The sequence below is a fragment of the Pinus tabuliformis genome, chromosome X (assembly GCF_031772625.1).
Source record: "Pinus tabuliformis cultivar Carrire ecotype Pingquan chromosome X, CPIR1, whole genome shotgun sequence".
Taxonomy (NCBI): Eukaryota; Viridiplantae; Streptophyta; class Pinopsida; order Pinales; family Pinaceae; genus Pinus; species Pinus tabuliformis.
This window is the reverse complement of record NC_142308.1, coordinates 1694474288-1694546376: the sequence shown is the minus strand read 5'-3', so window position 1 is coordinate 1694546376 and position 72089 is coordinate 1694474288. Positions and strand designations below refer to the sequence as shown.

At 40.7% G+C, this 72089-nt stretch overlaps 1 pseudogene; it reads right to left on the bottom strand.

The window, feature by feature from the left end:
* Positions 1-42284: 42284 nt before the first annotated feature.
* On the bottom strand, positions 42285-43276 carry LOC149146520 (uncharacterized; annotated as a pseudogene).
* Positions 43277-72089: the final 28813 nt, after the last annotated feature.

Sequence of the window (72089 nt, the reverse complement as noted above, 5' to 3'; positions counted from 1 at the left end):
GATTTAGCTAGCCAGCCTACACCTTGGAGGAACTGCCTTGGTATGGTGGGAAGGAAGAACACAAGCTGACATGAAGAAGCATGGCAAAATTCCTGGAGTGAATTTGTTTCTGCAATTAAAAAAAAATTCTGTCCACTAGCTTATATGCAGCAAGCTATGATGAGTTGGCAAACTCTTTGCCAATTGAAAGGGAAAAGTGTACAAAGTTACACCCAAGAATATCGAAAAAGAGATTTGATTCTAGGCATTTCTTTAGACTCACCTGAAACTCTGCTGAAGTATATAGGTGGTCTACATAGTTATTTAAAGCACACCATTCTCATGTTTAATCCTACTAGCATAGATGAGGTATCTGTTCAGGCTACACATCTAGAGGCTAGAGGCAAGAATGTGAACCCAGAGATTGGGGGATCATCAAAACCCACTGCAAGCAAGAACAAGGAAAAGAGAAAGCAGAAATGGAAAGAGAGGAAGGCAAATGCAGTACAAAAGACCAAACCTTCATGCACTCACTGCAAGAAGGATGGGCATGATGATGAACACTGCTGGATTTTGCATCCGGAGCTGAAACCCAATAAGTTCGGTGGCAAAAATAAGAATACTGTTGCAGCTATTTAGAAGGATTTGGGGTCAGACTCAAGAGATGAAACAACAATCATAGCCACAGGTATAAAAGGTAAAAATTCCTAAGCATCTACTAGTAATTCTGCACAATCTATTGATAATGAAGAAAATGAGAGGAAAAGACATGAGCTTTTTGATATTAGAGTTATTTTCAAGCATCAAAAGATTGATACTTTGTTTGATAGTGGCTCACAAGTAAGCTTAATTTTTGAAGAAATTGTGAAGAAGCTGGGATTACTAACCACACCTCATAAGAAGCCATATCCATTTTTTTGGGTATGTGATAAAGAAAAGCTACAAGTGACTTGACAATGTAAACTTAGGTTTTCTTTTGGGTCAGCATTTGTAGATGAGGCTCAGTTAGATATCCTTCCCTTGGATATATGTGGAATTGTTTTAGGAAGTATTTACTTGTATGATAGAAAATCCATTTTCTATAGAGCTGAAAATAAGTATCAACTCGTTAAAGATGGAATCGAATATATTGTAAGAGCTCAAAAACTCTCATAAACTCAGGGCAGATGAAAAGAATTGTAAATTTATGCAAACAATTTTTACTGATGGTTGTAAAAGAAAAGAATCTTGATAAAACCAATGTATTTGAAGGCTGTGATGCTAAACAGCAAGCTGATTTAGAAAAAGTTGTTTTTGAATATGATATACTATTTCAAGAACCTAAAGGTCTGCCACCCAAAAAGGAAATAGTAAATGATATTAATTTGCAGCAAGATGCTCCAATGCCTAACATCGGAATGTACAAGTCGTCCGCTTTAGAGAATGCAGAAATCAAGAAGCAAGTACAGGAGCTGCTCGAGAAAGGTTTCATAAGACCTAGCACACCACCATGTGGGTCTCCAATTGTCTTAGTGAGAAAGAAAGATGGCTTATGGAGAATGTGCATTGATTACTAGCACTGAATAAGATAACGATAAAAAATCGTTATCCCCTTCCTCGTATAGATGATCTATTAGATCAGTTGAAAGAAGTTGTTTACTTTTCCAAGTTGGACTTGCATAGTGGGTACCATGAGGTCAGAGTTGCAGAGCAAGATGCATGGAAGACTGCTTTCAAAACAAAGCAGGGACTGTATGAGTGGTTAGTTATGTCTTTTGGCTTAACTAATGCTCCTGCAACTTTCATGAGAGTAATGAATGATGTACTCAGGCCTTTTGTTGATGATTTTGTCATTATATATCTATATGAAATTCTTGTATTTAGTAAAAGATGGGAAGCACATTTGAAACATGTAAAGCAAATTCTAGATGTTTTGAAAGGAAAAAATCTTTATGTTAAGTTATCAAAATGTGAATTTGGAAAAACATCTTTGAATTATTTGGGTCATATTGTAGGGGGTGGTGAATTGAAGATAGATCCCTCTAAGGTTGCAGTCATTGTAAACTGGCCTAAACCCAAATCTGCTACAGAAGTTAGAAGCTTCCTAGGAGCAGCACAGTATTGGAGAAATTTTGTTGCTAACTTTTCCTTGATTGTAGCTCCCTTACATGCTTTAACAGGTTTGAACAACGTGTTTCAGTGGGGAGGCAAACAGCAAAAAGCCTTCAACACCTTAAAAGAAAATATTAGTACAACACTAGTACTAGCATTGCCCGACTTTCAAAGACCATTTGAGATTGAAACAGATGCCAGTGACTATGCCATGGGAGCAGTGTTGATGCAGCACGGTAAACCCATATGTTATCATTCTGAGACATTTAATTATGTAGTAGTTAATTATCCCACATATGATAAAGAATTGTATGCATTAGTACAGAGTGTGAAAAAGTGGAAACATTATCTAATGGGCAAAGAGACAGTTATACATACTGATAATCAACCACTTCAATATTTACACTCACAAACTAAGTTGTAGCAATAAAGACATTATAGGTGGATGGGTTTTCTACAACAGTTTCATCTTGTCATTAGATATAAAAAGGGCATACACAATAAATTTGCAGATATGTTGTCCACACCGATAATAAATGCATCTACTATACTTAAGCGTAACTCGGGATTGCATGAAAGCTACATTGAAAAATATGCTCAAGATATAGATTTTAAAGACGTATATGCAACTTTATGTCATGGAAAAAAAGTAGAAGAATTGGATTATCATGTTAAGGACCAACTCTTATATCATTTGGGAAAGTTATGCATTCCTCAAACCGAAAGAGTAAAGATAATTCAAGAAGCACACACTTCTCTAATATCAGGTCATTTTGGTGTAAGTAAAATAGTTGCATAGCTGCAAAGATTTTTTTATTGGCAAAAAATGAATGAAACAATTTGTAGATATGTAAGAGGGTGTACCATGTGTGCTAAAAGCAAGCCTAGCAATAGAAAACTAGGCTTGTACACTCCACTACTAGTTCCTTCTCATCCTTGGGAAAGTGTTTCCATGGACTTTGTTGGGGGACTACCTAAATCTAGAAATGGGCATGACTATTTATATGTTATTGTGGATAGGTTCAACGAAATGTGTATTTTAATACCTTGTAACAAACAGATTACATCTGAACAAACAGCAAAGTTGTTCTTTTAGCATGTATGGATTCATTTGGATTACCCACTTCCATTGTATCTGATCAAGATTACCGATTTGTTGGGAAGTTTTGGTCAAGTCTGTGGGAATTGATGGACACCAGACTGAAGAAGAGCACAACCTTTCATCCACAAACAGATGGCCAAACAGAGGTGGTCAACCGGACAGTGATATAGTTGCTCAGAGGTTATTGCATGAAGCATCCCAAGTCTTGGGATGAACATTTATGTTATGTGCAACATGCTTACAACCGCACTAAACATTATTCTACATTGAGATCTCCTTTTGAGACTTGTTTTGGTTTCACACCAAGGTCTCCCTTGGATTTTGTCTTTGGTAAAGACATAGCGGTTGATGGACACAATGATGTGGACAATGCAACCAAGTTCATTGAACAAATCCAAGAGATTCACTAGGCAGTGCAGGAACAGCTGGAAAAGAGCCAAGCCAAGTACAAGGCAAGGCATGATAAGCATCATATTGAGCATAGTTTCCAAGTTGGTGATCAAGTATGGCTATATATCAGCAAAGAAAGAATGCAAGGTGAAGGTAAGCTGAAGCCAATAAGGTATGGACCTTTCAAGATACTTGAGAGAATCAATGAGAATGCTTTTCGCCTTGATTTTCCAGCTTACATGCACATCTATTTAGTAGTTAATGTAGAAAGCTTGAGACTGTTTGAACCTTCATTGATTGAAGATCTCGAAGAGCAAAGTCAGTTGCCTTCTATTGATGATCTGTTGCCTGAATATCTCAATGAATTGCAAGACGATACAATTCTGGACAAGAAGGTGAGAACTACTCGCAGAGGGGATGTTGAGTGCCTCAGGAATGGACTCAAAGGTTCAAAACCAAGCAGTGCAAGATGGATAGAAACTGGGCAAGAGAGGAATCTATATCCTCACTTGATTGATGCTTAAAAACTAAGTTTTGGTGGTCCAAAAGCTTTTTCAGTGGGAATGCGTGATCCAAATTGGATCCTAGAACACTCTCTAAGTTTTCATGAATTCTTCAAAAATTATGCCAAAGGTTACAAATCTTGTGAAGATCAAGCTTATCGGAGATATCCACGTAACAGTTGCAATTTGTGATTAGCCCGGAGCAACGAGGACCGTCGGTCAAGCATGCAGACCGTTGGACCATGGTAACACGTGCTATCGCAAATTAGCAAATCCAAAGGCCATTTCGAGAAACGGGGGTCATTTCCGATATGCAATTAGCAACCCGCAATCGCTTATCATAGGGAAAACCCCTCAAAGAAGGAAAGGCCGCAAGCACCTAGACCCGAAATACTATAAAATACAACGGATATCATTTCGATTCCGTTAGAAGCGAGATTCTACAAAAACCGACAGGATATCAGAAGGGCTTCAAGCAGCAAGCAGTTTCAACTGAGTCCTGCCTGATGCCATACAATTGTTGCCACGCATCCAGCAGAAGAGAGAGAAAACCACTCACATCGAATGGGTAAACATCATGTTACTTATCTGCCCGATATGGACAATGACCATAGGATTTGGAGGCTCCAGATCGATGGTGGAGATGTGATCCGATGGATGACCGGATTTGACAAGATTATAAAACAAGATTGCATAAAGATTTGAAGTCCGATATGGACGAGGCATTGGCAGAAGGTCGTGTTTCGTGGGCATTATTGGAGTTAACAGAAAAAACGGTCATTTCAAATATGTCCAAGAGAACTGACACTCATCCGTTATAAAATAGGTGGCCACCTCCCTGTGAGGCGTTATATAGTGACTGATCACGCAAGACAGAGGGATTCAAACGGAAAGAGGCAAGGGAACCGGAAAGCCGGGAAGCCGAAACGAATAGTCAGGAAGAAGATTGGCTTTAAAGACACAAACTGGCAGAGAGCAGTAAGTAGTAAGTAGTAGGCAGTAAGCCGAATGCAGAGAGAAGAAGTCAAGCTGATCTACAGAAGCAAAGGCATCATCGAGCCAGAGTTGGGATAGAGACAGAGAGAGTCAGAGAGTCTGTGTACTCCAAAGAAGACGAGGTTCAAGCGAACTCCTATGTATATGTCTATCATGTATTGAGTCTCAGTTTGCGCTCATACTATTGTAATCAACATAGACCGAGAGTCAGTGAGGAGAGTCTGTGTACTCTACAGACTTAGGTAACCCAAGTACAGTCTTACTGATTTATACCTATTGAGTGAGACTCAAATTGAGCTCACTGTTGTAAAATCTCTGCTTTGAAAAACCTAATAGAGAGGCCACCATTGATAGTTGGACCAGGAGACGTAGCCCAGGAGTATTGGGTGAACTCCTTATTAAACTTGTTATGTTTATATGTGTTTCCTGTTATGTTTTCTTTTACTGCTTCATTGCCTGTGGATTTCGTAATCTTATCAATCCGTTGCACAAAATAACATAGGCACATCCATGTACATGAGCCTATAATACCTTATTGTTTTTCTTAGATCCATTTCGAATCAACCACCCTCCAAAATTTTCCTTAGCTTCATTTTGGAGCCTCCCTACCAACCTTTCACAACAGCATGTCTTGACTTGTAAAGTACACAAGCTTCAATGATTTTCTTGTAGAATGACATTCTGTCCATCAAAACTTGTTGCATCCCCCTCACAGGTTGTTTCACCGGACTTGATCCAATTGCAAGCTGAGTAGCTCCCTCAATTCTAGAGGGGAACCATCCTTCCCTCCAGAAATTGCACAATTCTATCTAGTAGCCTATTGGGATCCAAAATTGCGCAAATATTCCTGTCACTGTTCATTGGAAAAATTGTGCAATTCCTTCGAGCAGGACTGCTCAACCTAGAAATTGCACAATTCTGGGCAGCAATCAACTACTCTGCCCAAAAATTGCAAAATCCCTCTGGGTATCCATCCCAGCTCCCCCCCAGAAATGCACATTTTTTCCTCCCAGTTGAGCAGACTGTTGCATGTGCAGTTGAGTTGACAGATTCCCTCCGAGACCGAGAAAAACTGATTTGCATGAATGAGCTGCTTCTCCCAAGGAAGCATGCAAAGGCATCTAATTATTCAGGGATCTACTTTTAGCAGTTGAAGGTTGCATGCATGGATCATTTCCGAAACCTCCCACCAAGTGTCGCTCTTCCTAGATTTGTGGCATGCGCGTCACGTCTTCGATTTTATCAAAAATCATGAACCGGACACTGTAAATCTCATTCCTCACATTGACCTTGCAGCTCTGACATCCCGCATTTCATTCAGGATTCGTCGGCATATTTAGATCAGTTGTTTTGGGGTAAGCCTACCTTCCATGTCTTGTGTTGCATTTCTGTCACTTCTTGTGTTTCGCTTTGTGTTCTTGTTGTCTTCCTGATTTCAGTGAGCGCTTGTTGTCGTTTTGATGCATGTTAGCTTGTAGAAGCACCATTTTAGTTTTCATTCGCATCTCACTTCTGTCACATGCATGACACTGTTTTGCATGGACATTTGCCGTTGTGGCAACTTGCTTCACACACATGCATGCTTTCTCATTTTCTGAAGCATGCACTTGTTGTTTGCATGAATGATCATTCTCTCCTGTTTGCACTCATCTCATCATGCTTTCACACTTCTCATGTTTTCAGTCGCCCATCGGTCAGACTGGGATGCCTTGGTGTTGGGTCCGTATAATGCTAGTGATTACCCCATTACTATTGTAGTTGTATCCCTTATTAATATTATTGTGCCCCTATTGTCCCCATATTTTTATTACTATGCCCCATAGAATCCCTCTATTGTTATTTTTGTGGCTTTATATTATTATTATTAGGTCTGCTGGGTTACATTGTACTCCTTAGACTCCTATATATAGAAAGGAGGTTTTGTCAATTGAATCATCCAAGAATTGTTCATTTATGTAATTTAAAGGAGGTTTCCCCCTCGAAGAGGCTAAATTATAAGGCGTTGATCTATCTTTTCTATCTTTTTGTGAGCTGGTTTCATAACATTTGGTATCAGAGCTTTGGATTCTATGGTTTTTGTTGTTGGGAAAAGTATCCAATACGGAATGACCCTATCCCACTCTAAGGGTGATAGTACCTCAGCAACAATCAAAGCAAAGCCATTCGAGATTACTTCTTTATGAGATGTAAGAGAGAGGAGAAAGAGATCCACTAATCGTTGTCTTCCACTAATGATTGATCCAATCTTCCCTCTTTGCTGCTTGCTCCCAGCTCCTTGCTCTTTCACTGGCCCAGCTACACCAAGATCCTACAAAATCACAAGAGAGGGAAACTACAAGAAGCATACATTCATAATTGATTCAAGGATTAGAATAAATCAAATATACAAGTATCAATACGCCATTGAGACACATGCATATAGAAGAACCTCAAATGCTTTATTAATGGAAGAAGTAAAGTTCAGGAAGTGATACAACCATAAAAGGCCCAATCCAGCATCACCTCCCAGCAGAAAGAAATCTCCTCTTCACCTCCTTCAAGCAAATCACCCAATAGTTCTATACTCAAACCAGCAACACTTCCTTACAGTCACAAGATTCCAACCTCCATAGACCTCATGAGAGAGCTCTATATATAGGAGTTTTGGAGAAAGGATGAGTCAGCTTGAGCTTGGCATGGAGCTGACTAGTGTCCTCTCCCACTTCAGTTATTCTTCAGTTCTTGAGTCCACTTGGAGGTTCTTGCTTCCACTTGGAGATCTAGACCCTCTTACTCATCACTAGGCGAATTCCTTGATCCAAGTGTCATTTTGGAAGCTTCCTGGGCATTGACACCTTGAGGAATGACTGTGCCACTTGGCCAAACTCGCCCAGCGTAGGTAGCCTTCATTGGAGTTGACATTCAGCGCAGGTACCGAGTGGAGCAGTTGACATTCAGCACAGATGCTCAGTGGAGCAGTTGACATGATCCAGAAATAGCTTGCTTTTGAGTGTTTTCAGTGCTGTGGTTTGCTGACCTTGTTCCTCTACGGGTAGGAACAACATGTTTAGGGACTTTGGATCCCTTAGATTATTGACATTTCATGCTTCATGCTGTAAGGCACAAAAATGTCTATAACAGTTGCCCCCTAAAGTATGAGGTCGTTTATCGGGTGAAATGCTTTATCAGGAGGATCCGAAGTTCATTCAATCGCTGAGAGGTGACCTGTAATAAAATACAATACGATACATTATTTTTCATTCTGCTTTCATGATCTAGCTGAGGCGGGCATTCCCATGCTCAGCTTTATAAATTCATTTTAGTACATAGAACAGACGATCGTCTGATGGTAGACTGATAATTCTCTATTGAAGTTATCATTCTTTGAGTAGGATGATCATCTGCTGCAATGATGTACATGTCAAATGTCTTTATGTTTCCTGAATATATATCGCAGCCCGGATGGATGAAACTAGATCCGGGGTCTTCAAACTCGTTCGATCTTCACTCTAAGTACAAGTCGATCCATGCGAGAATTGTGTTGAAGTCGAACGTGGAAAGACATCGCTTGATTACCGGTCAATGATGTAAACCGTTAACAAGCGCGAGAGGAATCACCGATAATGATAATGACCCTCAAGGTACTGCAGTACAATTCACGTGGTGTGAATAAAGGACTTGGCGTCGAACACCACGCAAAATCTTGATTCTTCTGGTCAAAGGTCATTGATGTATACCTGTCGCCGGAAGTGAGAAACTTGCCATTGAGGCATGCAAGCTTCAAAGTACTGAGGGGGGTGTTCCTAGATCAACTTCTTGGATAATGAGCTGAAGTCGACAAGAAGCGATCCGTCAAAGGAGGGCCTTAATGAATCCCACATCAGTGACACGGAACGGAGCTAATGATTTTAGTGGAGGTGAAAACAATCTGTGAAATATGATTCAGGGTGGCGATCATGGGTGGATGAAGGATAATGTATGGCAGTGGATGGAACACGGTTTACTCTTTCTGAACAACATCTCTTGAACATATAACGACACTGATACGATGGATCGGTAGCATTACCCCAAATGTGGATGGTTTGGCGAGGACCATGGTGATGAGACCGGTGAATGAAACAACCCAACCCGATGTGATACGGAGGAAAAATGTCATGTTCAAGAGTGACTTGCTACCATTAAAGCTTTGAGGTTCTCCCAATTTTTCCCCAGTCATTTCTGACCAGTACCTCTTTATTTTTGTCAAGCTTGAGGAGGATAACATATGCTTGTTCTATAACCTGCCCTTCGGGCAAGCCCATCGCTATGCTTTAACGAGCCTAGCGATAGGGAAACTCGTTCTCGTCTAAAGACAAGTTTGTCGCTATTTAATCATTTTAACGAGTCTAACGACAAGGAAAACTCGGTCCTTTTCATTTTTAGAGAGTCTAAAAAGGTACAGAAAGTTAACTCCATAATTCCTTTTTCGTCATCTAATCCCTTAAGTCCGAAAAAGTATAAAACAATACAGAAGGGATGAGTTTTCGATAACTTTAACGAGCCGAATAAAACAAGTGCTCGACCTTTTTGTGTAATAATCCCTCAGGTCCAAAAAGATTAAAATCTAGAGGAGGGATAGCTCTTCCAGTCACTTTAACGAGCTGGAAGGCCAAAACTCGGCAAACTTTTCATATTTTACGGGTCAGATGAAAAGAGCTCAAAGAAGACTCGTCTTTTGAGGAACGAGTGATAAACATGGATAGCAGTAGATTCCAGGTACAGGTTGGAATTTTCCAATCACGGCGGTGTCACAAGGATGGCTAAGTGAAATCACTCTTCGCAGCTGTTCCTCAAAATGGGTAAACAATCATATGGAGGTGAACGATCGGCCAAATGGAATGGAGGTGGCAGGTGCAAACACGACCAAGGATTTTTATGGCTAATAAATTTACGATCACAATGGTTATTTACCGGAATAGGTTCATTTTTTAATGAGCTTAAACTCTGGAGGAAACTCTTGCTCAACCTTACGTTTATTTTTTAACGAGCATGAACTATGTACTAAAACTGCTCGGATCTCGCTTTTCTATTTTTTAACGAGCATAAATTCCGCGGTAAAACTGCTCGATATACCAGTCATAAGATAAGAATGTCTCCTGTGAGATAGCTATTTTTTATGGAGCTTTATCTCACGAAGCTATGCTCCTTCTCATCCTTTCTTTATGCAAGTTCGGAAACGGCTAATCCTACGAGTTTAAAGGGTTAGACCTACAGGTTTAAAGGGAGGACCTAAAAATTTAAAAAATAAATAGTCTTCCCTTTCTTGCATTCCAAAAGGTTTGCATGCCCCCAGGTATAAGACAGAGTTTCAAGGTTACCCCTACTTCTTTCCGCCAAAACTTTCGTTTCACCAAGAGAGGCATACCTCTTTCTGGTTACCCAAAGATTGTTTTGTTAACACCATCAAACGAAAACATTTCCTCGGCACTGTCTACTGAAGTAGACAATGGTGAATGACCTTTGTCAAACAAGTAACCTTAACAAAAGAATCCTGTTCTAGAACAACCCCTCTTCCATCCACGGGTGGGGTACAGACTAGTCATATTCTTTCGCGGAAATTCTACCTTATACCCAAGGTTTCCTCTACCCGAAGCAGACCAGGATGCATGCCCCCTGGGTTCCAGTCCCATCTTTCCGAATCACTCGTACTCATCGGGAAGGAGGACTGGGGGTGGAGACATTTCTTGAGTGAAAAGACCATTGAGGGTTGGTATGTGACTATTTGCGATGCGTGATCCCGGAAATGAAAGTTGGTCTACGAGCTTGACCATCCTTCCTTCGTGTGGAAAACACATTACTCTAAAGAGTGAGGAGACTATAGCTCCCATGCAATATATATAGTCTCGTCCAAGGAGTAGGTTATAATCCAAGGGTCCTTGAACGACCATCACGTTTATTTGAACGGTCTTCCCTTTCAATGTAACAGGTACATTGGGGAGGATCCCTAATGGTCGACTGGTTCCTTTATCAAAACCCGAGAGATTTCTTATCTCAAGCAAAAGCGTCGGGGAACCCAGTGCTTTCCAAGCAACAGAGGAAAGGATACTCACAGATGCCCCTTCATCAATGATAGTGCCAGCCATTACCATTCTATAAATTTGGACTATGATTCTGAATGGTATATTGGCTGGCAACCGGGGTCTGCCTAGTTGATTCCAATCAAAGGACACAACCAGGTTGCTTGGTGGTGGGACCGAATACACGGCTGGATATGACCCTGACGATGTTCCTTCCTGCGATAAAGGAATGGGTGCATTGCCCTGATGCTCATCAGAATCTGTGTTGATGAAAAGAATCTGGATGGTGTCATCCTTATTCTCTTCAGTGAGGGTGTCATTTGAAGATGAATCTTCAGTGACGGTGTCATTTGAGGATGAAACCTCTGAAGGAAGAACCGGGTCAACTGCCGTATCGACCTTTAGACTTTCGTCTGGTCTGGATTCAGTAGGTTCATTTTCAATGACTGACGCTTCAGCGGACCACTTGAGCGGGCCAGCTGTGTTTTCAACCAACGAAGGACTTGGCACGAGTTTTTTGTATCCAGAAGGAAGTCTCAACGGTGAAACCGGGCGATCTTCCAAAACTCTCTTCGCTTCGTCTAAGAAGGGACAACGGTGGATGGCGTGATCGCCTTTACACAGTTTGCAGGGGGGTCTTGCTCCCCCTCTTTGTCTTGAACCTTCACTTTCGCTGGTTGACGGTAAGCATTCAACATGGCTATCAGAGGTTGATGCTCCCGAATTGTGCAACCGAGGGGACCAGTCCCTTAGTATCCAGGGAATACAGGGACAATCTCTATGGAAGTGGTCTCCTCTACATATGACACATGGCGATTTAGGCCCAGTCTGTGCTGTGTGTGGATTTTTGTTAGATGTCTTTTGCTTGCCCCCAGTCGCCTTAGGCTCCTTCTTCTTCTTCTCTCTCTTCTTCTTCTCCTTCTTCTCCATGGGAGCTTGGCCTTTGCCGGCTCTACCTTGCGAAGATGAAGGATTGGAGGAGGAGTTATAGGAAGTAGAAGGTTGGTGGGCAGCTCTAGACTGATCCAACTGTTGACTCGACTGTTCAGGAACCATGGTGTTCTGAACTACATTGGTTGAGAATAGCCAAATAGGTAGGCCAATTGTCAGCCCTGGAAGCGACAATGTGGCCATGTGGGGCGCACCAACTTCTCCCCAAGAGGAGAAAGGACTAGGATTTCCATCATGTGGAATTCCTTGGTTGGGGCGTTCCATGTTCTCAACCTACAGATCAACGTAGGAATAGGAGGTGATTATGTTCCGCTTAAAATAAATTTTATAACGACACTTTAGACACAACTTGCTTTTTCACTTTTTAAGAGTCGAGAAAAAGCTAAAGATGACTCTAGTCTCCTTCGATGTTTTAACGAGCCCGAAGTGACAAATACTCTGATGGACTTTTTCAGTTATAGAGTTTGAAAAAGGCCAAAAGAAACTGCTCTGGAGTTCTAGGCAGAGGGTGTGCCAAACTTTTCGCAAAACCACAGAATACGTTTTACGGTACGAGTGGTCGATCTTCGTGAATGTTGTGTTCACTGCATTACGATCAGTAGGGCGGCCGACACGGCTTCCTATGGATAAAGGCTTTGTTCCTATAGGGGTCTCCCAATATATATGCGACGGTACGTGGGAGCACAAGTCTGTATTGATACTTATCGCTTCACCGTGGAGGAATCACCCAACCACTCAACGCTAAGATATCATGTTTAACGATGCCGGAACACGTCTCTAGCTTAGACCTCTATGTGTTTGCGCTATGTTTCAATGCGTTGTTATGTAAATTCAATTTATTTTAAGGTTGATCTTGTTTAGCAGTTTGCCTTTATGGATCACCACGAGATGTATAGTGACACTCCTAAATGCAGTCTAAGATGATAAGCAAGCTTTTCAATCTTTCAACTTTGAAAATCTTAACTACTGAGGGAAAAGAAAGACATCATCTTTTCACACAGATCATAGAGCACACACTAATGCACTTTTCCTAAATCGTCATGCAAACCGTCATAATGCACATGCACAATGCAAGTATTTCTTTTCTCTTTCTTAATGTTGGCATGATACAAAAAGAAAGCTGTTGTATAACTTTGAATTCAATTTCAAGTGAAAGCAAACAAGCTTGTCCAAAATCAAAAGACACCTTAAGATTTACTTGTTTCGACACTAGAAATATATAAATTCAAACCATATGACGAAAGCAAAAGCTCAATCAGCTATGAACAGTAAGCAAACTAACTCTTAAGATCAAAACGACACTTATCACAGGTCTAGATCTAAGAGGCCACAGCAAGACTAGTTCACTTTCGTTATGGGAAACTGTGAATGATATAAGAAATACAAAAAGAAAAAATACAGTTTCTTTATACAACCGAGGCAGAATAGTGGCAAGGAAAGTTGGTTTCAGATAGGTACATTGACTGGTAACAGGCAGCAAAAACAAGAGTGAAAACAGGGCAATAAACAGGAGGGAACCCCAGTAGCACTAGGCAAAACTGGTTCAGCGCAGGTAGTACACTGGCAGTTTGACCTTCAGCGCAGGTAGCCCCTTCGGGAACTACGCTGAAATGCAGACTGCCTTCACAGTGCCTGCACTGAAGATTCAAACTTTCGTTTTTCTCAGTTTCCGGGTCACAGATTGCTAAAAAATTCACAGTTTTTGGCCAAATCAGAAGCTATCAGTCAAGTACACACTAAGGGATGAAAAGGAGGATGAAAAGCTATCACTAAGAGCTATTTAGAGTCCTTGTGAATCAGCTCTTCAAATCATAAACATGCCCAGAAACTGAGCTAGAGTAGCTGCCCTCTACTTTGCATTTGAAAGATTCAAATGCAGTTCGATTCGGTACTCCCTGTGTTTATGAAATGAATAGCAAAAGCACAAACAACCAACAAGATACGATCCCCACTGGAGTCGCCAATTTGTTGTTGGGAAAAGTATCCAATATGGAATGACCCTATCCCACTCTAAGGGTGATAGTACCTCAGCAACAATCAAAGCAAAGCCATTCGAGATTACTTCTTTATGAGATGTAAGAGAGAGGAGAAAGAGATCCACTAACCGTTGTCTTCCGCTAATGATTGATCCAATCTTCCCTCTTTGCTGCTTGCTCCCAGCTCCTTGCTCTTTCACTGGCCCAGCTACACCAAGATCCTGCAAAATCACAAGAGAGGGAAACTACAAGAAGCATACATTCATAATTGATTCAAGGATTAGAATAAATCAAATATACAAGTATCAATACGCCATTGAGACACATGCATATAGAAGAACCTCAAATGCTTTATTAATGGAAGAAGTAAATTTCAGGAAGTGATACAACCATAAAAGGCCCAATCCAGCATCACCTCCCAGCAGAAAGAAATCTCCTCTTCACCTCCTTCAAGCAAATCACCCAATAGTTCTATACTCAAACCAACAGCACTTCCTTACAGTCACAAGATTCCAGCCTCCATAGACCTCATGAGAGAGCTCTATATATAGGAGTTTTGGAGAAAGGATGAGTCAGCTTGAGCTTGGCATGGAGCTGACTAGTGTCCTCTCCCACTTCAGTTATTCTTCAGTTCTTGAGTCCACTTGGAGGTTCTTGCTTCCACTTGGAGATCTAGACCCTCTTACTCATCACTAGGCGAATTCCTTGATCCAAGTGTCATTTTGGAAGCTTCCTGGGCATTGACACCTTGAGGAATGACTCTGCCACTTGGCCAAACTCGCCCAGCGCAGGTAACCTTCATTGGAGTTGACATTCAGCGCAGGTACCGAGTGGAGCAGTTGACATTCAGCGCAGATGCTCAGTGGAGCAGTTGACATGATCCAGAAATAGCTTTTTTTTGAGTGTTTTCAGGTGGAGAACTGATTTTCAGTGCTGTGGTTTGCTGACCTTGTTCCTCTAGGGGTAGGAACAACATGTTTAGGGACTTTGGATCCCTTAGATTATTGACATTTCATGCTTCATGCTGTAAGGCACAAAAATGTCTATAACAGTTTTGCTGCTCCAAATAAGTCATCATGGCATTTTTGCTATAACTTTTTTTCTGCGATGTTTCACAAGCTAAAAAAAAAACCATTTGAGAAGACATCATGCTGAAATTTGGGTCCGAATTTTAGAGTTTTTTGTGCCATATTTGTGGAGATAGGATCTGAGGAAGTTGGTCTTTTTGCAGACTCCTGAATTACATTCCAAATAGGTGACCTGGGGAAAATCATCATAACTTTCTCTCTGGGCATCGGGTTGAAATTTCGTAAGAAGGTACAGAAAGATCACGGACTGTATTTTCTTGCATATATTTTTTAGAGCCAAATGTTGAAACAATGACTCATGGCATATCATACAAGTTTGTTGTACTGAACTAGTCTATAATAAAATCACTGTGGGAGATTTCGCATAACTCTTCCTTGGAGAATCCAATTTGGATCAGATTGGTGGCATTGGAAAAAGGACACAGAGGGATACTGTAGGTCACAATTTCAGAATTGGATGACTGCAAAGTACAGAGATACATCAGAGGCAATATCGAGCTCCTACAAAGTGAAAAAAGGTGTGTATATTTTTTGAGTTGTTTCATAACACTTGGACCGGACCGTGCCTTACATGGCTAGCACTGTGCATTTCTGAAAGTGAAGGCTATGCCTTCCCTCTAGAAATTACACAAGTCTAGCCAGGAACTGACCTCCAGGCATGCATTGCGCAATTCTTGGAGGCAATGTCATGTTGGCCCCAGAAACTGCGCAGTGCAATTTGTTGGTTGCATGTCACTGCTGACTGAAAATGTGCATTATGAAGTTTCAGTCCTCGATGTTAATCACGTGACCATGTGGCCAAATTGATGTGAGAACTCATCATGAAAACATTTGAGGAATGGTCCTCCCCCTAGTTGCCCCCTATAGAGGTACCAGGATTTGAGTTCGCACCAGCAAGCAACTGCTGCCCTTGGGGGAAAGGGTTAGTTAAGATAGCCTGGGAGCTAGAAGACCCTTGCTGCACTAACAAGCACTAAGCATCTTGAATTTTTAGGCAGAGATGAGTCAAATGGTCCCCACTGCATAGCTTGCATGGAAACTTAACTTTCTTCTTAGACTCTTTTCCATCCTCACCAGCGTTGTTTCCAGGCTTATTCGCATTACCCTTCCCATCTTCATTCTTCTTTTTACCTCATTCCTTCTTCTTCCCATCGGAATTTTGATTTCCTTTGGGTTTGGAAGCCTGAACGACGTTTATAGAAGAAGGTTGAGAAGGTGGAGTAGTAGACGATGCAGCCTCATTGGAAGAAGCAGTTTGTATAGACAATTGCTGCAATTGGCTCAAAAGGTTCACCACATTCACATCAATCGATCTAACAATACCATCAACATGAGGACCTGGCTTCAATTTTGCTATATCAACCTTAATCATAGGAGTATCAGGCAAGATTTTCTAAAGAATTCCAGACTGAGAATAAATTAGTTCTAACTGTTGGGCCTGAAAAATAGCCTGCTCTTCAGAGTAGACTCCGGACAAAGAGACATCCTTGGAGATCTCAGGTTGTAACGATTTCAAAAACCATTCGAGATGGTATTTGGAAGGAATTTCGACTGTAATGAGCCTCTTTATTCATCTCCATTCTTAAATATGATCAGAAATGTGAGTTTCCTTATCTTGATGGAAATTGGCCAGAAGTTCAGTTCCAGCATCATAATGGACGGGCAACTGGAAATGGTTTAAGAAAATGTTAGCCAAATCGGTGAAATATGTAAAGCTGCCCCCTGGCAAATCTATATACCACTTAGCCACATTTCTAGTTAAGGTGCATTGAAAAATTCGCAACCTATCAAGTCGTCGATGAGGGAGTTTGATGAGCACCATAAATGGAATGTGGTTACATGGTCGCTTGGGTCTTCACCGCCCTTCCCCTCAAACTTTGGAATATCCGATGGGAGTTTGTTGGACCAGAGGTCAAGCTAGATTGTATCTGATTAGATCATTTGTTAATTTTGTGAGATATGGAAAATTCAGCGTTGCCAAAAAAGGAAGCCTGGGAGGACCTTGGGGATTCCACCCAAATTGGGCGGAGTTCCCAAAGTTATGAAAAGATTGGCCTGGATTTTGAAAGGCACCAGGCTGCCTGAAGTAACTAGCAAAACCCGTTGAACCAAAAGGTGATCCTTGTGGTCCAGCAAAATTTAGAGTTTGACCAACTCCAGCCAAAAAACCTCCATAACCAGCGAAGTTCCCTCCTAAAGAATTATAAGGAGCCAATAACCCTTGATAAGGATTCCAAGCAGTAGCTAAGGGAGGAATACTTCAAAATGAACTAACTGTGGAGTACGACCTATTCCCTTGTTGGCCAAAAAATAGATTCCCAGTTGCTATGCCACTAAGTGCAGGGTTAGTCCAACCTTGAAAGGGATTACTGCCTTGACCTGTAGAAGAGAAAGGCATAGACCCTATCGTCGGGTTGGAATGTGGTATATGACCACTTCCAAAAGGAAAACCCTGAAATGAAGCTGATCCACTCATCATGGATGTGGAGGCACTAAACGGAACTGACGGAATACCCTGAGAATGGGTGCCAAATGAGAAAAATCCAGAACTAGATGCATTGGCTTGGGAATTTCCACTCATAGACGGAATGGAGGTAGACCCAACTAAGGAGGTGCTAGCAATAGACCCAAATAAGGATGCAGATGGGATGGAAATAGTTCCTCCCCCTTGTATTGATGTTGGAGTTTGCATGGTTGTAGCACTTGTGGTAGATGCCATGCTTCCAGCTGTGGTCATCAAAGGTAAGTGCATGAAATAACCTGGACTTGACGGTCTATGCGTCGAAGTCTCAACCTATAATAATACATCTCGATAATCAGAAAGTAGAGGAGAATTTGGAGCCGCTAACGACTCTGAGAGTTCTTCTACCTCAATGTTATCTTCCGATTGGAAGAGAACTCAAGAAATAACTGGGGTGTTCCTCTCTAGCTCTATAGAAGTACCAGGCCTATCCTGAACACTAATGCCCTTGAGCAGAGGATAAATCTCCGATGCGTCGGCCGCCATGGGGTGAAAACCACTGGAAGTATTGCCTCTGTGCCTTCTAGGAGAAGGCTCTAAACTTGGTGGTGAAAGACCACAAAGTCTTCGAGACCATCTAGGCAATCGGTTAGCCACTTTGAATTTTTATTAAGATATAATTAAAGACTCAAGAAAAATGAAAGCTAGGCCAACTAGGAGCATAGAGCACACACTAAAAATGTCCCTAAAAGATATCAGCCAATCAAACAACTTTCAAGTATTGCCACTCTGGGTGATGAGGACTGGGCACCAAAATAAAGAAAGTGAAGTAGGGGCCTTCCGAAGATAGTCTGGGATAATGACGGCCCAGGCCTACCAGCGAAGGTATCAGAGGAAGTTATGCTGACCTCCAATCAATAGCTTGTGCCAGTGCAAGCCCTTCGAGCTTCGCAAGAGTTCCCTCCAAAATTACCGCTGAGAGTGATATAGCGTCGACCTCAGGTGCCACGGGATTGCCCACTGTAGCCACCTGTGTAGACCCCTAGGATAAGCAACTAAGGTTACCAACTCATGTCAGAAGCTAGGCAGAACAGTCTTGAGGTAAGATCCGACAAGTAGGAGAGGGGGTATCTCTCTTCCTTATCTTCAAAAACCCTTGTGCTTAACTCCTAGATCCGAAGCTTTCTTGGTCTCCCTAACGCTATTGGATTTGCACTCGTTATTCAGAATTTTATATTTGACAGTTTAAATTGGCCTTGGAGAGTTTTCTCTCCACTCACCTAATCCAAGGCCCTAAATATCCTAAAACTTGTTGGTGTGTCTAAATCGATAATATAAAAAAAAAATTCTAGTATATTTTATTTAGCGCTTGTTTTTAAATGGGTTGTTCTTAAGTCAAGGTATAAACGGAAGTGAAACTGGTGGTGTTGATCGATGCAAAAGAAATTAATAAAAACCTACCATATGCAAATGCACTTGTTTCGTTCTTCGATGAAAAGAAATTTCTACCAGATTCTAAGGAACTTCTAATAAAGCAATAGATTTATTTTTTCTTTTCTTTCAACAAGCTTCACACTCACAAAAACTAACAAAAACTATTGGATTCCCTAAAAAATGCACAAAATACCCTAATGCAATGAGTATATGCTAATGCAAAAAACTTAAGATTACTCTAAAGCAAAGAATGAAAGCAAATTGTTTATCGCTTCTAATTAGCCACCTTAGATGTTTAGATAGAATATAAGTTTCTAATGCTCATTTTCATCCAAACACTAAAAGGAAATCCTAAGACAAACAAAATGCACTCTCACTCGCAAAAAGAAACCAAATCAAAACAAGGCAAAAGAAATAAAAAAACTAAGTTTTTAAAGAAGTTTTCTTTTTCAGAAAAGCAAAAAACACAACTTTTCAAAAGTGCTCCAAATGCAATTGAAGACTTTGAGACCGAAAAGGAGGCAACAAAAACACTTTGCAAGTTATCAACTCAATATGGGCGAAAACTCAACAAAATAGGTGTTTCAAGATGCCCTGAACGACCAAAAAGCAACAAAAATAGCCTGGTGACAATGATCAAAAGACCAAGAAAGACAACTTTCAAAATCGTCAATCAACAACTTTCGAGAAAATCAAATGGCTACAAGATGCAATTTTGACACAAAGCAAGAAGATCACAAAAATAAAGTTTGTCACAAATATTGGAACCAATCTTTCTGCCCTAGAAGACCAGAACAACCAGTATTCTCAGAAAGAAATCTTGTGTGCTCAAACACAAATGATGATACTTGCAACAAAACAAAACAAGACTGACAACTCAGGAAATACTCAGACCAGCAAGCAAATCTTCTGAGACAGAAAGACTTGAAAAAATCTTGGAAAATTAGGGTATATGCGACTTTGTCAATACACAGTTGCATGTATATGCGTTTTAGCCCAAAGAAACCTGCATATACGCGGGTTCATATGGGGAAAATTGCATACATACACTACTGTAACCTGACAAAACTGTGTATATAACAGTTCACAAGAAAAAAAAAAAAAAGAGGTCTAAAGAAACTACTCAGACTTAAAGTCTGAGTTCCTATAGGAACAGACAAATCAGTTACAGCAAGAAAACCAATGGCTGAGCCTTGATTGGCTTAAATTAACCCAAACTAGGAACAACAATACTGTTGTCCCCAGCGGAGTCGCCAATTCTGTTGAGGGACAAAGTCCCCTAGGGTTTTGGGTCAACACCCTAGCAGAGCGGGGGTTATCTACAATAAAAAACAAACATTCCACACAGCCATGGTACTTAAATAAGAAAACTACACGAAGAAAGGTGCACCTGGGGGTCCTTCGTTCGGGTAGATCCAGCTAGGGTCCAAACCCTCTTGGAGTTCCTCTTGATCCTTGAACCTGCAAAACAACGAATTCAAAGAAGCGTAGAAATATATGGACAAAGTATCATATAGAAATCAACTTCATAACTTATTGAAAGACGGTTAATTATACATTGAAACAATTATTCGTATGTAAACCATAACAATAACATCATATGCATAAAGAAGATTGATTTTGGGAACAAGACAAATGTTTCTTTAATGCATATAACTAAAACAAAGCAAGGAATGATATCACCTGGATCTTACTCTTGTTGGCTCCAAGTGAAACCGTCCTCCGAGTCCGTCCAATCCCAAGTCTTCAAAAGGCTCCTTCCATGACTCACACAAGGATATTTCAACTAGTGAAATGACATCATAACTCAAGGAAATAAGGATTTCTTGTAGTGGGGGAAGTGCTGGAAGCACAGGGATTTTCAGACTTGATTGGGGATAATCTCAGCAGAGTCATTCTCTCTCTTCTATCCTCCTTAAGGTCTTTCCATTGAAGCCTTTTTATACTTCTCCCAAAGTAGTTTTTTAGTTGGGAATTCATTGGGATCAATTGGGCCACGGGCACTAATAGGTAATCAACAGGTAAAACCCGTGATCTCTGCCCGAAATTAAGGAGATTTATTTTTTTTAAGTGTTTTAAGACATATATGCGGGTCGGGTATACACAGACCCATGTACACACTCGTTTAGCTCAAGGCAATATCACGTATAGAGAGTAAAACACTGTTTTTTAAGTATCTGGACCAAGTCTGGAAGGAGGGGTTGCCCTAGGCCATAAATGTAGCATCACAAATATCAAGAGTGAGATTTGGAGCTATAACAGCAATTCCAGCGGTCAATAAGCCTAATAACAACTCTGACTATTCCTTGTGTAGTTTTGGCAGTCAGTCTCCCAACCTCCCGTGGAAATTGTGCAACCTTCATGACCAGTGACACAGGTATGTTGCAAGTCAGTTCGCAAGTTAGTTTTGGTTTTCAACTGACAGTTTTCTTGCCATGAATGTTGCCATGTCTCCAGGTATCGTAAGTGTTCATATGCCTCTCAACAGCACAGGTACAATGGTTTCCAAGAGAGCAGAGTTGAAGACACCGTTCAGAGCACACTTGGGGATGCAGTTGATCAAGTGTCTATGAACTTGCCTACCCACGAAGACATCAAGTTGTTCGTAGACAAGCACATCAAGATATGACGGCAACAACATTACAACAAGCAGCACCATCAACAACAGCTGAAGGAAGCATACTAGATGCAACAAATGCAAGAGGAAGTTTGTTGACAACATAGAGACGGAACAAAGGTGCAAGCTCCAGTAGATCCACTTGTGATGAAAGAAACTTTGGAGACTCAGGCTATGAGGTGATGACATGACAAGAAGATCACACGAAGGCAGAGAATGGAACAAACAAGGAGTTGCATGTGCTAAAGCAGCAACTCAAGGAAGAACATGAGATGCATAGACGAGATAATGAGTTACAGTAGGAATAGGTATAGCAGGGGGCGAAACATGCACTCACAAATGAAACTGCTCCAATACAAGTTATACATACATCCCAACAGCTGGCACAGAGAAGACAAGGTGAGCAGTGTTGTTGATGGAATGCAGCAACATGCATGTCCTTGTGCGCATGCATTTGATCCCACCCATTTGACACACTCACCGAGGCGAAGACAAGAAGCAAGTCCGACTAGAGTTGAACATGTACCTCGACAAGTTGATGTGCATGACCACCAACAAATGTTTAGAGAGAAGTGTAGACAGTATGAATCAACATGTTGTCGGTCTAGTCGCACCAGGATGTTGGGTCCCTATAATACTAGTGATTACCCCATTACTATTGTAGTTATACCCCTTATTTATATTGTTGTGCCCCTATTACCCCCATATTGTTATTTCTGTGCCCCTTAGAATCCCTCTATTGTTATTTTTGTGGCTTTATATTATTATTGTTAGGTCGGCTGGATTATATTGTGACTCCTTAGACTCCTATATATAGAAAGGAGGTTTTGTCATTTGTATCATCCAAGAATTGTTCATTTATGTAATGTAAAGGAGGTTTCCCCCTCGAAGAGGCTGAATTCTAAGGCGTTGATCTTTCTTTTCTATCTTTTCTTGAGCTGGTTTCATAACATTTGGTATCAGAGCTTTGGATTCTAGGGTTTCGCTGCTCCAAATAGGTCATCGTGGAATTTTCGCTATAACTTTTTTTTGTGACGTTTCAGAAGTCGCAAAAAAAACCCATTTGAGAAGACATCGCGCTAAACCTTGAGTCCAAATTTTAGAGCATTTCGTGCGATATTTTCGGAGATATGATCTGAGGAAGTTGGTCTTTTTGCAGACTCCTGAATTACATTCAAAACAGGTGACCTGGGGAAAATCGTCATAACTTTCTTTCTGAGCATCGGATTGAAATTTCGTAAGAAGGTACAGAAAGAGGACGGACTGTAGTTTTCTTGTATTATTTTTCAGAGTCAAAGGTTGGACAGTGACACGTGGCACTTCATACAAGTTCGCTCTACTGAACTAGTCTATAATCAGGTCACTGCGGGAGATTGTGCATAACCCTTTCTTGGAGAATCCAATTTGGATCAGACTAGTGGCATTGGAAAGAGGACATAGAAGGCTACTACAGGTCATAGCTTTAGAACTGGATGATTCGAAATTACAGAGATACATCAGATTCAATATCAGGCTTCTACAAAGTAAAAAAAAGGTGTGTAGTTTTTTTTAAATTTTTGCATAAGCTTGGTTTGAAGGAATTCAAAGGGCATAGTAAAGCATTATTATCGGTAACTGATGCCCCGAGGAAAGAAAATGCAAACACCTAGTAAGGAACCTGAAAGCTCTAGCATGACTCATGAAGAAGAGGAAGAAATGCTACATGATATATCAAAATTACAAGAACAAGTGCAACAAATGTCACGCTCACAAAAGCTAACAGATGCTAAGATAAATGGCATGGAGTCTAAGATAAATGGATTGGAATCTAAGATAAAGGGCATGAAAGCTAAGATTGATGATCTGAAGACAGATTTGAGGACAGATTTGAAGACAGACATGGTAGATTTGAAGACAGATTTGACAAATTTTCTACAAGAAATACTTACTAATGGTGAAAAGGTTGTAAAGGAAACTCATGATGTGAACAAAAGAAATGTTAATCATGATTCCATAGACTCTAATGTTGGATCGAAGACCCACCATGTTCCAAAAATCGATATGAGGAAGTTTGATGGCAAGGATCCCGCCACATGGATATTACAGATGGAGCAATTCTTCGATCTCAATAATGTGCAAAACACACAAAAGGTACGTATGGAAACTTTATATTTGGAACCAAATCAGTTTGTATGGTATCAATGGCTTTGCTCTCGTAAACAATTTATCACTTGGGCAATTTTTACGGAAGAATTGATAGCACATTATGAGGATACAAAAAGCAACACTTTTTTTAGCCAATTGATAAGTCTCAAACAAAAGGGTTCAATAATGGAGCACATTGAGGAGTTCCAAAAATTGAACATAAGGGTAAAAGATATTCCAGAGGAGCATAGGATTGATGTGTTCATAGGGTCTTTAAAGGATAATATCCAACATGATGTGCGCCTTTGGGAACCTGATTCATTAGAGAAGGCATTCAGGTTAGCAAGAAAAATGGAAAGCAAAATTATGGCAACTAGGAAGCATACCATTCACAACTATAAAGACGGAAGTGTTGTTGCCCATAGTCTTCCACAACCTACAAGGTTGACACCACAACAATTGGAAGAAAAAAGAGCAAAAGGGCTTTGTTACAATTGTGATAGCAAATACACAAAAGGTCATAAGTGTGCTGAGAAGAAATTATTCTACATAGATTGTGAAGAGGAAGAAGAAAAGGAGCAAGAAAGGTCAAAAGAAGAGGATATATTCCAGGAACAAAGCCTAGATGAAGAACAAATAAATCCGACCATATCTTGTAATGCATTGGCGGGAATTACCACTCCTCAAACCATCAAGATAGAAGGACAAATCAAGAAGAAAAAGGTAATAGTGTTGATTGATTCAGGAAGCACCCACAATTTTATTCATTGTAGGGTAGCAAAAGAATTGAATTGCTTCCTATATCCAGCACCAGAGTGTCAAGTGATGATTGCAAATGGAGGAACAATAAATTGTTCTGGAAAGTGCCATAATATCAAGCTATCCATGGGAGAATATGTATTGACTAGCCCAATGCTTTCCATTCCAATGGGAGGTGTTGATGTTGTACTAGGAGTCCAATGGCTACAATCCTTGGGTACAATAGCTTTTAATTTTCAAGAACTTTTCATGAAATTTTCTGTGGAAGGAAAGGAAGTTGAATTAAGGGGTATTGCAGGGAAACCAGGAAAGATAATCAGCTCTAATGGCATGACAAAGCTTCTAAAAAAGGAGCAAAGAGGTGTAATTGCACAATTATGTTCGCTAGATGTTTCCACATTGGAATCATCTATTTCTCCAGATCTCCAAAAAGTCCTGGACAATCATTCCAAGGTATTTGAGACTCCCAAAGGTCTCCCACCTATGCGTGATCATGATCATGCTATTCATCTGATTCCAGGAAGTGTTCCTCCAAACATCAGGCCGTACAGATATCCCTATGTCCAAAAAAGTGAAATTGAACGTATGGTTGCAGAAATGCTAGAGGCTGGTATAATTCAACCGAGTCAAAGTTCTTTCTCAGCTCCAGTAGTATTGGTGCACAAGAAGGATGGATCATGGCGCATGTGTCCAGATTATAGGGAGCTCAACAAGCTCACTATTAAAGATAAGTTCCCCATTCCTGTCATTGATGAATTACTGGATGAATTGCATGGATCAATTTACTTCACCAAGTTGGATCTTCGTTCGGGATATCATCAAATCAGAATGAAGATTGAAGACATTCCGAAAATGGCATTTAGAACTCATGAGGGTCATTATGAATTTTTGGTCATGCCTTTTGGCCTTACCAATGCACCTTCAACATTTCAAGGTTTGATGAATTCAATTTTCAAACCATTCCTTAGAAAATTTGTGTTAGTATTTTTTGATGATATACTAATCTACAGCAAGTCTTGGAAGGATCATGTTGAACATGTTGACAAGGTGCTACAACTATTGGAGGAGAAACAATTATATGCAAAAAGATCCAAATGTTTCTTTGGAGTCCAGGAGGTGGAATATTTTGTTGGCATTATGATTCAAGTGTTGTCCTTGATGGCAACTCACTCAGAGGTTGGTACAGATACTCAGAAGTTGGTTCAGGTGATGGCAACTTACTCAGAAGACAGATCCTAGTACAGCTTGCCAAGGAAGTTCATACACGCAGGTTTGTTAAGCCCAAGTCGCGTGTACACGCAGGTTGGCTTCAGAAAAAGCGCGTGTATGTGGAAAAGCACCTTTGGTCCATGGCGGTTAGTCCTTGGAAGTTGTGCCTATGGTTTCGGACCATTGTATCTCGACGGGCGTGTCGATCCCTAGTTTTGAAGTTGATGGTATTGTGTTTCTATGGTTTTGGCTCTTGGTATTGAACAAGGCCTAAGGCTATATAAGGAGAAGATCACTAGGCAAAGAGGAAGTGTGTGTGTGGGTGTCTGATGCAGTGAGAGGATCTGGTATTGCTGGTTATCTGTTCGGGACGCTTGGCAAGGGTCGGATCTGACAGCAAAGGCAGAAGTAATCATTTCTAGATCTGCACGCGGGTTGCCTTTGGAGAAAGCGCGTATACACGCGGTTTTGGTACAGTGAAGTAGCGTATGCATGATAAGGGTTGATATTTCAGGTTGTTGCTGATTCTGGTGGTTGTTGCAGAGTTCTAGATTCTGGTTTGGGTTCTGTGTTCTTGATGACAGGGTTTCAGTGATTCGGTATTGGGTTGTTTAATGAATTATGATGCAAGTATAAGTTGATGATTGTATTGCGGTAATGTTTACTTTGTACTCTTGGATCCAGTCTGAAAATTGATGAAACGTGGTCCCTGAAGGTTGTAGGGTCAGCACCTACGTACTAGTAAATGGATCAGCTAGTACAAGAGCTGAGGGGGTTGTAGCTCCCTTCCAAAAGTAGTTGGAAAACGAGAGAGAGGGTTGTAGCCCTCTGCAGGTTGTAGCCTGCATACTGGTAAAGGACTGCACCAGTATATTGTAAAAGAAGTTTCTCATTAAAGAAGAAAGAGACGAATTGCAGTAGGTGGTTTTCACCCACATTGGGTTTCCACCTTATATCATGGTGTTCATGTGTGTGGCTCTTGTGTGATGTTCTGTTCTGTTATACTGCACCTGTTTACTGCTAAATTTCTTAATAATGTTCTGATGCATTTACTGAAGATAAGATTAACTGAATCATAAGATATCTGCATATACGCTAGTTGCTTTAGACACAGTCGCGTGTACACGCGGGTTCACTTAACTGAAGTCGCGTATATGTTTCTGAGTATGAAGTTGAAAAGGTTTTATTGATCTGATAATACTGATTCACCCCCCCTCTCAGTATTATTTCCAACAATTGGTATCAGAGCAGGTCCTTCAGAGGAAGCTTGATCGCTTGAAGGAAAAGATCCATCAAAATGGCTAATCCAGAAAGAGAGGCACACATCAGGCCACCAGTCTTTGACGGGAACAATTTTACTCACTGGAAGATAAGAACCACTGCATATCTACAGTCTCTTGGAGCAGAAGTTTGGGGACTCATAGAAGGAGGATACAAATTCCCATCAGCAACTCCTACAGATCCAGCAGAGAAAAAGCAATATGAGCTCAATGCCAAAGTAGTTAATGTCCTATTGAGTACTTTGACTCAATCAGAATTTATGAAGATCATGCATCTCAAATCAGCTAAGGAAATATGGGACAAAATCGTTACAAGCTACGAAGGAGATGATCAGGTAAAAATAGCGAAGCTTCAAACTCTCAGAATCCGGTATGAAACTCTTAAGATGCGAAGTAATGAAAGCGTAGCTAATTATTTCCTGCGTATGGATGAGATTGTGAATTGTATGAGGGATCTGGGTGAAGAATTTGAGGAAGTTGTCTTAGTTCAAAAGGTTTTGAGATCTCTGTCTACTAAATTTGATTCTAAAGTATCTGCCATAGAAGAAAAGGAGAATGTGCGAAAAATTACCATGTCACAGCTTCACGGGATCTTAACTGCTTTTGAAATGCGACTAGAGGTACCACCAGAGGCCGCATTCGAAGTGTCAGAGGAAGAAGATGAGGTAAATTTTGTCAAGAATCTTGAACGGGGAACTGGACGGTTCAAAGATAAGCTGCCTTTCAAATGTTTTCTATGTGGTAGAGTTGGTCACTATGCTGCTAGATGTCCTCATAACAAAGAAAGGATATATGAAGAAGATGGTAGAAGCTATTATTCCCATATTAAAAGTTCATTTAATGATAGTGAAGATATTAGAAGTCTCATGGCGCACAAGAAGAAGAATGCTTCATCCAATGATAGCGAGGATATTAAAAGTCTCATGGCACATGAAGAGAAGAATGCAGAAACTGAAGAAGCTGCCAAATTAAAAGAACTATTGGAAACAGAAACCAGGGTAAGGGAGAAATTGCAGGATATAGCAAAAGATCAGAGCACAACTATTCAGAGACTTGAATCAAAGATCCTCTCTCTAAAAGAAGATCTTGAAGATCAAGAACATGAAGTGATCAAACTAAAGCGACAAGTAGAAGAAGGGAGAAAAGTTGAAGAAGACCTAAGGAAGCAGTATCTGAAAAAGGAAGAACAACATCAAGTTGAGGTAAATATCTTGAAAGGTAAACTAGAAGAAAAGGATAAGCTTTTACGATTTCAAGATAGTTCTAAAGTCTTGGATGATATTCTTAATAGTCAAAGATCTCCTGCTATCAAGACTGGTCTTGGTTTTCATGAATATGTTGAAGGTGAATCTAGTTCACAAGGTGAGACAAGAAACTCTAATGAGAAATCTGAAATGCTCAAGGAACAACCAAGAAAAGAAATTCCTCAAGGAAGATCCTTTACTCCTAACTATGGACGTGATAGACGATTATTTCCTCCGCTGAATAAAGTTGAATGTTATGTATGTCATAATCTTGGACATGTTGCAGCCAGATGCAGAAGTAGAATGGTTCAAGAAAGATCATCTCATCCCAGGTATTTCAGAGGGTATTGCTTTGCCTGTAATGCATATGGACACAAAGCAATTGATTGTGATAGAAGGAACATGAAAAATATAAGGTGTTATACATGCAACAACTATGGGCATAAAGCAAGGGAATGCAGAAGCAGATTTCAAAATTCAAGACAAGGGGACCATACATCATCACAGTTGCAGGAATTGAAGAAGACAGAGACAGAAAGGTGTGGGACAACTCAGTCAGCTGACATAACAGACACAGGGGAATCTGAAAGTGATGAGATTCAGTATTCCATCCTGCATACGCTGAGATAATGAAGACAAGTCGCGTATATACGCGAGTTACATGCTGCAAAGTCGCGTATATGGAGAAAGGGCAGCAGAACAGATGGTTATATGGAGAAAGGGCAGCAGAACAGACTCAGGAAATGGTTCAGACATGGTTGGCTCACACTCAGGGGGAGAATATTCTTCAAATAATGCATTGTTGGCATTATGGTTAGAAGTTGTTGATAAAGTCTATGAAGATAAATGATACATCTTACTGTTTAGGAATGGTATTGCAGGCTGATGCTTATATCATGATGCTGTTGGTGGCTTTCATAAGTCTTGGTCTAGATATTTCGTCTCTATGTCATGTATCTCTTGTGATATCTCTTTTATGGTGTCAAGGTCATGTAACGGCCTATGTTGGTTTCCCCACTATGCCTGGGATGAATGATGAATGTATGTTGAGTCTTTTGGTGATAGGAAGGTCTTCTATAATGTATAAGTCCTTGTTCTTCTTGAAGAACATCTTTTGCAGATCTTGCCTACAGTCAAGGGGAGCATGAACAGCACAATTCAGCAAGAGCAGGATGGATAGATTGGTACACTTTGGCATACACAAAGGGGGAGCATAGTTGGAGATTTCAGCAAGTACTCAGGGGGAGTATGGACAGCAGAAGGTATACCAAAGAAGAGAATATCTTGGTCCGCCCTTTGCCCTTGATGTCAAAGGGGGAGAGTGACTTGGTGTAGTGGTTGCCATCAAGTCCAAAGGGGGAGATTGTTGGCATTATGATTCAAGTGTTGTCCTTGATGGCAACTCACTCAGAGGTTGGTACAGATACTCAGAAGTTGGTTCAGGTGATGGCAACTTACTCAGAAGACAGATCCTAGTACAGCTTGCCAAGGAAGTTCATACACGCAGGTTTGTTAAGCCCAAGTCGCGTGTACACGCAGGTTGGCTTCAGAAAAAGCGCGTGTATGTGGAAAAGCACCTTTGGTCCATGGCGGTTAGTCCTTGGAAGTTGTGCCTATGGTTTCGGACCATTGTATCTCGACGGGCGTGTCGATCCCTAGTTTTGAAGTTGATGGTATTGTGTTTCTATGGTTTTGGCTCTTGGTATTGAACAAGGCCTAAGGCTATATAAGGAGAAGATCACTAGGCAAAGAGGAAGTGTGTGTGTGGGTGTCTGACGCAGTGAGAGGATCTGGTATTGCTGGTTATCTGTTCGGGACGCTTGGCAAGGGTCGGATCTGACAGCAAAGGCAGAAGTAATCATTTCTAGATCTGCACGCGGGTTGCCTTTGGAGAAAGCGCGTATACACGCGGTTTTGGTACAGTGAAGTAGCGTATGCATGATAAGGGTTGATATTTCAGGTTGTTGCTGATTCTGGTGGTTGTTGCAGAGTTCTAGATTCTGGTTTGGGTTCTGTGTTCTTGATGACAGGGTTTCAGTGATTCGGTATTGGGTTGTTTAATGAATTATGATGCAAGTATAAGTTGATGATTGTATTGCGGTAATGTTTACTTTGTACTCTTGGATCCAGTCTGAAAATTGATGAAACGTGGTCCCTGAAGGTTGTAGGGTCAGCACCTACGTACTAGTAAATGGATCAGCTAGTACAAGAGCTGAGGGGGTTGTAGCTCCCTTCCAAAAGTAGTTGGAAAACGAGAGAGAGGGTTGTAGCCCTCTGCAGGTTGTAGCCTGCATACTGGTAAAGGACTGCACCAGTATATTGTAAAAGAAGTTTCTCATTAAAGAAGAAAGAGACGAATTGCAGTAGGTGGTTTTCACCCACATTGGGTTTCCACCTTATATCATGGTGTTCATGTGTGTGGCTCTTGTGTGATGTTCTGTTCTGTTATACTGCACCTGTTTACTGCTAAATTGCTTAATAATGTTCTGATGCATTTACTGAAGATAAGATTAACTGAATCATAAGATATCTGCATATACGCTAGTTGCTTTAGACACAGTCGCGTGTACACGCGGGTTCACTTAACTGAAGTCGCGTATATGTTTCTGAGTATGAAGTTGAAAAGGTTTTATTGATCTGATAATACTGATTCACCCCCCCTCTCAGTATTATTTCCAACATATTTGGGTCATATTGTATCTCATGAAGGAGTTAAGGTAGACCCTAGCAAAATTAAAGCCATTAAGGAATGGAAAATCCCGACATCCATAAAGCATCTGCGAGGATTTCTTGGGTTGACAGGGTATTATCGCAAGTTCATTAAGAATTATGGGAGAATAGCAGCACCTCTAACAACATTATTGAAGAAAGATTCATTTTCATGGACTCCGGAAGCAACAAAGGCCTTTAAACATCTTAAAGAGGCAATGTGCCAAGCACCGGTCTTAGCTACTCCGGACTTCACAAAAACCTTTATTGTGGAATGTGATGCTTCAGGAAATGGAATTGGTGTTGTTCTAATGCAAGATGAAAGACCCATTGCTTTTGAAAGTCGTCCAATCAAGGGAAAGTTTTTAAGCAAAGCTATTTAAGAGAAGGAAATGTTGGCAATACTCCATGCACTTAAGAAATGGCGACCCTACCTAATGGGAAGACACTTCAAGGTAAAAACGGATCATGATAGCCTTAAATACTTTTTAGAACAAAGATTACCCTCTGAAGAGCAACAAAAGTGGGTCACAAAGATGTTGGGTTATGACTTTGAAATCATCTACAAAAAAGGGAAGCAAAATGTGGTGGCAGATGCACTCTCAAGAAAGGATGAGGATATGGAAGCATTGTTGTGTGCCATTTCTATTATCCAACCAGATTGGATAAACGAAGCAAAGGAGGAATGGAAGAATGACGAAGAAGTGTGGGCACTTATTCGAAAGCTACAACAGGATTCCAGTACTTCTGATACATTTAGCTGGCAAAATGATTCGCTATGGTACAAAGATCGCTTATACCTCTGTAAAAATTTCCAGCTAAAACAAAAGATTCTTATGGAATTGCACACTTATCCCTTAGGAGGGCACTCAGGATTTTTAAAAACTTACCACAGGGTTAAGAAGGAATTTTTTTGGGATGGCCTTAAATCAAATATTCAAAAGTTTGTGGTGGAATGTTTGGTTTGCCAACAAAATAAAGTTGAAACAATTAAGACACCGGGTCTATTACAAACTTTATCCATTCCAAGCCAACATTGGGAGGAGGTTTCAATGGATTTTATCACAAGTTTACCCAAGTATGAGGGAAAGAGTGTCATCATGGTGTTAGTTGACAAACTTACCAAGTATGCACACTTTTGTGCATTATCACATCCATTTAAAGCCAGTATAGTTTCTACTGCATTTATGGAAACAGTTCAAAAGCTACATGGAAATCCAAAGATTATTGTAAGTGACAGAGATCCCATTTTCACTGGAAATTTTTGGACAGAATTATTTTCTTGTCTTGGTACTCAGTTAGCTCATAGCTCATCTTATCATCCTCAATCTGATGGGCAAACTAAGATAGTAAACAAATGTTTGGAAGGATATCTTCGTTGCTTTGTATCTGATAAACAGACACAATGGGTCAAATGGTTGCCTCTGGCTGAATGGTGGTATAACACTTCCTTCCATACAGCAACAAAAATGACCCCATTTATGGCACTTTATGGGTACCAACCACCATCAATCACATCATATTTAAGAGAAAATTATAAGGTTCAGGCAGTGGAACATCACATCGAACATCAACAACAAGTCCTCCAACTCTTAAAGGATAACCTCGTGTTGGCACAAAATAGAATGAAACAACAGGCAGATCAACATCGCAGTGAAAGAAGTTTTGATGTAGGTGATTGGGTATTCCTACGGCTATAACCATATAAGCAAATGTCCCTAAAGCAAGCTAAGAAGGATAATAAATTATCACCAAAGTATTATGGTCCGTACAAGGTGTTGGAAAATATTGGTACTATGGCATACAAATTGGAGCTTCCTGCAGCTTCTCGATTGCACCCAGTTTTCCATGTTTCATGTTTAAAGAAGGTTATAGGTGACAAGCTCCCAGTTCAAACAATATTGCCAGAACTTGAAGAGGAAGGAAAAATTATATTGGAACTGGAAGCAGTCTCAGAAACAAGAACTCGACAGCTACGAAATCGATCAATTTCAGAGTATCTTATCAAGTGGAAGAACTTATCCGCTGAAGATTCCACATGGGAGGATGAGAATTTTATGCAGAAGTATCCAGAACTGCTCAAGCGTTGAGGACAACACTTTTTTGACGAAGAGGGGCATGTTGGGTCCCTATAATACTAGTGATTACCCCATTACTATTGTAGTTATACCCCTTATTTATATTGGTGTGCCCCTATTACCCCCATATTGTTATTTCTGTGCCCCTTAGAATCCCTCTATTGTTATTTTTGTGGCTTTATATTATTATTGTTAGGTCGGCTGGATTATATTGTGACTCCTTAGACTCCTATATATAGAAAGGAGGTTTTGTCATTTGTATCATCCAAGAATTGTTCATTTATGTAATGTAAAGGAGGTTGCCCCCTCGAAGAGGCTAAATTCTAAGGCGTTGATCTTTCTTTTCTATCTTTTCTTGAGCTAGTTTCATAACACAGGATGACCATGTACATGCTATCAGACGATTTGGACAAAGGAGCCATATCAGTGGACCCGGATGCAACGTAGGTAAGAGTTCGCTTCAGCAATATGTCACCATTGAGTGCATGGACACCATCACGAAAAACCAAGATTGGCATCATCTCATCACCTTCAATCGTCGCAAGCATGTCAAAGAGTTGGTCTCACCATAATGGTTTGAGTGTCAGTAATTTCTTGCATGGCTTACTGAAGCCATTGTTAGAAAATTATATATTACGGAGCAATGGAACACATAAAATATTGCAGAAATATAAACACAGAAAACGCACAAAACAAGAGAGACACAGATATACGTGGTTCACCTAGTTTGGGCTACGTCCACCTCGAACAGCCAGTCCTTCCTTTCTATTATCCAGCAAAATGAAGAGATACAACCTACAGCAAATCCGCTGTAATATCCTCTGTTTTCTCTCACAGTCTCACTTCTCTGTTTCTCGCTCACCGAATACACATCTATATCACAGCCTCAAATACAATGCCCTCATATAAAGAGAGGGGTTGCCTTCTAGGGCAAAAAACCCTAAACTAAACATAAGTTCTACCGTCAGATCATCTGCCTAATGAACGGCCCAGATTGACTAGAAATTACTATACTTTTACAAGGCAATTTTACAGTTGTTTTTAGCTTCGGGGGCGCTGCCCCCGAAACCCCCCGCCAAGGGGGGGCTCCATAAAGTCCCTGGACCCCCCACGACAGCGATCATTTTACGGGCGGCGTTGCCACCCCATTTTGAACTGGGGTCCAATATGCCGGTACTATAGAAGATAATCAGGCTCCACACCCAACAGCCATTTTGTCTCACATGGGCACATGTGCATTGTAATGTAACGTCTTGTCAAGTGGAAGTTCAAGTGTCAATAGTTGAATGTAACAGTCATAGAGTAGTTGAAGAGTCATGAGGGTAGATGAATGGTCTCAAAGGGCAATGTCAAGGGTCACCCCACCCTTTGCTATAAATATTACCTCATAACTCATTGTAAAGGCTTTTGGTAAGCCAAGCTCCGATAGGACTCTCTTAGAGAAAGCTTTGATAGTATTGTAACGCGCCTTGGCTTCTCCACTGCACAGAGCTAGTATATCTCTTTGGAGGAGCAGGCGGTTGTGGCTGTAACATTCCACTATTGGGACTAGTGGTTGGACATGGATGTATTGTATGACTGGAACTTACACTTCTTAATATAACAGAGCCAACACGTTTTCATGCATATGTTGTTATTGTAGTTGGAATATTCTGGTTGTTGTAGCAATGTATGTTGTTTAACTTACGTATTTGTGTATGAACTATTTTGTATGAAATTGTATGAATCTTGTTGTAGATGTGTTGTTGGTTTAAACATCACTTTGGATTGCTCACTATCTTGCTTTCGAGCTGGTGATGCATCTTTTCTTGTGTGTTCCATTTCAAGCCGAGTACTATTACAAGTTTCCAAGGGGCGCACTCACCTCACTCCCCATGTGTTAGAACCTCTAATGCACCTTCCTTGACTCGCTGCAGCTATCACACCCTTGATACCAACAGGGACATCTTGCTTGCCTCTGTGCAAAATCATGCTAGGCATTACCGTATGTTCCACTGCTAAGACTCCTACACCAAGCGGTCTGAGGTCCAGTTGGGACTTCTTACCGGGGATATCCCCTGACATGTTGGCGGGTCCAGCACTGTCAAGAAAAGGGAAGGGAAATAAAAATGCATCTATCAAGAATGAAGGAGAAAAGCTAACATGCAAGCATTGTTCCAAAGAGGGTCACGATGAAGCTCATTGTTGGAAGCTTCATCCGGAAATGAAACCAAAGAAATTCAACGACAAGGGAAAATAAGAGACAACTGCAACCACTCAATAGGATTTGGGATCTGATTCGGGTGATGAAACTAAAATTACAGCCATGGGTATGAAGGGAAAAGAATCAATTGCTAGCTCTAGTACTTCAAATTCACACAATGAAACTCCAAATGAAAAGAAGAGGATGGAACTTTTTCACAGAAGGGTGATCTCAAAAAATAGCAAAATTGATACACTTTTCGACAATGGCTCTCAAGCCAATATTATCTCTGAAAACATTTTCAAAATTTCAAACTTGGAAATGATTCCACATCATAAACCATATCAACTTGGATGGGTTCTGACAATGCACAATTGCAGGTTACTAGAAAGTGTGAACTGAAATTCGCCATTACTGCAAATTTCATAAATGAGGTGGAGCTTGATGTTGTGCCATTAGACATATGTGGTATAGTTTTGGGCATCCTGTACCTATATGAAATAAAATCTATCTTCCATAGACATGAAAACAAATACAGCTTGTTCAAATATGGAGTAGAATATATTGTGAGAGATCATAGAAAGAAACTAAATCTTTCACTTGTTAATACCGAGCAGATGAAAAGACTAGTGAATTCAAGAAAGAATTCTATGCTTCTAATTATAATACCTAAGAATGATGTTGATAATGAAGTTTTTAAAGGTTGTGATTCAAAATTGAAATTTGAATTGGTTGATGTAGTTAACCAATATGATGATATGTTTCAGGAACCAAAAAGATTGCCTCCCAAGAGAGGAATCCAACATGAGATACAATTGTAGCAAGATTTTCCTCTTCCTAACATTGGCATGTACAGGATGTCAATGATGGAAAGGGCAGAAATTAAAAATCAAATTCAAGAGTTTTTGGATAAAAGAAACATCAGGACATATTTGTCGCCATGTGGTTCACCTGTTTTTTTGGTGCCAAAGAAGGATGGAACATGGCGCATGTGTGTGGACTTCCATGCATTGAACAATATTACGGTAAAGAACCATTACCCATAACCTAGAATAGACGATTTACTTGATCAATTGAAAGATGAAAAATATTTTACTAAGTTGGACTTAAGGAGTGGCTACCATCAAATTAGAATTGTTGAAGGAGACATTTGGAAGAAAACATTCAAAACAAAACAAGATTTGTTTGAATGGCTAGTTATGCCTTTTGGTTTATGTAGTGCTCCTGCTACATTCATGTGTGTGATGAATGATGTGTTGAGGCCATTTCTTGATGAGTTTGTTATATTCTACTTAGATGACATCTTAATTTTTAGTAAATCTGGTGATGAGCATGTCATGCATATGAGAAAAGTACTTGATGTATTAAAGAAAGAACAATGGTATTTAAAGATGTCAAAGAGTGAGTTTGGAAAAAAAAAATTAGTTTACTTGGGTCATATTGTTGGAGGAGGTGAGTTGAAAATAGATCCCTCCAAGGTTGATGTCATTTTGAATTAGCCAAGGCCCAAGACAGTTACCGAGGTAATATTTTTTTTGGGAGCAGCCTAATATTGGAGGAAGTTCATTGCTAACTTTTCTTCTACAGTAGCTCCTTTGCATGCATTGAAAAGTGTGAAAAAAGTTTTTCAGTGGGGAGGAAAACAACAAAAGGCCTTTGATGCATTGAAGGAAAAGATCACTTCAACTCTAGTACTTGCACTTCCAGACTTGATACAGTCATTTGAGATTCAAATGGATGCTAGTGACTACGCCATGGGTGCAATCCTCATGCAACATGGTAATCCTATCTGTTTTCATTCGGAAACTTTCAATGGTGCAGTGATTAACTATCCTACATATGACAAGGAATCATATGCATTGGTGAAAAGTGTGAAAAAGTGGAAACGCTGCTTGATGGGTAAGGAAAATATTATTCACACTGATCATCAACCATTGCAATACTTACAATATCAATCAAAGCTGCAACAATCAAGGCACTTCTGATGGATGGTTTTTCTTCAACAATTCGACTTGGTAATTAGTTATAAAAAAGGTATCTACAATAAAGTTGTTGATATGATTTCTAGGCCTATTGTTAGTGCAGCTACTTTACTCAAGCATAATTCTATTTTGCATGAAATTTATATTAAGCAATATGCATTAGAAAATTACTTTCAATATGTTTATGCAAGCTTGAGTCAAAGTAACCAAGTAGAGGAACTCGATTTTCATTTGCATGATAACTTTTTGTACCATCTTGGCAAGCTTTGTATTCCACGGGGAGAAAGAGTCAACATCATAAGAGAGGCACATACTTCTCTCGTTGTTGGTCATTTCAGTGTAAGTAAGACGGTGGCACATCTACAGAGGTATTGTTATTGGCCTTGTATGCTCAAAAGTGTGTCACGTTTTATTAAAGGATGTTCATTGTGTGCAATTAGTAAGCCTAGCAATAGGAAGTTAGGATTGTACACACAACTTCCGGTTCCTTCATGACCGTGGGAGAGTGTTTCTATGGATTTTGTAGGAGGTCTTCCATTGTCAAAAAGAGGTCATGATTATTTGTATGTAGTTGTGGATAGGTTCAACAAAATGTGTATTTATATGCCATGCAAAAAGCAAGTTACAGCTGAAAAGACTGCTCAGTTGTTCTTTCAGAATTTATGGGTGCATTTTGGGTTGCCCACATCCATTGTTAGTCATCGAGATTCTTGCTTTGTTGGGAATTTTTTGTCAAGCTTGTGGGGATTCATAGACACCAAATTGAAAAAGAGTACAACATTTCATCCTCAAATAGATGGTCAAACAGAGGTGGTGAACAGAATAGTGATACATATTCTTCGTGGGTGTTGTAGCAAGAATCCTAAGTTTTGGGATGAACATTTACACTATATTCAACATGCTTACAACCAGACCAAGCACACTTCAACTCAAAAATCGCCCTTTGAGGTATGCTTGGGATAATTGCCTAAGTATCCTTTGGATTTCAGTTTTGGCAAAGATGTTTCTATTGATGGTCATAGTGACATAGAAAAGGCAAGAAGGTTCATTGAACAAATCCAATCGGTACACCAAAGAGTTCAAGAACAACTTGAAAAGAGCCAAGGCAAGTACAAAGAAAGGCATGACAAGCATCATTTAGATCACAAGTTCCAAGTCGGTGATGAAGTTTGGCTTCACGTTAGCAAAGAGAGGCTAAGGAGAAGGTAACAATGCCTTCAGGTTAGATTTGCCTTCATATATGCAAATTTATGTTGTTGTTAATGTTAAGAAATTAAGGTTGTATGAGCCTCCTTTGATTGAAGATCAAGGAGAGAATGTTCAAATTCCTTCCATATAGAATTTTTCTCCTGAATACCTTGATGAACTACATCAAGACACCATTCTTGACAAAAGAACAAGGTCTTCAAAACAAGGAAATGTGGATTACCTTCGAGTGGGGCTCAAGGGAACAAATCCTTTAAAGGAAAAATTGATCAAGATTGGAAAGGTAAGGGAACTCTACCCTCATTGTCTAGATAACTGAAAGTGTTCATTTGGGGTCCAAAAGGCTTCTAGTTGGGAGGAATGATCAGGTCCTCAAAAAATAGCTCAAATTTCAAAGTTTTTAGATTGGTGTGTGGTGGGGTGGTTTAAGGTGTTAGGGATAATCGTTCTAAACCAGAAATGATTTCTTCAAGTTCTAGTGGAACTTCTTCTCGGGTTTCCTTTGGAGTATCAGTCATCAATCTCCAAATTTAACTGTTCTACTAAAAGAGTATAACTACTAAATTTTCCCGATATTTGCCAAACCTTCAGGACTTTCCATGAAATCAAAAAGGAAATAAAACTTCAATTTAAAACCTTATCGCGTCCGTCATTCCACAAACCTTTATCGCGTTAAACCTCTGTCATCGATCTCAACACTCAATCTGACGGTTATCGGTTTCCCTGCTCGCAAACTAGCCAGATGATCTTCACCATTGATCAATCCCACTTGATCCAACGATTGATGCATAATATCACATGGAATTCTTGCCGATGTATAACAAGATGAGGGCATGTGAGAAAAACAGTTTCCGCGTGCTATGTGTCAGCTACTAAGTGGAATCGCATGAATTTTCAAAGTACAACTTACCACCTTAAGTTTGCGCGAGAAATAGCTTCTGCCTATGAAGACCACTTTTCTATTCTATTTAACTACTGTGCTTGTAAGCACGCGATGACCGTTAGATCTATCAAATCTGTCGATCAGACAGTTCAGGTCTTTTCCTAGATTCCTCATGAATTTATCAGATTTTCCTCATGCCATCAAGGTTTTAGCGCTTCTGCCAAGTTTAGTCCTCAACTATCAGATTCAGGGTATCGCTAACTAAACTATGTGGTTTCAAAATGCGTTAAGTTAATTCATACACAACAATTGAAGACTTAAACACAATAACACAATATTATACGAAACTCTAATTCTACAGAGGCCAAACTAGAATTCAACAACACTCTAAAATATTACGAAGGAACTTCAAACCTCCACGATTGACCATTCATGCATATAATACACAAAAGCACAGAGAGATTTTGAATTTTATAGTCTAATCCTCCACAACTAAATCCATTTACATTAATTCAAAACTTACATAAATACTTGTACATACAACAACCAAATCCTAAGTAAATGGATCAAAACTGCCTAATCCTATCTAATCTACATGATATTGTCCTCGAGAATCTCAACTAAGCCTAACTACTTGAATTAATTACAAGATAATCCAAATCCTTGAATTCTAGTGCCTAATCCTATCTAGAAAGCTTTATAAAGTGACATCTAAAGGATCCCACTCCTTTGCTTGTAAACTTTTTTTTGTGTTTTTGGAATAATTTTGTCTTCAAGCCTCATGCTCTTGCATCAAACTCCTGAGGACAAAATTCTTCATGGGCTCCTATCCATGAGCTCTTCTACAAAACTGCCCAACTTCTGTAGCATGGTATCTGTCATCCAGGTAGCATCAGCAATTGGTTGATCCTTCCATTTGACCAAATACTGAAAATACTCTTGTCCCCTTGTCCTTTTAAACACTCTTTTATCCAATATCTTCTCTGGCTGCAATGCCTTTGTTGTAGGTAACTATTTTACCCAGTCAACCTCTTATTCTTCCTTGTCTTCTGTTGTATCATCTGCATTTCCACTTTCATACCTGTACAAATCAACAACATTGAAAATTGGAGATATTCCAATATCAGGGGGTAATTCAATTTCATATGCATTTGCAGAAAATTTCCTCAAGACTCTACATGGTCCAATTTTCTTGAATTTTAGCTTGTTATACTCCCTTTTTGGAAATCTTTCCTTCCTCAGGTGTGCTAAAACCAAATTTCCAACTTCAAAATTAAGTTCTCTCTTCTTTAAATCTACTCTACTCTTGTACTTTATGTTGCTATCCTGTAACTGTTGTTTTACCTGTTCATGTATTTCTTGAATCTCTGAAGCAAAATCTTCTCCTTTAACACTTCTCATTTCAGCTTTTCCCAAGTCTCTTAATTCAGACACTCCTCTTGGGTGCATTCCATAAACTATATGGAATGGACTCTACCCTGTACTCCTGTTAGGAGAATCATTATAAGCATACTCAGCCTGTGCCAAAATTTGATCCCACTATTTTGGATGTTCACCTGCAAGACTTCTCAGAAGATTACCCAAGCTTTTGTTTACAACTTCAGTCTGTCCATCAGTCTAAGGATGATAAGCTAAAATGAAACTCAGTTTAGTACCAAGCTTCTTCCACAATTTCCTCCAAAAATGACCAACAAATCTGGTGTCTTTGTCTGAAACAATGCTCTTAGGTAACCCATGCAACCTTACAATATCCTTAAAAAACAGATTAGCAATGTGAGTAGCATCACTAGTTTTATAAGATGGAATAAAATGTGCGATTTTAGAAAATCTGTCAACCACAACATAAATTGAATCATTTCCTCTTTGAGTTTTTGGTAAACCCAAAACAAAATCCATACTTACCATATTCCAAGGTCTATCTGGAATAGGTAATGGAACATACAAACTTGTGTTTTGGCTCCTTCCCTTTGCATACTAATAGACTTTACAATTTTTCACATACTTCTCCACTTTAGATCGCATCTTTGGCCAGAAATAAAACTAATTCAACTGCTCATAAGTCTTGTCTGCACCAAAATGTCCTCTGTTAGCACTCGAATCTGCCTCAGGCTGAGGAAGGAAAAACTCAAGGCAACATCATACCACACTCAGCCTTGTAGCTAGCCCTACGAGGACAGGAGAGGGATCTCTCTGGGTCTATCTTGGCAGAAAAGTCTTCAAAGGGGCTGAGATGACCGATAATGAATAATGATCTTAGGCTAGTAAATTGATATGAATGAAGTTTTTATAAATGATGGGGTTTTCTGGGCTACATGGGGCTAAGAAAAGCTTGAACAGAGAAAGATAATCAAAAACGCAAATTATCTCATGAGGCAAGGTAGGCAAGAAATTTAACAATTAAATTGAGATAAACGGAATGGCAAGACTGCTGAGAAGTCGACAAGGGCATAGAAGATGGATCCTTGTCAAACAGAAGAAAACATTAACTATGAATACTTCCTCAAGACAGAGCAAATAAATTGGATTCTGCCTTTCTCACTTAAAAGTATTCAACAGAAATGATTATGAGATGAAATGTAAAACATCACAAGCTACACATGAGACATAGGAAAAGACAAATGTTAAATTTCATACCACAGGAATCTCAGAAGCCAGAGCTGTGTATTTTCATTAAAATCTCTGTCAAACAGCTGTACAATGAAACTCTCTATTCTCCACCAGCTCTCAGAATTCTCCTCCCCCCTTACAAATGATTTTTTAATACATTAAATAAACTCTGCTAGGGGAAAAACCATCGACCCCAAGACAAGGAATTTGTTTTATCATTATTAAACAAACAAAACTAAGAGCCAATCAGCGTTTCTGAAGATAGAAAAGCGCTCCATTTTCTACTCGAATCTGTTGATAACTGATGAAGAGGTGGCATTTACAGGTGTCAATCCCATTACTGAAGACAAACATAGGCAATCGGATCTTGTTCTCTGCCACTTTGCACATTCTGGAAATTACAACTGCCCCCAAATTTCTGGAAATGCATTGGCCATTTTACCGAAATTAGGAAAAGATCTTGATAATCTGGAGTAAATCCACTGCATGTATTTTGAAGACGGATCGAATGTCGGAGTATTTGCAATTGACTGCCACATCACAGAATACAGATCCTCCACTTCTCTGATAATCTTTCCATTGTTGTAAAGGATATAATCATGATACGTTGGGGCAAACTGATGTACTGTGTCATGGTAAAAATCATTGAACTTCAAAGCATGGCCAAGGCTCCTAGTTAAACCACTAGATGCACCTATGTTTGCTTCAGCATACACTTTATAAGGGAATGCATACAAATGTCCCACCGCAGCAATAGCCATCTCGAGACAAAGTTCTGAATATCAGCAGCATCTTCTGCACTTTTAATCATGCCAGACTTTGCTGCAAGAAAAACTAGCACTCCATATAGGTAGGCTTGCTTGGCACTGAAATTTCCATCCTCGTACTTTCCTTTTGCATACAAAATAAATGTAATTGCAACAAGTACGGGCTTCAGAATGACAAACTGCAATGCACCCTGCTTACAACGTCGAATGAAACGCCCATCAAGAGAAATAGGAGGAATACAACATGTCATCAGATTCTATGATGGCTTCAATACTCGGCCACTTAAGCTTGTGACTACAGCACCAGGACCATCCACCCATATTAGACATAGAGAAAGAAAATTATATATGACCCATGCCTCATATATTTCCCGAATCGAATTAAAGTAAATTGATTTATCGCCCATCACCAGAGACATGAATGACATTGTCGCATATACCGGCACTATGAAAATAATGCGAACAATATATCGCTGATATGTTGGCTCTGTGTAGTTCAAGAGATGTCTGTAAATATGCCATATTGCCAATGAAATCGCTATAATAGTGCATGGAAATGCTACTATTATAAAAAATATGGAAGCCATTTATTCCACTAACACCAAACCATTCACCAAGGACAATGGAAAGCTAGCATTGTAGATTTTCAAGATCCTCTGGAGTAGCACCATGATCCTCCGGGAAGTCGAAGACCTTGACGCTGCCCAATTGTATAAAACCAAAATCTTCTGTGCTTCCCAAGAAAATCCCCTGTCTCTGCCTCTAAAGCATACCTTCCATCTCACCAATATGTCTTGCCACAAATTCACTGAACTTCACCTTGCCTAGAAAACACAGTCCTTGCGAATCTTTCCGATCTTTATTTGGAAGACCCATTTTCAGCAGCAAGATTGCGCACTTCTTCCTTTGACATACAGCCAAGAGGAAATAGTAGCTTTCTCAGTTGTTCCTGTGAAAGGTGAGAAAGAAAGTATGTTTGATCTTTCACCTCATCCGCAGATAAATGTAGAACAGAAGATTTAGTCTCGCCCTCTACACTCATATGTTTAACATGAGCATAATGCTCTATCAATATGCCAAAGAACTTTTCAAGAATATCCGTAAATTATTCTGAGGAGTTTCAAAGAGTCCCTCAATGGCTCGATGTATTCTATCACATGATTCAGAGAACAAGTCTAGTGCGTTTTAGTGATTTCTGGCAAAGTTCTGGGCATAAACTTCAATGTGTAGTGCGCCTCACCCAACGCGCCGTGCGCTCCTGATGCGTAGCGCCCGTGCAAAATTACACTGAAAGTTGCGGCCTGATGCGTAGTGCGCCACTGATGCGTCGCGCACCCAGCTCAATACGTCGTGCACCCTGAAGCGGCTCCAACTTCCTCACAAACTCACAGTTTCACTTTGGAATGATGTTCTTCACTCTTGGCATGCAAAAGGAGTTCAAAATATCTTGAAATACCTTTATAAAGACTCACCTTTGATTTTTGCTTGGTTCATGACCCATTTTGTAATGTTTTGGCATTTGACATTCGGTCATTTAATACAATGCACTTTCTATGGCTTTTCTGAATTTTGGACTGATAAATTTGCTGTCTTTTGCAAGGATTGGAGTTGCTGAAGCTGTTGCCATTGAAGACTGTAGGGCTTTGGAATATTTACCTATTTATTACAAAAACATATCTGATGATTTCTTCTTCAAAACACTGTTTTGAAGAAGAAACAATTTCACACTATTGACAATAAAAATAAAAACCTTCTGAACCTTCCTACTGCCAGTGACGGGAAATGAACCTTGGTGAATTTGACTGCAGCGGATTGACAAGACGGAGTCTAACATCCTCCAAGTCCACCACTATGTTTCTCCTTGATTAAATTTTCTCTCATGGAACAATTTGGTATGCACAACTGATTTCTTTTAAACAACAATCCTTCTTGCAAGAAAAAATATAGCCACTTACTTCTGTCTAACAAAACAAGATTTTTACAAGCTTCAAATGCCTCTTTAAAATCTAAATCCTTGTCATATAATTCCTTAAGAAAATCAAAACCCAACACTTGAATTTGACTTTCTTGAACTAAAATACTTTTTTTTGCTTAAGGAATCTGCATAAACTCCTTAGACATCAAGTAATGTATCCACTTTTTCAAGGACTGCACAACTGCATAAAATTCCTTATCATAAGAAGAATATTTCTACTTTGATTCATTTAGCTTTTCACTGAAATAAGCTACAGGTCTGTCCTCCTAACTTAAAACACCGCCAATAGCTTCTCCACTAGCATCACATTTCACTTGAAAAGGTTTATTAAAATCAGGCAAAATCAAATTGGTTTCTTAGTGATCTTTCTTTTCAACAACTGGAATTTCTTCTCTGCTTTAGCAATCCATTTAAATGTTTGTTTGTCCTTCTTTATAGTTGTTGGTAAGGTAAATCCCCTCTGCGGACAGAGGCGATCCCACTAGCCTAAAACAGAACTAGCCACAATCAAACCACGCTGCCACGCAAGTTCCTAGTTATGCATCAAAGGTGAATTAAGAAGACCAACCTGGAATCCAACGCTGTAGTCGAAGCAAAGTTGATATTCCCGCTCCCTCGCTCCAGCAGATCATAAACGGACACCTGCACATGCAAAGGAAGAAACAGATACCAGCATAAAATCCACCAAGGCACAACTATATTTCAGTCAGAAAGGAAATAAATCACACATCACTATAATAGACAATGAGATTGGAACTATAATAGCAGTCGCTCATTAATTAATAATAGACAGGAAAAGTTACAACCAAGGTTCTGATGTTGAACCTCTCCTTTGGATGGGAGAGCAACTATATGTGCCTTGCAATGTGTCTCCTCTCCGGCAGCATAACCTCTCTATGCTTCATTATCACTCATGATAATCACAACTAGCATTCCTCCAAGAACTCAACAACTCAACAACTAGCACTAGCTTGTCTAATGCATGAGGACAAATATTTATAGATGGAGAAGGTAGAAAGATTCGATGAACCAGGACACCCATTGTGGATTGGCATTATCTCGGAAAAGCTATTGTGGATAGTTGTCAAGGATAGATGATGACTCTCGACCTCTCTCCACTGGATTTTTCCCTCAAAAGGCTTCGTGATCTGAAGGGAAAAAATCATATGGGCGTGCTTTTGGCAAAAATCATTACTAAACTGGGCTGGCGCGGGTGTTGTTCTGTGACAGAGCGCCAGTGGTCGCGCCCTCTTTTGAGGATCTCAGTTATTGGCGCGGGTAAGATACTGTGGACCTGCGCCAATGGAAAAAGATCACTTTTCAGGGATAATTTGCAGAAGGTGTCTTCAGGGAACATGAAGGACATACTCAGGGGAACATAATGCAAGTGTTTTTGGGTTATGTCACTGCTCACAGGTCCCAGAATGCGTCCTCCAATGTGTGGAAACGGGGCGATAGGGACGGTGACCAATGGTGACAAATTACTGTGTAACAATAGTGTCAATAATAGAAGCATTGATCTTACTAAAATTCTTTATGAATTTCCGATAAAAACTAGCAAGACCATGAAAACTTCCTACCTCAAAAACACTTTTTGGTGAAGGCCACTCTATGATTGCCTTTATCTTCTCCAGATCCATATTTAATCCATTAGAAGAAACAACAAAGCCCAGATACACCAACTGTTCCTTCATGAATGAACATTTCTTTAAATTTAGCAGTAACTTTTCCTGTTGTAGCTTCTGTAAGACATAATTCAGATGTCTCATATGTTCCTCTTTAGATCTGCTATAAACTAGTATATCATCTAGATATATTATTACAAATTTACCAATAAATTCTTTCAACGCTTCATTCATAAGCCTCATAAATTTACTATGAGCATTTGATAACCCAAAAGGAATTACCTTCCATTCATACAATCCTTCATTTGTTTAAAAAGCAGTTTTCCATTCATCCCCTTCTCTAATCCATGTTTGATGATAACCACTTTTAAATCCAGCTTAGTAAAATATCTTGCTCCACTCAAACAATCCATCAAATCTTCAATTCTAGTTAAAGGAAATCTGTACCTGATAGTTATTTTGTTGATTTCTCTTGAATCAGTGCACATTCTCCAGCCTCCATCTTTCTTTGGACTCAACACCGTTGGCACTGCACAAGGTCTCAAACTCTCTCTTATCAGTCCTTTATCTAACAGTTCATGAACCTGTTTTCTGATTTCTTTATTTTCTGTGGGAGTCATCCTGTAAGTTTCTTTATTTGGTAGATTTGCCCCTAGAATAAAATCTATATGATGACTGATTTTTCTAATGGGTGGTAACTCATTAGGCAAATGATCTACAATGATATCATAATAATTCTCCAGCATCTCTTGAATTTCAATTGGTAAATCAAAAATTTTAGTGGAAGTAATTATTACCTTGGGTTTACAAATCAATGCAAAATTTACCTCACCCTCTTCAATCTGCTGCAAGTATTCTTTTCCACTCAGCAATAAGGTCTTTGGATCAGATTTGCTTGATGCATCCTCTTATTCCATAAGCAGCAATGTATGATTAATACCATCTTTACAAAATTTTTATTTGTTCTTTTTCCCATCATGCATAGCTTCTCTGTCATACTGCCAAGGTCTTCCCAGCGATATGTGACACACATCCATAGGCATCACATCGCATAGAATTTTGTATTTGTATTTTCCCAACTGCAACTCCACTTTACATTGTTCATTCACTAACAACAGATATCCTTTCTGAAGCCATGACAACTTGTAAGGTGTTGGATGTTTCTTGGGCTTCAATTTCAACTTCTCCACCACTTCTGTAGAAACCAAATTATCAGTAGTACCACTATCGATTATCATTTGACAACATTTTCCTTGAACCTTGCACACAGTCGTGAACAAAATCTTTCTCCATGCTGGTTCAACAACTTCCTTTGCTGGCTTTAAAAAAACTTTGTTAACTACCAAAGATTCCCCTTTCTCCGGTACATTTTCTTCTTCTTGCACCTTTTCTGCTTCTTCTTCAATCTGAGAAACAATTACATTCCTCTGATTTGTTCCTACATTTTCTGGGCACTCATAGGCTCTGTGTCCCAGCTTATTACATCTATAACATCTGATCTATTTTCCTCTACCTCTGCCTCCTCTTCCTCTAAAAAAACTCCTTCTACCACTTGCATCACCTTCTGTGGGTGTATGTTGACTCGAGCTGCTACTAGCTCCATCTCTAGGTGTTGTAGATCTTCCTCTACCACCTTGACTTCCTCTTCCTCAGAAAGTACCTCTACTTCTGTCATATTTCTTCCTCATGAGTTTTTATTTAGCCTTCAATACCATCTGATAAGCCTCTTCTACTATTTCGGGAGACAACAAACTTATCTCATCTTGGATCTCCATTCTGAGACCATTTATATATCTTGCAACCTTCTCATCTATATCTTGAATTTGTCCAACTCTTATTCTTACTTTGTAAAGTTCCTCTATGTATTCTTTTACTGTCAAAGACCTCTGTCTAAGATTATGCATCTGTCTATATAAGGAAAGTTTATAATCACTTGGCAAAAACTTAGCTCTCAACTTTGCCACCATCCTGTTCCAATTTTTAATTGGCTTCTTACCATGTCTTTTTCTTTCTGCCTACACTCCATCCCACCAAAGTGTTGCATGTCCTTTCAATTTTGTGACAACAAATTTCACTCTCTTTCCTTCTTCCATTTCTTCATAATCAAAGAATATTTCCATGTCATTAATCCAGTCTATCAACTCCTCAACATTTAAACCTCATGTATAAACTGAACCCTCAAGTCTGGGTTTAGATGTGGATCCCAACACTGATTTAAAGAATCTCATTTCAGGAGTAATTTTTGCAAGTTCCTCTTCTTCTGTAGCTTCAACTTTAGCCTCACTGACATCTCCATCTCTTTGATTTCCCATTTCCACCTCTTCTAGTCTAGCTTGCATCTGTTGCATAGCTTCCAACACTTCAGCATTTGCAACTGGTCTTCCTCTTCTTCGACCACCACCATGTCTTCCTCCAACTCTGAAAGCCATGTTGGATTTCTTTCTCCGATCTTTGAGATCCTTATCAGTGTCAATAAGCTACTCTGATACCACTAATGGTGGGATGGTTTAAGGTGTTAGGGATAATCGTTCAAAACCATAAACGATTTCTTCAAGTCCAGGTGGAACCTCTTCTCAGGTTTCCTTTGGAGTATCAGACATCAATCTCCAAATTTAACTATTCTACTAAAACAACAGAACTACTAAATTTTCTTGATATTTGCCAAACCTTTAGGACTTTCCACGGAATCAAAAAGGAAATAAAACTTCAATTTAAAACCTTATTGTGTCCGTCATTCCACAAACCTTTATCACGTTAAATCTTTTCCGTCAATCTCAACACTCAATCCGATGGTTATCGCTTTCCCCGCTCGCAAACTAGCCGGATGATCTTCACCGTTGATCAATCCCACTTGATCCAACGATTTACATGTAATATTGCATGGAATTCTTGCCGATGCATAACAAACCGAGGGCACACGAGAAAAGAAGTTTCCCGTGCTACATGTCAACTACTAAGTGGAATTGCGTGAATTTTCAAAATACAAATTACCTCCTTAAGTCTGCGCCAGAAACAACTTCCGCCTATGAAGACCACTTTTATATTATGTTTAACTACTGCACTTGTAAGCATGCAATGACCATTAGATCTATCGGATATGTCTGTAGAAATTTCTCTATAGATCAGCTAGCTCTGATACCATGTAGAATTTCCTGCAAATTATCTACAAATCTACCTCTGAGATCTATGTAGAAAATTTGACTGTAGATTAACCTGATAATGCAATATAACCAAAGAAAAATACTATAATCTACTTCTACTATTAATTTGCGGAAGTTTAAAGATTGAGCAAGATCAAGCTGAACACATATAACCAGAAGAAGAATCAATGCACATGAAACACATCAAATACTCAGGGGAAAGCCTCAGCTAAAAACCACATTATTTGTATTATCATAGAAGGTGGAAATACATCAGAATTATACAAAGCCTTAGCTCTCATGGCTAGCTAGATCTTAGTACAATCCTCCTGGATGATCACAGGCAAGCAAGGCTTCTCACAAACCTTCTCCTCTACCCTCCAAGCCTCCCATTTCCTTACGTTGTTTCTCTTGGGTGATCCTACTGTTACCAAGTGTAACACTGATCACTCACACTGATCTCACACCCTATAAAACTACGCAATCCTCAAGAAACTTTCCTTTGACTGCATGCATGATTTTCCTTTATAGGAAAACACATGCAACAGATAGTACATTGTCCTTGTCTTTAATATCAACTGGGCCTTTCTCAGAATAGGGGATCTTTAGTTATCTAGAGTACACTGGTTGAGTGCATGCATGCATCAACTGACTGATAACTCACGATTAGTTCCTCAAACAGTTTGGAACTAATTTAACTGGACTTAACTTAGTAAACTGAGCTAACTAATTACAACTCAAATATAACTCAATCTTATCTCCTTAATTAAGAGATAATCTCCTTAATTTAAGGGATAACTCTTGCACGACTTCAAAAAGACTTCTAACTTTAATTTCTCCAACTAATTAATCCATAATGAATTAATTAATTATTTTCAAGTAGTTTGTGAGACTAAATTTGAATTTTAGTTCACAATTTTAATTCAAGGACAAATTAAAATTGGAATATTCTAGATTCTATTTTTATCATTTCTTGTTGCTATTTTCAACACTCCCTCTCAACAAGAAAGGAATTCAATCGATCCCGATCCTGATCCTCTGGAATGTTCTGCATGCAACACTTCTCTCAAGTGTTGTTGCTCCAACAACTCCAGAAACAAAAAAAACATCCAACCTAAATAAGTATGATGCATCTGTCATCAAAGTCTCTGACTATTATTGCCTCTGTCAACTGAAAACTTTGGGCTTCAGCTAACTCTACCTTTCTACACTGTTGTCAATCCTTATTTGCACTCTTCAGTATCTAACTGCTCTAGCATCTGTCACTTTGATCTCTGTCTACATCAATCCCACTGATTCCTCCCACTACTATGTACTTTGGGCTCCCGTAGCAAGGTATGATCCATGAGATAAAACCTCTCAATGGACCCTGCCCAATTTCAGCCTTCTTGAGACTATCACTTCACATCACCCCACCTCACACCTAGAGGTATGGTTGCATGTGATCCCTCTGCCTACTTCTCCAATTGTGGCTCCTCCACAATTGTCTGAGACTTCTTCTGGGGCTGCATGTTGAGAGGTAATTTACTCTTCCTCTCAGCCACCAAGTCTCTAACATTTTCCTTGCTCCTCAAGGCTTTTCATGCATATTGAACCTCAAGAGAATATAGGTTCTTAACTCGTGAACCGATCTGTTTCACCTATCTCATGGGATGTGTCTAAGGAATGCCTTTCCTTTACTGAAGACAACATCGTAGCCTTTGTCCTCCAACATCGCGACCGATACCAATTTCTTCTTCAATCTAAGCACATACTTCACATCTGTCAAGGTGATAGGAGATCCATGCTCCCTCTGAAAAGCAACCATGCCCAATCCTAAAACACTATACTCTCTGTTGTCACCCATCTCTATGTGAATCTTGAGGTCTTTCTCCTCCAAGGTACTGAATAAACTTTTATCACCAATCATGTGGAATGAGGCTCCACTGTCAATATACCAGACACAACCCATCAATGATGACACCATGCATGCAATGAGGGTAAAGTCCATTTCGAACTGAGAGGCAAATTCCTCACCTTCTGATCCATCCGAGGATCCCTTCTTGGAATTCTTCGAATGGGCAATTAGTCGCATAATGTCCCATCTCAATTGAAGTATGATATGAATTCGATTTGCACCTGCAACCCCAAACTTCAAACTTCAAATTCTCTTCTTAGTATACTGTTCACTGCTCCAATAAACTTAGCTCTGACATCATGTAGAAATATCTCTATAGATTAGCTAGCTCTGATACCATGTAGAATTTCTTGTAAATTCTCTACAAATCTACCTCTGAGATCTATGTAGAAAATATGAATGTAGATTAACCCGATAATGCAATATAACCAAAGAAAAATACTATAATCTACTTCTACTATCAATTTGTGGAAGCTTAAAGATTGAGCAAGATCGAGCTAAACACATATAACTAGAAGAATAACCAATGCACATGAAACACAAAAAATACTCAGGGGAAAGCCTTAGCTAAAAACCCCACTATCTGTATTATCATAGAAGGTGGAAATACATTAGAATTATACAAAGCCTTAGCTCTCGCAGCTAGCCAACTCTCAGTACAATCCTTCTGGATGCTCATAGGAAAACAAGGCTTCTCACAAACCTTCTCCTCTGCCCTCCAAGCCTCCTATTTCCTTTCGTTGTTTCCGCTGGGTGATCCTACTGTTACCAAGTGTAACACTGCTCTCACACCCTGTAAAATTGTGCAATCCTCAAGGAACCTTCCCTTGACTGCATGCATGATTTTCCTTTATAAGAAAACACATGCAACAGATAATACATTGTCCTTGTCTTTAATATCACTAGGTCTTTCTCAAAATAGACATGCATGAGTTTCTGATGAGGGAATCTTCAATTATCTGAAGTACACTGGTTGAGTGCATGCATGCATCAACTGACTGATAACTCACAATTAGTTCCTCAAATAGTTTGGAACTAATTTAACTGGACTTAAATTAGTAAACTGAGCTAACTAATTATAACTCATTCTTATCTCCTTAATTAAGGGATAATCTCTTTAATTTAAGGGATAACTCTTGCATGATTTTAGAAAGTCTTCTAACTTGAATTTCTCCAACTAATTAATCCATAATGAATTAATTAATTATTTTCAAGTAGCTGGTGAGACTAAATTCGAATTTTAATTCAAGGACAAATTAAAATTGGAATATTCTAGATTCCATTTTTATCATTTCTTTTTTCTATTTTCAACACTGTCAATTAGACGGTTCAGGTCTTTTCCTAGATTCCTCATGAATTTATCATATTTTCCTCATTCCATCAAGGTTTTAGCACTTTCGCCAAATTTAATCCTCAACTATCAAATTCAGGGTAACGCTAACTAAACTCTGTGGTTTCAAAATGCATTAAGTTAATTCAATACACAAATATTGAAGACTTAAACATGATAACACAAGATTATACGAAATTCTAATTCTACAGAGGCCAAACTGGAAATCAACAACACTCAGAAATATTACAAAGGAACTCCAAACCTCTAGGATTGACCATTCATGCACAAAATACATAGAGGCACAAAGAGATTTCAAATTTTACAGTCTAATCCTCCACAACCAAATCCATTTACATTAATTTAAAACTTAATAAATACTTGTACATATAACATGTTGGCTTGTTGGGGCCTGACCCAGGTTTAGAGGTGATTTAGCCAAACAAATACCGGTACTATTGGCCCTTTCGGAAACAGTGCACAGAGCGCGGACTGAGGACTCACCCAAAGTAGTATGGGAGGGTGCTAGAACTAGGTTTCTGCACCCTGGGGATGTCTGATGGGTTCAAGTGGTCCGCGATCCAACCCTACATGCACATCACTACGCGCACTTACCCGTACCTTTCAGCCTCAGATGCTGCCTTTGTGCAACCCTGCTCGGGGGCCGAATAGTGTTATTACCCAAGTCCTTACTAGTAACCTGATATTAGTTGGTTAACTTAGCTTATTTGTATGCTTTCATTTATACTTAACAATATTCACAATTCATACAAGTACACGTAGTAAATAAATAGTATGATTGCAATTCATATTCAACAGATAATAACCCAAGACGGATACATGTGATTCAGATAAAACTTCTCTTTATTATTCTCTTCCTTCGGTTATAGACTCTATTCCGCCCTGCGCACTTAGCTATAGGGGTCTGCGCACTTAGCTACGGACAATTAGGCCTCTGCGCGCTCAACTACAGAGCCTTCTCCTACTTCTACGACCCAAGATACACTTAGACACTTACTTTGTGCTTCGTTATCTCATATTTCGCTCCATCTAACTTACCTTTACCCTTAGAGCTTCACACTATTTATACAATCCCATGGTCCGCGAACCATGGGTAGGCCGACATTACATTCAAAACTAGGGCGGACAACCCTATGACTCTAATATATATTTCGCACCCGCAATTCGCAAAGCTTACAATAATATCAACTCAAAACTTGGGTTTTGAGCCCCAAAACATGTTGTCGAGGGATTCCATGCCCAATAGGCCCCCAACATAAACATCATGACTCACCCTCGAGTCACTCTATCAGTGCAACGATCTTGGAGCGAAGTCCCTCCAACTGTCCTCGAACTGTGCTGATGTCGACAGCGCACTGCACTGCTGCATGTTGAATTTGCTGCATCCTCTATGTTGAGACCTCCGTGTCTGAATTGTTTCCTTACATCTATACCGACATCTGTTGTGTATGTTTATAGTCCTGGGCCTTAATCTGGCTCCTCGGAGCACGAAGAATGTGCTTCGACCGGCTAGTCAGATAGCCGACCCACCTGTGTAGGGCTTAAAGTGGCTACCATTTACTTTGCCTGGGAAGGGTTCTCCATTTAGTTTGACTAGCTGGACCACGCCTCCGTCTGTGACCTCCTTAACCACGTATGGTCCCAGCTAATGCATTCTAAATTTTCTTGGAAATTTTTCAAACTTACTGTCATACAACAGCACTAAGTCATTTACCTTGAAGGTGCGCAACTTGATATGGCGGTCGTGCCAGGCTTTTTCATGTTGCTTTTGTACCTGCTGATGAAATCCAGCCAAAAACCGTTCTTCCTCAAGTTCTTCCAATTGCGCGAGCCTTTCCTCCAGAGCTTCATGGTCTGTCATCCCTGTGAGTGCTACTATTCGTAGACTAGGTACGATATATTCCATCGGCATGACAGCTTCCACGCCATAAACTAACTGGAAAGGTGTCTATCCCGTCAGTTTCTTGCACGTTTTCCTGTAAGCCCATAGCATGGTAGGTATGCACAGGTCCCAATCATTTCGCTGTGTGTTGCACACTTTGGTTAGTGCAGTATCCAATATTTTTTTGAATGCTTCTATAGTACCATTAGCTTGTGGGTAGTATGGTGTACTTTTCTGATCATATACCTGGAATTCATCTATGAGCGCACTGATGGTTTTGTTCAGGAAATGTGTTCCACGATCGCTCATTAAGATTTTTGGACAGCCAAATAGGGTTAACATGTTTTCGAACAACAACTTCGCAGCTGTAGCGGTCGTGCAGTCTTTGACCAGATGTGCTTCCTCCCATCATGCCAGGTACTCTGTCGCGGTGATGATGTAGCGCGTGCCCATCTTTCCCTGAGGTTTGATAGGTCCCACAAAGTCAATTGCCCATTTATCGAACGGTTGCAATGTCATTTGTAGATTTAACGACATGTCGTCCCTTCACGAGGGTTTTCCGATCCTTTGACATACATCGCAGGCCTTACAATAGGCTTTTGAATCTTGGTGAAGTGTTGGCCACCATAACCCTACGCGAAGAATCTTTTGCGCGGTTGTGCGTCCTGCATAGTGTCCTCCTATAGTGCCTCCATGTGATTTCGTGAGGATCTCACTTTGTTCAAATTCAGGTACGTATCTTTGCAATATCTCATCATTTCCCATTTTATATAGGTGCCCCACGATGACAGCAAAATCCATTGCGCGCACCACCATTTCCTTCTTCTGTTGGACGGATTATTCCTTCGGCACTGTCCCTGTGGTCAAAAAGTGGATTATATCTTCGAAGAGTCCGTCCGCGACGCGCACAACAAAAAGTTGAGCCTTAGGTAGTCCCTCTTCCAAATTAGTGGGTTCCTCACGCGTCTCAATGCGCGACAAGTGATCTAGTCATGCGTTCAGTCGTCCTGGCTTTACTATGACCTCAAAATCATATTCCTCGAACAATAAGAGCCACCTGCATATCCACCCCCCCAACACAAGCTTATGACCAGATATTTCAGCGCAAAATGGTCTGTATACATCTTGAAATGTCCTCTGAGAAAATAGTGTCAGTATTTTTGGAGCACGTACACCATCACCAACCCCTCGCACTCGTTAGTGGAATAGTTATTCTCTGCTTTGGACAAACTTCGATGTGCAAACACGATAGGGTAATCCAAGCCTTCCCCGCCCTCCTGTGTGAGTATTGCTCCCAGCGCAATACATGACACATCAACATGGACATGAAACTTCACATCCCATTTTGGGAAGACCAAGATTGGCACAAAGGCCAATTTCCCCTTCAGGACATCCAAACTTTTCACGCAATCATCATTCCAGCAAAATGTAACATCCTTTTGCAATAGCTTTTTCATCGGCGCAGTGATTTGGGCATAGCTTTTGATGAACTTTCTGTAGTAACCAGTATGTCTGAAGGTAGCGCGCAGCTATTTAACACTTCGCAGTGCTTCTAAATTTAGAATAAAGGCAATATTTGCAGCGTCCACCATCACTACCTATTTGCAGACCACATGCCCCAACAGGTTTCTGAAGGGAATGAGAAATGTGCACTTCTTAAGGTTCAACACAATCTGGTGTCATCAGCAAGTATCCAGCATCAAGCGTAAGCTTGCTACATTGTGCTTAACTAATCCGAAGATAGTCCAATCACCCAGATAGGCCTCCAAGAACTTGTGGATGTATTCTTTGAACGCAGCAAAAATGATGCGTGAAAAGATGGCTGGCACGTTCCTCAATCCAAACAACATAACGATGTATTGAAACTAGCCCCATTTCGTTGTGAAGGTCATTTTGCTCCTATCTTCTGGTGTGATCTTGATCTGATGGTACCCTGAGAACCCATCTGTGAACGAGTATGCTTCCCGGCTGCTAACATTTTCCAATACTTCATCTATGAATGGTGTCGGGAATGGGTCGTGTACACAGGCATCGTTCAGCTTCCTGAGGTCCACGCATATTCTTATTTCACCCTTCTGCTTTTTCTCTTGTACTACCATAGGACTCACCCAGTCAGATTCTTCCACTAGCTCCAAAATTCTAGTTGTGAGCATTTTTTCTAATTCCACGCGGACCTTTTCCTTATATTTCGGATTCAAGCGGTAAGGCCTCTATTTAATGGCTTCGCATTGGGTTTCAGGGTGATCTTCATCATCCCTAAGTCACCAATGATCCCTTTTAAATCCATAATTTTGGTCGAGAATAAGTCTTGGTATTCGCGGAGTAACTCAGCGACCTTATCCACCATGGCATCATCCCAATAGTCTCCAAGCATTGCATACTTTGGTTCTGCCTCCATTCCAATGTTTACCTACTTCGTTTTTAGCGGCGCGATGATGTCGGGATCCTCAATCAGTGGTCCTCGAACCTCGCAACAGCCTTCCGTTTCTAGAATGTTAATATTTCATGGGTCCTCATCATCCTCCTCAACACTTACATTGTAAAACTCCAGTGCGCAGCTCAACTATGTCGCCCATTCCGGCTAAAGCACTTCTATTGGCTCCTGGGGTATTTTGAAGATAGCTTCTTTTACCGCTTGTAGCACATCATCAACTGTATCCCCCCAATGATATTCAAACATGAAATTTAACATAAATCCCTCGCACAAGATATCCCATTCACTCGTACCATGGTGGAGCTCCGTCTCAGTATACCAATTCATGGGTATGACATAAAGGGTATGATAGAACAAATGCACCCATTCAGGTTGTGGTTCTTCCCCATAGACCTTGGTCCATTTCGCAAGGTGTGTACGTGGATCATCTCGTCCATCATACTTGTCTATTAGCCACATCTGTGGTTTCCCAAGTCATAGGTGCATCATCCTTCTTCATCCTCGCCAGTCCTCAAAGCTTCTCTAATGCGTACCCCATCACCTTGCATGTGTAGCGCACAGTGCCCATTTTAGAGCATCAAACCGTTGTTGTTCTGGCACTGCACTTTCAAATTTGTTCAGGAATTCATCCACCACAATCAACCCATCATACATGGGCAAATCCCTTACCTCTGTTGTCACACAACGCAGTGATATTACCATCATGTTGCAGTTGAGCGTGGTTACCTTGTGTAACCGGTTCTGTCATCATTCTGTTTCCTCATCTGAATCTAATGTGTAGGAGCTTTTGTGCTCCCACGAAATCGGGCCATCCGTTGTAGGATTTACCCAATCCTGTTCCCAAGCAGTTGTCTTGTAGATACAGTCTAGCTCGTCGTCGCGCATTGGCTCTATGTAGCGTGATCCTTCTGTAGGGCCTAAAGGTACCACTACGTCTAGTGACTTTTTCTCAAAAATCATTTTGCACTTCTTTAGATTTATCACTCCATTCATATTAGTGGCCCAATCTATTCCCAATAGGAATTGTTGTCATCGACAATCTCTATTACTTTGAAATATTCAAGCGCGCTCGCACCTTCGATGTCTACCGTTATTCCCTACAATCTCCCCATCGGTAGAATCTTCTGCTAGTTTGCCATTCACAATTGAATAGGGGACCATTGCAACACGGGCCTACCCATGCGCTCCCATGTCTGCTTTGGCAACACATTCACATCTGATCCTAGATCCAGAATTACTTGATCCATTTAATACTCCCCGATTTACACAGTCAATCTCATTTCCCTTCCTATTCGCGATGTGTGCTTTCTAAGCTTCAAGACTACGTGCAGTTATCCCGACCCATCGCACCTAGTGATAACCTCCTGCAGTCCCTTCACAGCCTTGCTAGCGCGCAGTAGCTTCATACATGTCTTCAAAAAGGTAGTGATCATTGAAGGATCCATCTCCGGCTCTAGTTGATCCTTACTACTGAAGTGGAGGCCTTTGTGAAACTCTTCTTAGCTTCCATGAATGTCTCCTTCACACGCTCCAAATCAAATTCAGGTTCCTTTGTAGGAGCCTTGCGAACCCACGCACTTTCTTTAGGCTGCTTACCTTTGTCATCTCCTGTTGTGATACTACTTCGGAGCATGATGTTTACATTCGGTTGCTCTTTGCGTGGCTCAGACCTTATCATTTACAAATTTTGAGTCAGGGGAGGCTAGAGTATCCCTTTATCGTGCAGCCTCGCTATCAGTGTAGGGTAGTCCTCCATCTCATGATCAAATTGAGTACAATATAAGCATGATGCTCCTGTTGGATTTGTACAATCGTGGGCATAATGCCCTAGTCCTCCGCAATTGTAACAAATCAGCTGTCCGCAACCCTTCTGTTATAGGAATTTTTGGGCACTGCAACCCCAAGCATAAAATGTCCATAAACCAAGGGCTCCTAAGTCCCTAAAAGTGTTGTTCCAACCCCTAAAAGAACAAGTTCAACTGATTACAGCTTCTCCCAGAAGTTCTCCATGAAAAACCACTCAGAACTGGTCAAAACAGGATCATTTCACCTGCTCCATAGGCAAAGTGCGTTTCATCTCACATAAGTACACTCTGTGGGTGTGTTGCATTTCAAAAAGCCCTTCTATGGGGTACGATGGGTGAGAAGAGACAAATGGCAGTGTCAATCCGCGAGGTGGAGAAGCATGGAATCTTCCATAAACTTCTCATGTGACACTTGCCATTCTGAATTCGACCAAGGATGAGTAAGAGATCATCAATCTCCAAGTGGAAGCAAGAACTATCAGAGGGAAGACACTAATCAAATCACAAGCTGACTCATATCCCTTACAGATATCTATATATGGATCCCTCATCCCAGAGATCCAGAGGCTGGAATTTTGCATCTTGTAAGGAATTGCTGTTGATATCTTGAGGCAACATCATAGTGTTGGGTGATCTAAGATTTGCATGAGGTGAAGAAGGGCTTACTTGCTGAGAGGATGATGTTGGGCCAGAACAACTGGTTGTAACTCTCTTGGCTCTTTCTTGATTATCAATAAAGATATTCAAGTTTTCCTCCATACTCTTGTGTCATTTAAGTTTCATGCATTTGTATGGTCAATTTACAGCTGATCCTAGATTGTTTATGATAATAGATCCATGTTCTTGTATAGTGTTATGCTGCTTTGATTCTACAGGTACTCTGTGAAGCTGGGTGTACAAGGAAGCAAGTAGCAAAAGACTATCAGAAGAGAGAGGAATCGAGCAAGGTACCAAGCGTAAGACAGAGGTTGGTCTCCTTTATTCTTCTCTCATCTATCTTTCATAAAGGAAAACGAAAGTAGTTTTACTTTGTTTGTTTCTAAGGTAGCTACCACACCTTAGTGGGATTAGCAGTTCTGCATAGACACTTTTCCCTGTAACAAAATGGCGACTCCACTGGGGAGCGACTAGGTTGTTTTTTTATGTACAATTGTTTATTTTAGAAACTTACAGACGGAGCTTGAAGTTGAGCTAGGTAGCTTTCAAACTGCATTTGCTATGCAAATGCAAAGTAGATAAATGCCACTTCATTCAATCTTTGGGTTTTGTTTATGAATCAAACAACTGATTTACAAACTCTCTAATTGCCCTTGTGGTGTGTTGTAGGGAAAAGTATCTGACTCGGATGACCCTATCCCACTCTAAGGGTGATAGTACCTCAGCAACAACTGTAAAGAAAACTACCTAAGGTTTACTTCTTTACGAAAGCAAGAGAGAATGAAGAAATGCACTAACCGTTGCCTTGCGCTTAATGTCGAATCCAAACTTTTCTCTTTGCTCCTTGCTCCCAGCTCCTTGCTCTTTTGCTGGCCCAGTTACAATGAGATCCTGCAAAATAACAAAGAAGGAAACTACAAGAAGCATGCAATCATAACTGATTCAAGGATTAGCATAAATCAAATATACAATTATCACAATACATTATTGAAACAAGTGCATATAGAAGAACCTCAATAGCTTTTATTAATGGAAGAAGTAAAGTTCTGAGAGTGTTACAACCATTGAAGGCCCCAATCCAGCAACACCTCCCAGCAGAAAGAATTTCTCCTCTTCACCTCCTTCAAGCAATCACCCAATAGTTCTATAGTGAAACCAACAGCATATCATTACTTTGCACAAAATTCCAGCCTCCTGAGCTCATAGGAGAGAGCTCAATATATAGATGAATTGAGAAAGGATGAGTCAGCTTGCAACTGATGTGTAGCTGCCTTGTGTCCTCTCTCTCTTCAGTTGATCTTCAGTTCTTGAGTCCACTTGGAGAACCTTGCTTCCACTTGGAGAAACAGAGCCTCTGACTCATCACAAGGCGAAATCCCTGATCCAAGTGTCATTTTTGGAAGATTCCAGAGCAATGAATCAGTGTGCCACTTGTCCCATCTCGCTCAGCGCAGGTGGCCTTTGTTCTACCTGCTTTGCAACGCAGGTACACCATGGAGGAGTTGAGTTTCAGCGCAGAAGCCTAGTGGAGCACCTGCTTTGATTTCAGGATTGCTTGTTTTTGAGTGTTTTCAGGTGGAGAACTGATCTGAGAGTTGTTGGTTTGCTGACCTTGTTCCTCTAGGGGTAGGAACATCATGTTTAGGGACTTTGGATCCCTTGGATTATTGACAATTCATGCCCGGCACAAAATTGTCTATAACAGATGCCCCCTAAAGTATGAGGTCGTTTATCGGGTGAAATGCTTTATTAGGAGGATCCGAAGTTCATTCAATCTGCTGAGAAGTGTCCTGTAATAAGATACAATACAATACATTATTTTTCATTCTTTTTCATGATCTAGCTGAGGCGGGCATTCCCATGCTCAGCTTTATAAATTCATTTTGGTACATAGCACAGACGATCATCTGATGATAGACTGATAACTTTCTGCTGAAATTATCATCCTTTGAGAAGGATGATCATCTGCTGCAATGATGCACATATCAAATGTCTTTATATCCTGAATATATATCGTAGCCCGGATGGATGAAACTAGATCCGGGGTCTTCAATCTCTTCCGATCTTCACTCAATGTACAAGTCGATCCATGTGAGAATTTCTTGAAGTCGAACATGGAAAGACATCGCTTGATTACTGGTCAATGATGTAAACCGTTAACAAGCGCGAGAGGAATCACCGATAAGGATGATGACCCTCAAGGTACGGCAGTACAATTCACATGGTGGGAAAAAAGGACTTGGCGTCGACCACCATGCAAAATCTTCTGGTCGAAGGTCATTGATGTATACCTGTCGCCGGAAGTGAGAAACTTGCCATTGAGGCATGCAAGCTTCAAAGTACTGAAGGGGTTGTTCCTAGATCAACTCCTTGGATAATGAGCTGATGTCGACAAGGAGCGATCCGTCAAAGGAGGGCCTTAATGAATCCCACATCAGTGACACGGAACGGAGCTAGTGATTGTGATGAGGTGAAAACAAACTGTGATGTATGATTCAGGGTGGCGGTCATGAAATGGATGAAGGACAATGTATGGCAGTGGATGGGACACGGTTGACTCTTTACAAAACAACATCTCTTGAACATATAACGACACTGATGTGATGGATTGGTAGCATTACCCCAAATGTGGATGGTGTGGCAAGGACCATGGTGATGAGACCGGTGAATGAAACAACCCAACCCGATGTGATACGGAGGACAAAGTGTCATGTTCAAGAGCGACTTGCTACCATTAAAGCTGTGAGGTTCTCCCAATTTTTCCCCAGTCATTGCTGACCAGTACCTCTTTATTTTTATCCAGCTTGAGGAGGATAACATATGCTTGTTCTATAACCTGCCCTTCAGGCAAGCCCATCGCTATGTTTTAACGAGCCTAGCGATAGGGAAACTCATTCTCGTCTAAAGACAAGTTTGTCGCTATTTAATGAATTTAACGAGTCTAACGACAAGGATAACTCGGTCCTTTTCATTTTTAGAGAGTCTGAAAAGGTATGTAAAGTCAACTCCAAAATTCCTTTTTCGTCATCTAATCCCTTAAGTCCGAAAAAGTATAAAACAATACAGAAGGGATGAGTTTTCGATTGCTTTAACGAGCCGAACAAAACAAGCGCTCGATCTTTTTGTGCAATAATCCCTCAGGTCCAAAAAGATTAAAATCTAGAGGAGGGATAGCTTTCCGGTCGCTTTAATGAGCTGGAAGGCCAAAACTCGACAATCTTTTCATATTTTACGAGTCAGTGAAAAGAGCTTAAAGACGACTCGTCTTTTGAGGAACGAGTGATAAACAGGGATAGCAGCAGATTCCAGGTATAGGTTGGAATTTTCCAATCACGGCAGTGTCACAAGGATGGCTAAGTGAAATCACTCTTTGCAGCTGTTCCTCAAAAGAGGGTAAACAAACATATGGAGATGAACGATTGGCCAAATGAACGGATGGAGGTGAGACTGCAAGAACACGACCAAGGGCTTAAATATGGCTGTCAAAGGTTACTTTCACCAAGGTTATTTACCGGTTCATTTTTTTTGGGTGAGCTTGAACTCTAGGGGAAGATTGCTCACAACTTATGTTTATTTTTTAACGAGCATGAACTATGTGCTAAAAATGCTCAGATATATGGTTTACTTTTGATTTTTTACCATAACTAGCTTCTCTTTTTCACTGATAGCACTGCATTTTCAAATTGCTGCAACAAACTAGTTAGAAATGAGTAATATTTACTTGAAAATGAGATTAACACATTAATATTTACCTTGAACTACGTAAAAAGCAAATAAAAAGGGTTTTTACCTCTCATTTTACCATTTCATTTGCATTTTGCTTGTTGGAGCTTTGGAGGAGCCTCTTTCCCCTTGATTTTCACCAGCTGATTCCGGGAGATTCTGCGGACGATTTTCGGCGCCGTTTGGACCAAGTAGGAGCTAAACCTTAGCTCTTCATTTTCATGGTTTCATTTTCCTGTTTTATGCCTGTTTTGCTGTTCTATTGAGCCTCTGGGGTTTTGCCAGGGCGCCCTCTGATCAACGCAGGTTCCCTATTCGAAAACTGCGTTGGGATTCAAGTTGTTTGAAGGCAGCTTGTCCCCCAACGCAGGTAGTACACTAGGCACCTGCGTTGGGGCATAAAAACAACAATTTTTCACAGGTTTTGATGAAATTTTCGCCAGTTTTTCATCAATTTCAGGAGCTAACTCATTCTCTTGTTTGTTTTGCAGGGATTCTTGATCAAGATGGCCCTAACATGGCGAGAACGAGAACATGAAGAAGAAGATATGATTGCCCTTCATGATCATGTTACGGTGGGCGCATTACGAGACTGTTGTTTGCTGAAGTTTTTCCGTATCTCTAGCATGAGAGCACAGATTTCTCTACTGCAGTATATGCTTGATGCTTGGGATCCTGTTAACCAAGTATTCCAGATCAGGAACAAACCTATTCCATTGACTGTGACAGATATTTATTTCTTGACTGGCTTGTCAAGGCGGGGTGCCCCCATTTCTTTATCAGGTACAGTTCGGGGGAATGATTCCGTGAGAGATTATGTCCGCCAGTATTGCAGGGAGGGGTCCCAGCCGAGCAGAGACGGCAAGGTGGTTATCCGTGATGTTACTAGCAGGCCTCTTAGGTCCATTCTGTATACTCTTGGTAGGATGGCTGGTAGCGCATATTTACATGTTGCCAACAGGTCTCATATGCAGCACGCCTTGGAATGTCTCCAACCGAAGATCTTCAACTGGAGTGATGCGGTGCTTACTCAGATGAAAAATCAATTGAACAAGGTGAAGGACGGGAAGCTGAAGAACTTTGGTTTTGGTTCGATTCTGACTGCCTTCGCCTTGGAGAAGATCCCTCTGATGCAACCTCAGTATATTGATCTCGGAGTGCCTTCTCCTACCGAGCCACGTATGCAGCGATGGGTCGATCACATGTCTAGACATGCTGGTCAATCCCAGATTTCTTTCAATGCTGCTTTCTTCAGGTGGTTCGATCGCCAGGAGATGGCTTTTTCCGAGTACCCATATGTCGATATGGATTTCCGGGGTGATCCGGATATGGTACTGCCAGACGGTGCTCAGTGGGATGCTACTGGTAAGAATTTCAACCATATTACTGTTCATTGTTTTCATTTATAATGTTCTTGTGCTTTATTCTATCAAGACTTTAATTGAACTCATGTGTGCTTGCAGATGTCGGTCCTGCTCGTCCGGCAGTTCGTCTGAGACCACCTGTCGCTGCTCCGGCAGAGGAACCTGCTCGGAGAGTTATTATCCATGATCTTAGCGATACTGAGACCCTTACAGATGTGCAGGGGTAGGTTGAGAACCTTACCCGTGGTCTTCCAGATGTACAGATTGACGAGTTACCTTTACCGATGCAGCAGCATACTATCGGTGTACCTAGACGATGGACCCGTCTTCTGCGCATGATAGCACAGACTGTGGCTTACTATCAGGAGCATCACTAGGCTAGGGTGCCCCCTAGCATTTTTTGAGTTTTTAGGTCACATGACCAATTTTTGTCTCGGTTACAGGACATTATGTATGAAATTTATGAACAGCTTATATATATTTTGATTTTCGAGTCTCATTCTGGTTGATTTGGATGATTCATATGTACACTTTTTATGATGTGTCCTTTTTATAAATGTTGCAAATGTCTATCTAACACATAGTTTGCCAATGAGTCAGTTAATGTGTTTAGATTTCTCGAAATATGTTGATATTGAATTGAATCAAATCGTCTTTCCAAGATCTTTACTCTTAGGAACATGCGATAAATAGTTGGATTACGAACAGAATATATACCATTGAGTTGTAGTACTACGAGCTGTGAGTCTAGCCTGACAATTAGTCGGCGTATGCCTCGTGTGATGGCATCAGAGAGTAGTTCTATCAACGCGCTATACTCAGCGATGTTATTCGTTGATTGCCCAATACATACACCTCTGAAACTTACTAACTCGCCACTTGGATCAAAAATGGCCCATGCTGCGGAGGATAGGTTCTGCGAACTACGACTCGCTCCGTCGGCATATCCAACACATGTCTCCATAAGGTTTGACATCTGCAACGAATGAAAAAGGAGAATCACTCAACCAGAGCAAGAACTTTGGCGAAAACAAAATACAACAAAAGCATGCAGGTTACTATTTAAGCATAGTAACGCTTGAGGTACAGCCCGTTCCGGGGCTGCGCCAGTGGAATTCCGTCGTAATCTATTAACTCGTAGGCTCCTTTTGCTAACACTCTTTTAACAATGTAGGGGCCCATCCATAAGGAATTGAATTTACCTGCTCCTAATTTATCGGATTCTTGGTCATAAAGCAAGACCAAATCACCTTCTGAGAAGACACGGGGTTTGACATTTTTGTCGAACTGAGCCTTGACTCGTTTCTTATGGGCTTCGTTAGCCAAAGTGGCATCACGACGGGTTTCATCCAAGTGGATTAATTCCAAGAAACGAGCCTCTTCTTCCGAAGTTCCGGGGAGGAGATCAATTGCGAGTTTAAGCGACGAAATTTCACACTGGATCGGTAAGACTACTTCTAGACCGTACACCAATTGGAAAGGTGTGAATCCGGTTGCGTTTCTTACCGAAGTTCGGTAGGCCCACAAGGCTGCATACAGGATTAGGTGCCATCTTCTTTTATGAACTCCGATCATCCTCTGCAACATACGCTTCAGGACCTTGTTGATTGCTTCAACTTGTCCGTTGGCTTGTGGATAATACGGAGTAGAGCTGTCGTGAGATAGCCCTAGTTTGGCAGCTAATTCGACCATCATGTGATTGCGGAAATGCGATCCATGATCTGTAACTATAGCCTGGGGTACGCCGAACCTGGCGACTACATGATTGAAAAAGAATAGGGCAGTTGTTTTACCAGTATTGTCCAATGTAGGCATCGCCTCGGCCCATTTGGTAAAATAGTCAATTGCGACTATAATATACCCTATAATATACCCATGCCCCCCGGTCGAGGTGGGGTTACATTGCATGAAATCGATGCCCCATTTGGTGAAAGGCCCAACCGCAACTATTGGTTGCAGCGGTGCGGGTGGTCTTCTGGTTTTGCTATCAAAGATTTGGCAGGAATGACAACTTCAGACTGCGATTATGCAATCTTTAAACATGGTTGGCCAGAAATATCCTGCTCTTAATATCTTTTGGGTTGTAGCGAAACCGGATTGATGCCCTCCACACGCGCCTGAATGACACTCATTCAGGGCTTTTTCAGCCTCTTCATGGGTGAGACACCTCCTCAGAACTGTATCGATACCACGACGGTAAAGGGCATCACCGACGATCACGTAATCTTTTGCTTGGTATCGTATACGTTTCTGTTCGGAGTGTGAGGTGTCTGGCTGAAACTTTTGGGTTTGGAGATAGATAATTATATCTCCATACCATTCATCGCTTGCAGATATCAGAAACAAAGTCTCGTCCACGATTGATTCCTTGCAGGTTTCATCGTTGGACGACGAAGGGAGGTCGCATAATAATTCTGCGAATACCAGAGCTTTCTTTGACTTGGATTTCGCAAATTCCAGATCAAACTCTTGAAGAATCGCTATCCATTTGGAATACTTGCCCCCCAGCAACTGTCGCGACAGTATATAAGTCATGGGGTTGCAATCTGACAGAATGGTAGTTTTCCTAAAGAGGATATAATGTCGAAATCTCTGTACCGCTTGAACAGCAGCAAGCGCTAGCTTTTCAACGTAAGAATATTTACTTTCTGTATCATTTAAGTTTTTACTTAAATAATATACAGGATGTTCAACTCCGTCGACTTCTTGAACTAAAACCATCGCAATGGTTGTATCTGCTGCAGCTAGATACAGGTTAAAATCCCTAAGATAATCTGGGGCGTACATTAATGATGCTTTTACTAGAGATTCTTTCAAAGCGTCAAAGGAAGCTTGCGCAACCTGGTCCCAATCGAAGGGTACATCTTTTTTCAAAAGACGTGTATAACCTTTAGCAAGTTCTGCGTAGTTTGGAATGAACCTCCTCAGAAAGTTTGCTTTCCCTTGGAGTTTCTGAATCTGAAGCAAATTCGAAGGTGGAGGAAAATTGATGATTGCCTGAACCTTACAAGGGTCAAGACGAATCCCATCTTTAGAGACTACAAAGCCAAGTAAACGACCAGAACCGACGCAAAACACACACTTGTGTGGGTTGAGTCTTATCTTGTAGTGTCGGCAACGTAGAAATATCGCTCTTAAATGCTGCGGATGATCAGTCCGCTTTCACGAATGAGCCGGAAGATCGTCGAGATATGGTTGAACAATGCTCTTGATGTCATGGAAGGCATAATTCATAGCCCTCTGAAAAGTCGCCCCTGCGTTCTTCAAGCCAAAGGGTAATTTTCGATAAGCGAATGTGCCCCACGGACATATAAATGCAGTCTTTGACTGGTCCTGCGGGTGGATATTAATTTGATTATACCCAGAGAATCCGTCCATAAAGGAAAAGATTTCACATCCGGCGCATTCATCAATTATCTGGTCGATGAAGGGTGTAGGGTAGTTGTCCTTCAGACAAGCTTGATTTACATCTCTATAATCGACGCACACTCGTATTGTTCCTTGTTTTTTCATAACAGGAACAATATTCGATACCCAATCGGTTAGAGGAACCGGGTAGATGAATCCAGCATGGAGAAGTTTCTCAACCTCTGCCTTAATGGCAGCGGCTTTCTTAGGATGAACCTGTCGAAGCCGTTGTCTTACTGGTTTGACATCAGGATACATTTTAATTTCATGTTCAACAATACTCGAGTCGATGCCTGGCATTTCATCATACGACCAAGCAAAGACATCTCTAAATTTGCGAAAGAGAGCGTCATATATTTCCAGTTCTGAAGGGGAACAACTTTTGCCGACATGAATATTCTCTACAATATCAGGTTTTGTCGAGATATTTATGGCTATAGTCTCTTCAATATTGGATAGGTTTCGCTCGGAATCCACCGTATTTACAGTATTTGTTAGGAATTCAAATACTGAAGGGTGGTACAGGTCGTGTCGAGTATCTTCTTCATATTCCGGAAGAAGGGAACGATGGTGGTGATCATTCCATGGTGCCCCCTCAATCAACATTGATTGTAAGATTCCTTCGTCAGTCCCATGCACTTTTGACCAAGGATCTAATGAGGTACCATATTCTCTAGACCTATCTACCCAAACGCTCGACGAGCGTTGTTTTGGGTTCGCCTCCCAGGCATGAAACATTGATTGCTACAATATTTTAATGGGGCTTGGTGGAAAAACCATTGCATGATCCATAGCGACTTTGCCTTCTATGTCTTTCAAGGTGGATACCATATTGCATGTTGCTACAAATGGTACATTTCCTATGCAAGTAGGAGGTGGTAGCGCGAAAGTTCCCATCATAGTGGGATCTTTCAACAGACCTACTCCAATATCTTGAATCGACCAGTCGCTGCCATGGATCATGGGAACGCTTCCTGTAACTTGTGAACCATTAGGGAGGAAGTTTTGTTGATCGACGACCGTAATCCCTCCTTCAAAGGGGAATGCAATCTTCCTAAAATAAGTCAACACAACATCTTGCATGGCATAAATCCATGGTCTTCCCAGTAGGATGTTATAGTCAAGATTGCCATCAATGACTTCAACATCTATTTCTACTGTTTTTCCCCCTAGTTCAACTTTCAGGTTACTAAGGATACCGTAAGGGGTATATATCCTTCCGTCGAATGCTTTTAATGTTGTTGATGATCGCGACAAGGTTGGAGATCCTAAAGTTTTCCAGCAACTCATCGACATAATACATGTCGATGCTCCCTCATCAATAATCGTTCGATGAACTGTTTTGTTGAGGGCTTTCACTTGGACGAGGAAAGCTAGTTGAGCTGGTAACTGAGGATCATACCCTTTGTGATCAAAGGATACCAGATTGGAATCTTTAGGATCCACCCCACCAATTGCTGATAACAATGCCTGCCTTTGGGATGGGCAATGTTGTAGTACCTCAAGAGTCGACATAGCAGATGGCGATTGCGCCAAATCTTCTACTATGTTATAATGTTGTGCCGCTCTGGCACGAGGATTAAATGTCGACTTGTGTACTACTCCCTTTGGCGGTTTTATCGTTAATTCATGCGTGATGGGGGGTACAACTTCTGCCGAAGTTGTTGTCGAACTGCTAGGTTGATCTTTACCTTTATCGTTCGACACCTGTGGATTCCCGTAATCTTTGTTCCTTGTCGAAATCAAAGCATCATTTTGTTGTTTCGAAATCGACAACATAAGTACTTGAGACAGGGAAGCGTTTCCACTATCAACCAGATTTTGACCTGGGTTAGGAAATGGATCACTTGACACAGCTGAGGTATGCGGACTCTTAAAGAACCTCTTTAGCTCAGCTTTGAATGGGAAATTCTTAGTGTTGTGATCCTTGTCATCGCATATTTGACATGGATACGGTTTCCTATTCCCAGGAGGGTTTGAAGAATTTTTCTTAGGGGATGACTCACCTTGTTTATTCTTCTTCCCTTTATTTTGCTTCTTCTTGCTTCCTGGTTGATTGGTTTCTTTGCCTTTATCTGTCGATACGGCATTTACTTTCGAAGCAAGAATTTCCTCATGCGCATTTTGATTCGAATCCTTACGGGCCTTCTTTTGATTGGTCCTTTTTGGATTTGTGTTTGCCGTGCCAATCACGCCATCGCCGGCATGAGAGTCACTATTTGATTTAGGAGGAGGAGGGATTGAAAACTCTGGTCTAGGGGCGTCTGGTATTTTGTCATAGAGCATGCCGGACTGAGTATATACTAAGTCCAAATATTGCGCACGAGCAATAACCTGCTCTTCTGTTACGACTCCCCCCTTTGCCACATCTTCCGTTATGGCTGGAAGTAACGACTTTATAAACCACTCAGCTAAAAGTTGATCAGGAACGTATGTTTTAACCATTCTTCGTCGACGTCGCCACTCATGTATATGATCTGATATATGGGTGGCAGTTGTCTGCTTGAAGTTGGTCAATATCTCTGTTCCCGTTTCATACCTTATTGGTAATTGAAAGTGGGTTAAGAATGTCGTGGCAAGGGAGCTAAAATTGTCGAACGAAGCTCTTGGCAATTCTATATACCATTTCGCCGCTGGACCTGTCAATGTCCTCTGAAAGAGGCGAAGCCTTATCGAATCATCATTTAAAGTGTTCGACGAACACCATAGATGAAATGTCATCACATGATTCGACGGGTCTTCACCTGGATTTCCATTGAATTTAGGAATGTCGGATGGAAGTTTGTGAGGGATCACTGGCCACCATGGGGCGTAAGCGATTGGATCATTGGTTAACTGATGTAAATCAGGCAACTCTAAAGTCGCCACGAACGGTAACTGTTGATTCAAGTTAGGGGAAGCGTAACCAGGGTACGATGGAATTGCCTGAACAGTTGGTCTTTGCATACCAGCATAATGGAGTTGATGTTGGTATGATTGATATGGTTGATGGACTTGACCACTATAAAGTGGTTGATTTTGACCATTTTGGATATATGGTTGTCCAGTATTCGCAAAGATTTGTTGTTCAGAACCTTGGTACACTTGTTGGAATTGTGGCTGTTGGTATTGCACTATCCATGGTTGCGATACCATGGGTTGTTGCGCTACACTAACCATTGGACCAAGATGTGGGGTAATTGTACCCGATTGTACTTGTGTCGCCCCACCAGTAGGCGATTGTGGTTGGGTTGCAGGGTCAAGGGGCTGTTGCATGAGAACCTGAGAAATCTGAGGTTGACATACAACAGGCATCGTTTGAACTTGCGACACGGTTACGATAGCCGGTGTAGTTGGGATGTTCGTCACAGGTACACACTGTTGCATAGAATATACAACTCTTGGTGGCTGGGATAGCATAGGTACCCAACTACTTGTTGCAATTCCACCATAACTTGAATAAGGTTGAGAACTCACGTATGGGTACCCTCCTGGAGGGGGTAATGAAAGGGTATACTGCCCCCCATATGGTGGTAATCCAGAACTCAAGGCAATTGATTGTCCTGGAGGACTGGATGGCCTAAATTGATTCCCAAAAGGGTCAATTTGATGAGTCTCACCATAAGAGTTACCAGACATTACTCCGGAACAAACAGGAACAGACCATACTGCCGAGATAGTCCCTTGGTGGACTCCTTCTAGCGATTGAGAGCTAGTTGGGACAGATGGTATGCCGGCGAACATTGTTGGATTTGCAGCAGGTAATACTGCCGTTGCCGTGTCATTTGACACAGTCCTAGATGTCGACGGTTGTTCAGACATTTTGAGTCTATACAATTGATTGCCTAGTGATTCTACAGGGACTTCCACTGGTGATGGAAAAACTTCTGTTGTAGCAGGAAATAGAGTGACCCCTACTCCAAAATGAGTTGGAGTGGATACTTGCGGTTCCTCTATAATTTCCTCTATCGCAATCAGACCAGGTGGAAGAGGAAGACCGTCAGGTCCGTAAAAGATTTCCGGTGCCGAAGAAGGGGTTGTATCGACAGCGACAGATGTTTGAGGAACAAAACTCTCTGGACCGGTTACAGATGGAACTGGTTCAGTTATACAAGTATTTTCCCCCAGACTAGGATCATTATTACTGTCCTTCTGCGGCGGTTGAACTTCTTCTATAGAGGCAGGGTTTCCGGAAA